Raw genomic sequence first — 72,089 nt, forward strand, 5'->3', positions numbered from 1 at the left:
CATCTTATGCATACCGCCATTTTATGATACTTTATTCAACACATGTTATTCACACGTTAAAAAATAAGTTATTTCAAGCATTTGGTGCGCTCTTTAAACCTACTGCTTTTATAGAAGGGCGCTAGAGGAATTACAGAGTAATAGACAGTCTGGTTAGACTAAAAGGACAGAGATATCAAAATTATTCTAATGCTACAGCGCAAAACGCACTTCATAGTGCTGCGCCTGCCATACAATTCACTTCAATGGCAGGTGAACCTGAAAAACCTTCAGCTCATATTTTCATCCAGCAAACACCTACTAGAAGTGCACAAAAAGTCCCACAACATAGACAGTGATATACCAGAGGGAGATCATTGGCAAAAATTCCCACAAAAAATATGTATTTTAACCAGGGGTCATTTTTATGCTTCTTAAAGGAAAACTTTTAAAAATGTGCCCTGCTGGAGCCTAGAAAGTTTTTATTTCCTATTGGTTTGATGTATACAAATGTGCAGCACTCCACGTTTTTGTATCCTGCAGAGTCCATTTAAAAAATGCATACTTTAGCGTACATTTTTTTTCTACCATGGAACTGTATGGTGAACGGATGCCACTGTACGGCATCAGTCTGAGGCAGCTGTTAACGCATACATTTTTGGTATGCAACAAATGGATGGCAAAATAAGGATATGAACGCAGCCCTAGTGTCAGAAGAACCACCAGTACACAGCGGAGTAGCGTGGCGGAGAGGGGAGGCCGCCTTGTACTGACAGAGCACTACCTGGTCCTGGTGATCAGGGATGAGGGCTATGCTTCCCAAGGATCATTTTCTACTGGGAAATACAGGGCACAGTATAATACACTAGAATCTATATACTATAAAGATATTATCCCTACCCCCGAATAATAAAACAATTAGGTGGTCATTTATTATGTAGAAATATGTCTATGTTAGGCGTATTTCTGACAGAGATTGTAGCGCAAAGGTCCTTAGCACCGCAATCTGCATATTTTTACTGCTCATGCCAGGTCTAAAAAAGGATGGCGTGGGCAGGGAAAGGGATACAGTTATGATCATCCAGTTATTGGATACCACTGCCATACATTGACCGGATAACACCTCTGTACAGTGACTGGATAACACTGCCATACCATGACTGGATAAAAGGGTATAAGAGGGCACAGTACAGGGAATGACTACGGGCACTGCACAGGCTGTGGTAAGAGGGCACAATGCAGGGTATAAGGGGGCACAGTACGGGGTGGGGGGCACAGTCACATGACCCTGTGACATTAGAAGGTCCTTATGGTGAATGCGGGTTATATGCCACCATAATGAGAGGCAGAGAAGTGAGACAAGGACGTGATTATGTGGCTAGGGCGGTGCAGCGGAAGAGGCGGTAGCAGTGCAAAAGGAGTCCGGTGAGGAGGAGACGGAGGATGGAGTAGGAGAAGAAGAGGCCGGCCTGTCTGCAATCCGTGGTGGCAACACCAAATCCACATGGGTGCCACTGGTTACATGTTTGATGGCCGTGTTTGCTAGACCACGTGTCTATGGTCATATGTATCTTGGCACCGACACTGTGTGCCAGAGATATATTAACTTGCCGCTAAACGTGGCCATCTAGTTTAGGGATGCCCTTCTGGGAGAAATATTTCCTTCCGGGGACGGTCCATTGCGATGTGCCAATGGCCAGCGGTCAGCTGTTGGGCAAGAGGATTATCCGGCGTCATCATTTTTTTTACGCTCGAAAATGTGGGCCACGAAAGCCTGCCTTGTGCTAGATGAACGCGATGGCACGGTGGAAGGTGTAGTAGAGGACAAATGGTAGGAGAGAGGAGAAGGAGAAGAGGCAGGACGTGGAGCGCCGGGAGTATGGCTTTGTGGGTTCTGACGGCGTTGCTCCCACTGGGCTCTGTGATGGGAAGCCAGGTGCCTTCTTAAAGCGGTCGGCCCTGGGTGAGTGTTGGGCTTACCGCGACTTATGTGTTGACAGCACAGGCTACAGATGGCAACACTATTGTCAGCAGCTGACAAGTTAAAAAAAAGCCCACACTGCAGAGCCATGTGACGGCATCCTGGGAGCGCAATATGTGACCGTGCATGGTGGATGGCTCGCTCCAGATACATTTGCAGTCTGCTTTTTGCCTCCTGTGCACTGCGAGTTCTACCTGCTTCTCCTCCTTATCTGCTGCTCCGTCTCTCCCTCTGAACTCCCCTCCTCTTCCTCTCTTGTAGGCACCCACGTGACGTCCATCGACAAGTCATTATCATCACCTTCACTACCACTAACATTAGAGATATCGGAGAAGGCAGCAACAGCGGGGACCACACTCCTTGGGCTGATCTGGGTACTGTCGTCAGACCGCTGTGTGGCGGACGTTGCTACCTCCTCTTCCTCGTCCGATGCCAAGAATGGCTACACATCGGTAAGGTCTGGGAATGGATGGGAAAATAATTCCTCTGACTCGAGTGGAGGGGCTATGGTGGTGGTGGTGTCTTTGGGGGTGCACACAGCAGAGAGTAAGGAGGGTGCTGATACAGAGGATGAGGAGGGTGCAGAAGTGGAAGGCTGAGTGAGCCCCTCAACCAACTCTGGTGCGTCCTTTGACATAATCACATGCACCTTCTCCAACTTCCCACTTAGGCTCCGGCCTGCTGCACCTGCCCGACCCCTACCACCCCTGCGGAACGGTCTGCCTCTTCCTCTGCCTGTCATTTTCAAAATGACCCTGTGCCAAAGTCCCTAGAGAAGAGCAGTATTTGTGGAAGCTCATATATGGCAGGACTCAAACAGTTGTTAGTTGAAGCTGGTATATCACCCTCAAGCAGTATTTTGTGGATGCAGGTATATGGAAAACCTCAATCACTATTTTGTGACTTTTGTGGCCATATTAGCTAGCGTTTGGTGTCCCTAAGTTCCTAACAGTCTGTCCCTGCTCCAAAATGCAACCTCTCGCTACACTGGCAAAACACATAATGTAAAATGGCTGCCAGATCGGGTTCTGTTATAGGGTTCGGGGGGTATCCATGTGCTGAAACGTCTCAGTTGGCTTTCCTGTCCCACCTGATGGATGTGTCATGGGTCAAAGATCGCCGCAATGCAAAAGAATATGGCGCGTGCGTACATCGCCATATGTTTGCATGTTTGGCGGATCGCGAACGTGCAAAGTTCGCCAGGAACCGACCGCCGGGTGAACCGCAAGGCGATCACTATTACCAGACCAACAAGCAAAACTCAGTATTTATTACTCTGATTCTGGTGTTTTTAGAAATATCTCATATGTGCCCTAGAGTGCTACTTGACTCGAATACCGGCCTCAGAAATGAAGGATCACTTTTTGGATTTTAGGACCATTAAAACATTCTATTGGTCTTTCTTAAAAATGTGGAACCCCTGTCTCTGTGCAGCCTTGAGATTCTCTAGTAGTAGTCTCTGAATTTTCACTCTGTGCCATCAGGCAGTTCACCTGATGGCTCCTCATCTCTGACCTTAGAGAAACTTATTATAGCTCAATTTTTATCTTACTGATAAGAATGTGGCTTATACGAGTGTTTTTGATTTACTAGTAATTTAGAGATAAGGGTTATTAGATGACTGGCACAAAGTGAAAATGATAGTACTAGTCTGACAGCAAGACAAACAGTTAACCCTTTGTGACAGAAAGGTTGAATATTTTTAATATAGACCAATTGAAAAAAAGATTTTTAGCCTAAAATGGGCCTTCTTTAGACCTTGGTGAGCCATCAGCTGACCGCAATAATTTTGTGGGGGTTGATAGGGTTGTCATTCACAATGTCAAATGCCCTACATGAATCTAAGTGGTTAAATGGACAGGTTTAGAGTGATGTCTGATCTTGGCTATTACAGCAGGGGGTGAGCGGTTTGTTTAAAAGAAAAACAAAAAAAACCACACAAATAAAAATAAAACCACACCATCGTTTCAGAAAAAGGTATATAAAATGTATTATACTCAGATAAAAATCATACATCGCAGACATGTCGGAACATGGAATGTAGAAGTCGTACTTGTAGTAATTTACCTATGAACCACATAATTCCAGCATTACGCTGCAACAATAAGATTTTCATTTTTACACATGATTCTTAAAATAACATCCCTGAAGCAGAAAAGTAAACCCTTTCTCGATTATCCAGTTTTTGTTGGTTACAAAAAAAAAAAAAGTCACATTTTAAAATAACCAAATATATAAAATGTATATATATACACAAAGAAACAAGAGTGCCTGAATCTATACATTAAAAAATATAATACAGATAATTAATGGAGGAGGAGTGCTTGAGAACGAGGTTTGTTGGCCTGGTACTGTAATGGAAAACATCCCACTACTCCACTGAGGTTGAGATTGGCTTATAGAGATTGCAGGAGATAAGGAACAGCGCCCCCCTTGTCCATAACTGGTACTGCATTCAAGAGTAGAGCGTTATCTGGGGAGGAAGGGGGGGTAAAGGGAAGCGGACCCTCTTTGCTCAAATCCCATACAAACATTAACTGAGGTGGAATTCAATGTGGATACCCCCCTCAACGCTGCCATCGTGGAATCACTGACTGATGACCGAGGTGGCAGAGGAGCAGTCTAGCTCAGTCAGGCGGAATTCACACATTCTAATGCAAAGTGGTTTTCATTTTGCAAAAAATAAATAATAAAAATACTCCTGGCACGTCCGTTTTAGTAACTACTTGCATTCCCCATTGTTATTACATGGGAAATGAAAGTAGTTAACAACACAGACAGGTCAGGACTGGCGATAGGTCCTCTTAAAAGCTTTGGGCAAATGTCAACTCACAGTTAAAAGCATAGCTCTCAGAGGTATTATAAGGCGCCAATTACTTGTATGTGATCAGAAATTTAAGAAAAACTCCACAAGCAAAAAGTTAAAAAAATTGAAAAACGGGCAAACATGGCTTCGTATTGGTATTCAAATGAGTTTGCCGTTTGTACAGCGTGCTTAATGTTTAGTCTAATGCAGACTTGACACTGTTCAAAATGCAAGAGCACTGGCTCATAAAACAAATGTGGCATCCCCTAGGCTTCTCTAAGCCTGGACGCTTCACCCTGTGGTGCATCCGTCACCTACATTATGGTCCCTGCATTTGGCACCACACCTCTTTCTATAATACATAAAAAATAAAAAAGTAAATCCTCACCAATATCCATATGCATACTAGAGTTCTATATATTATATATGTAATAAGCTCCTGTGTATGTACACATATACAAAAAGAGTTACAAAAAATATATTGCACTTCTTATATACAGTCCTTGGGTTTTCAGACAAAGCCCATCTTTGTTCTTCACATACAAGGGCATTTTAAGGACGTAAAGCCCTATGCTGCGTCTGTGTTGTGCCGTGGGCTCTACTCTGCCCAATTTGACCTTCTCCTTGACAGAACACCTCAAATCTTTACAAAATGGTCATGTCATGATAGAGCAATGGAGCCCAGTCTTCAGCTGCACTCTTGGTCATCTTAACCAGCCAACCTTTTTGGTCTTCTAATATTTGCCCAGATGGACATATCCGGTTCACATCGGTGGCAGTCACTTCAGGAATAGACGCAGAGTTCAAAAGTATATAGTTGAAGTAAAAAAAAAAAAACAACATTTTGAGGAGCGTTTTTGAGAACAGTCTAGTTTCCTACAAGGAAGCTGACCCGTTATGGAGATGAACATGTGGCCTTCATGTCTAGTCTAAGGGCAATGGGTGCAAGGTTAGATTTCTGTAAGAGTCAGCTTGTATGATCCTCCAGACTCTTCTATCTGAAGCTGGAATGTGTCTTCATTTGAATAATGCTGGATTATGTTGTCATCCATGTTGACCAAAATTCTGGTGGAAAAAAAGGGAGGAAGATGATGAAAAAAAAAATAAAAAATTACTTTAATGTTCTCATTCAGGGCTGAAAGGATTCTTATAGTAAGTAGAGGCATAAAATAAGGGGCAGAAGGAAAGAAAATATAGAAGAACCAGAACAGTGAAGAACAGAATGGAGGAGAGAAAGAGGAGAGGGTCATGTTTGCCAAAAATGTTTTGTTATTCAACCTTTACCTGTCTCAAAGGTTAAACACCAGTAATTCACAAAAGAAAATGTTGGTTTTTTAAAGATGCTATGCTAATGACCACCACTGTCACACCAAAACGCGTTACACCAGAGCAAACAGTAGGGATCATTTTCTAAAGATCAGAGTTTCACACTCCAGTCTTAGAATATCCAGAATATCTGACCAATCTATGACGAGATGCATGCCTCTTTATACGTTTGTTGCATGTTCTGCTATCCGTGCACCAGAACAGAAATGTATTCCAGTTGGAAGCTGGAGTAGATTTCTGCTGTAACGCGTGCCAGTTTTCTGGAGTTAGACCGCTGAGCTCCCATCTGGGGCCCGCGTTCTCCCACACACACTTCACTCACTTTTTTGAAAAGTGGCAAGGGTGTCAGAAAAAGCAGAAAAAATTAAAATTAAAAAAAAGGCAAAATGTGTGACTTTTCTAGGCAATAAAAAATTTTTTTTAAAAATAGTATCACGTGTTAGTACATACACAACCCCACTGTGTGTTAGAATTGGCACAGGCTCACATGCACGCTTACTTACCCCTTTTTACATTTCTTGAAGATTTTCCCAATTTTCTCAAATTGAATTTCATATTTTTCTGAGATCTACAAAAGAACAAATACAAAAGAGATCATTTCATCACTGGATAAATGACCAAAACAAATTTTTCGTAAAAGTTGAACGAGGGTGATTTGGAAGCAAACAAGTAAAAAAAAGTCACCACCTGGCGCTCCCCTGGAAAATTAATTGGTGTACAATTACAAAACTTACCGCTTCCATCAACCCTTTTACAGATGGAGACTTCAGCATAAGGGCATCAAAGACTTCTTCAGCTTCTGTCCTCACATACAACAGAACTGGAAGTGGGAAAGTTGAAAGAATATGTATTGAGAAAGACTTTTTATTATCATACATTCAGATCTACAGCACTTGGGAGTGAAATATCATCACTTGACCAATGAAAACCAATATTAAGTTTGTCAGGGAAAGATCTTCACTGGTGACCACTGACCACCGTTCTTCCACTATATCTGTGCTACAGGGGCAGCTCAACCAGCTCTCTAATGTGAGAAGTCTGTATACAGGAGCAGTGATGGCCAGTTCGCATGGTTCGCCCGCGAACATATGCGGGCTGCCATCTTTTTTTCACAAGTCCGGCGAGGCACAGGTAAGCCCTTACCTGTGCCGCAAGCCGGTCTAAAAAAAATGCGGTCACTGGGAGTCGGAGTCGACTCCGGCTGTGGAGTCGGAGTCGGAGTCAATTTTGGGTACCTGGAGTCGGAGTCGGAGTCGGCAAAAAATGAACCGACTCCTACTAAATTTAAATTGGAATAAAAAAAATAAAAAAAAGCAAGTTTAAATGTCCGAATTCATAAACAGTTATAATTAATGACTTCTCTACTGTAAGAATAAAGGCCAATGCATGCAGTGCCTCACGTAACCGCAAAACAAACGCGTTCAGTGATGTGAAGAAGCATGCTTTTCATATGCTTCACTATATGGCACGCAATGCACAATTAGGAGTGGCAATACATATACTTTCCATTGTGTTGTGTTCTGATGTTACAGGGAACACAATGCCCATGGTTTACCTAGCCTCTCACTGATAAGGGATTAAGTAAATATGTGTTTTGCAGGACTAGAGACACTTGTATAAGTGAAGGGAATGGAGGGTCAATAGTTCAAGACTGAAGCTGTAAACCATTGGAAAAACTGCTGTCATTCAGCTGAGGCTATAAAACGTGTAAACTCAGAATGTTATCTTAAACTTTAAACATGACTATGGGATTCTTCTAGGGAAATCATGTTTTAAAATAAATGTCCCTTCCTGGATCCTCCCACTGCCCTGTCTTCAGCAGAAGATCAGCACACAAAGGAGAAGGCAGCAGCTTCTGCCCAACTACCTCTCTGTGCTAGAAGAGCTTAGAAGAACTTCTTTCTTTCCTTCAAGGAATGTATAAAATACATTCGCATATTAAATACAGAGGAGTCGGAGTCGGGGAGTCGGAGGTACAAAAAACTGAGGAGTCGGAGTCGGAGCATTTATCTACCGACTCCACAGCCCTGCACTGGGAGCAGGCAGTTCCGAGAACAGCCAGATGAAGGCCCCCAGTGGCTGTTCTTGGAACTGCCTGCTCCCGCTGACCGCACTTGTTTTCAGACCGGCTCGCGCACAGGCAAGGGCTTACCTGTGCCTCGCCGGACTTGTGAAAAAAGATGGCAGCCCCCATATGTTCGCGGGCGAACCAGCCATCGCTGTACAGGGGTATTCCAGCTATTAAAGCCAAGTATGCTCGCTCAGCGTTTTCATGCCAATGATGAAACGGTTGGACCCCCACTAATAGAACATTTAACACCTATGCAATAGTTAGGCGACAAATACGGATCGCTATAGTACTGCATGGAAACTTCAGTTATCAGATTTGACTACACACAGACTTTAAAGGGGTTCTGCACTTTGTTTTAACTGATGATCATCAGCATTTGATCGGCGGGGGTCCGACACCCGGGGCCCCCGCTGATCAGCTGTTTGAGAAGGCAGAGGCGCTGCCCAGGCCAGTGATACTAGTCGTGACGTCACTGGGCCTGATGTAAACAGCGAGAAACCCGCGTCGCTACTCCCAGCGGATAGATAATCAGTTTAAAAAAACTGCAGAACCCCTTTAATAATGGCAGACAAGGCACATTACTGTACAGTTACCTCTTTTTGGCTCGTCCACCCTTGTTATCTTGGCAGGTGGTGCCGAGAAGTCTTCTTCAGATGAGAAAGGTACTCTCTTCATCCCAGAGCTGCAACCAGCAAATATAAAAGGACTACATTGTAAAGAACCATAAGATGCTTAGATAATGGGAAATTACAAATATAGTACACCTGTAATAATATAGAGCTACTGTATATAATTACCCTTTGAAAAATGTTAGGGTTTTTCGGGGTCTGTTAGGGAGTCCTTTGGGCCAGAAGGTATTTTTAATGGCAATAAATATTCTTGGGGTAAAAAATACTGGATTCCCCAGAAGACCCCCCATTATAAGTCAGTGTGGTCCGGCAGGAGTCCTTGGCATCCATGTGAAATAAATCCAGCAAAGCAGTAATTGCTGTTATAGTTATATGTGGAAGCAAAGATGCTAGTCTTAAAAAGAATGTGTCATCAAAAATGCACCTATTCAAATCACATTTTATGTAAAACATTTATTTACCTTTACACATTACTATCTATATATTTTTTTAAATGTATATAATCCTACAATTTTCACACGGAGCACTAGGCCCAGTAATAGGTCATGATCTCCTGTTCTGTACAGGTAATTTTCAGTAGCTATTATCATCATCACAAGCCAAATTACAATGACAAGTAACACCTGTATATAAGACAGGATCCACCATTCACTATAGGTGATCTCACAGCCTATCTGTTCCACCCTGACCTATGCACAGGTCACAGAGCATGCTTAGAAAACTCTCCCATAGAAGTCTGTGGGGTCATCTCCTATCCATTGTGTCTATGGCCCATGTAGCTGCTCTCAAAAGACAACATAACACATATTTTAGGCTTAGCGGCCAGTGTGAAAAAATGCCAGGGGCATAGATTTTTTTTTATTCTAAAAAATAAAATAAAACAAAATTTTATATATATATATATATATATTTTTTTTTTATATATAGGATTTAAATAATAGGGCATTTTTGTTGACACGTTTCCGTTAACAAGAAGTCAATGAGAAATCTGAAGAAAACTGATAGGGGCTAATGAGACCCCTTCTATTTCTAAATTCTGTGCTTTCATATTTCTGACTTCTGGCCCAGACAAGGTTATGTGACGTTCTGTATAACACTGTGGCCCCTCATTCTGGCCACTGATGGGGGCCCCAGGTCACAATCCTTAACACACTATTTCTCACTTAAGTCCAATGAAAAATAAGATCTTCAGCTCACCTTTCACCTTCCATTTCATCTGCAGACAGCGGGAGAACCTAGACCGGGAGAAGATTGTACAACTTGAGTAAGAGAACACGCTCGGAAAACAATTTGCTTTCTCATTGGATATATTATGGTGGGTGTAAAGTCTTATTTTTCAGGCAAAGTTCCATGCGAAAAAAGAGAATGCAAACTAGATCATATCAGCCAAACCAGAGTCAAGCATCTGTAGACAGCACTGTTCCAGGGTTCTTGCCCCTCATCAGTAAAGACTAGAGGAGCCGCCTTAGATGAAGCTCCAGGGTGGAGAGCTGTATCTCATTAAAGAGACACCATACCTGCCCCCCTTCTGTGCCATGTCTAGGGCATCTCATCTAACCAACCAGTACCTTGCTCTGTACTGATGAATCGCAAGAATCCTGAAACCGTTCTGTCTACAGATGGATGGTATGAGCTAGTCTTGCATTCTTTTTCCCCATAGAGCGCTGCCTGCAAAATAAGTCTCACGTAATACCCATAAGACATTTTATTACAATATCAGCTACTTACATGAGTGGTGCGCTGGAGATTGGCAAAGTGTACATCAGGGATGAACAGGACAGGCTGGGTGTCCATGTCTTGCATGGGTTTGAACACCGTGAGGTCCGTCCTTTTGTGGGATGGGAGCAGAGCCCCTTTCACGTCAGTAACTGCAAAGAACAAGCACCTCACAATCAGATGACAGGAACCCCTCGACTGTCTCCAGACGATAACACCTAGTACCAAAATAGTCCCTAGGGGTCCCCTCTGGAATCGCTGATAACTCTGCTCCCCAATATGCAAGCGACCCATGTTCACTTATAGCATAAACAGCACAGTAAAACGGTACAGAAAGTATATTAATTAGGCGTTTTTGTTACTGAAACGATCTGGTTTAGAGAAGGGATTTACCAGAATCTCAGAGAACCCCTACAATAACATTCAGTTAATAATCTGTTGCCTAAAGCTTGTTCACACGTATACAGGAATATTCCTCCAGAGAACTTAAGGGAATTGCCATGTAATCCATTTTCTAATATAGTTTATATACTGTTTAGATATAGTATAGTATGAATGAGGATACCAGCGCTATACAAAGCAGAACAGCCGACAAGCCCTTTCATACAAGTTACTCATTTCACGAAACAAAAGGCGACACATTCTCCGCTGCACGCCAAAATTCTGTTTTCAAAAAGTCACAAAATAGAGCTTTGCAACTTTTTGGCACTTGCTCAAAAGTGTTAGCTTTAAAGATGATCCAAACTGAACAACCAACCTGCGCCATTTTATAAATTTGGCACAAAATATGGCAAGACAGTCACAAAACGCACTTTAGATTTTACCCTTTTTACCAAATAAAATATATATATATTAAATTGCGGAGATGCCTGCTCAGCCTATGACTGGGTGCAGTTGTAACCCCCCTCAGCCAGAATCAGGGTAGTGGCGGCAGGGAATCGGTGAGGGAGTGTATGTCTTTATTTTATACCACTCGGAGCCCACCCCCGCCCAGACAACCCCGTTAAATCTACCATCTTAATCTTTGCATTTTGTTTTCTTAGATTTAAGCATTTTTTGTGGCCCTTTATGTCAAGTTGTCACCCAGCTTCCCAAACAACATTGCAGTCTAAAAAAAATAACAAAATCAACTAAAATGAATGAAGTAACAATAAAATGAAAGGATGATAATTATTAATATCTGCCTTTCATTCCTTGCTCCTATATTCCTGCATAACATGGTGGGTTTGAGGTACAGGAACACTGGGTGACAACCTAGCCATCATCGCAACCATGTTTGTTGTGACACAGCTTCCTAGGAAAATAGAACAAGGAAATAGAGAATGGTAAAGTGACGACTTGTTTGAACACTGGGGACTTTAGGTGGAACATCGGGAATTTCTTGAGGTGGAGTACTCGTAAATGTGATGACTGACCTTTTTTTTTAGCTATATAGGTTTTAAATTCTGTGCGGAATACGGTAATTTCTTCCAACATTTTTATAGCAGTCAGAGCTGCGTTCGGACACATTGTGCCTGCAGCAACCACTAGAGGGAGTTAAGGAGGCTACTGCAAACTGTCTTATGCACCAAGCTTCAGGTAGCCACAACTTTTATTTTTTTAGTTTTTAAAGGGAATGTGTTGCCTATAATTTGTCCTGCTAGTCAAAGCCATATAATCATGCAACTCATTCTTACAAATCTGTTAGTTTCTTACTGTAGATTTTTTTGTGGGGGCGGTCATCTTGCTGTTGATAACAGCATTGAGAGAATTCACAGCAGCCAACATGGTCCATAGACACAATGGTCTGGAGGGGACCTCATTGACTTCTATGGGAGAGTTTTCTAGGCACTGGTCTGAGACCCTGTGCAGAGGTCAAGAGGGAGTAGATAAGCTGTGACCATCACCTTTGAACCTGTGTATCTATATATACACACATAGGGGTAATTTGTCATTGTCATTTTGCCTGTGATGATGAGACAACTGCTAAATAGGTGATCTGTACAGACTAAGGCCATTTTCACACTTGCGTTGTTAATTCCGGTATTGAGATCCGGCACAGGATCTCAATACCGGAATTAAACGGATCTGTTTTAATTTTGCACATCAGGATGCATCCATTCCATTAGGATGTGGTTGTGCGAAATCAAAATGAAAAACAAAAACAAAGCAAAAAAAAAAAAAAAAAAAACATGGATTACTCACTCAATATATTGAAAGTCAATCGGTGACGGATCCGTTTTTTCAATTATTTCTGACCAGAAACAAGACCGCAGCTTGCCGCGGCTTTGTGTCCGGTCACAAAGCTGAATGCTGCCTGAACGGAAGACATGCTGAACTTTTTGAATTGAAAAATTCAAAATTCAAAATGCATGAGGACTAAATGGAAATATTTATTTCCGGTATTGAGATCCATTGCAAGTGTGAAAGTAGCCTGAAAATGGGTGCATTTTATTAGGCTTAGTGGCAAATGCAAAAACTGTCCGATTTTAGGATTTTATTTACCGTAATTTTTTTTAAGGGAAAGTCACCACGATTCTGTACTATTATCCACAGTAATACACGAGCAGTGCTGCGGGAGTTCAAATCGCCATTTTGTATTTCCTTCTTTTCTGCCCCTGTTGCCCCGCTGTTCGCTCTCAGAGCTGCACTGAAAAGCACAGTCCGGACTAATGCTAACAGCCGAGGTAGCAATCCGAACTCATGTATCACAGCAGACAATAGTCCAAGATCGTGGTGACAGATAGATGACATATTCCCTTTATGAAATACCAGCAATCTGGAGTTCTGCATCAGAAAAACAAAGCTCCGAATGCTATAAAGATGTATTCGGAAATGAATAAGAAAGGAATCATGGACTTAAAGAGAACGATAAAAAGGTGGCGGTTCACTTTAATGGGTGAACCATCTCGTAAACAGGATTCCTAATGCAAGGCATCAGCAATGTCAAGACTTTGAAGAATGGGACAAGAGTAAGTAAAGGACTTCTCGTTCCTGTATCATTCTTACTTACAAGTCATCTGGGGGGTGGGCTCAGTGCACTTGCCTTTTCTCTTGCTTTGCTTACGCTCCTCGTCTCTTATTTTACGTTCAGCACCCTGAGGAGATAGAAAAATAATAAAACGTAAATCATACAAAGCTTGACTAAGGAACACCACTTGGTGGGACATCTAAAGAGAATACAATTGGGATGACGGATCCAAACTGGTGCAATGCAGAAGTGCAGCAAATGCCCAAAGCAAACAGATTCCACCTCCTGGGTTTTCAAGGACTTTTATTAAATGAAAGGTGCAGAGTCTGACTGAGTACTTGGGGGAAACTGCTCAACTTTTCATGAATCTCACAGTGTATCCATCATCAAGGAAGACATTATCCCAGAAGGCCCATACCTCGGCATACACTGGCTGAGACAACCCTAAGGGCATTTGGACCTTGAATGAGCACAGATTATGTCACAGAGAATCTCTGTAGTGCTTATAAAGGGGCATCCCGCTCTCCTACTTTCTATATGCCACCTCTATAAACAGTACTGAGGGGTTTAAGAGCCAGGACCACAGATTTGAGCCCATGCACCAGTAATGAACAGATTGTGTGCCAAAGGGTTACAGCAAAGCTACACCAGCAATGAGCTGTTGTTAAAGGGGGTTGGTTCCTTTTATACATGGATGGCATACTGCTAAACCTCCATGGTATCCTCGGGGGGGATGCGTTTCGCACGAGAACACCGTGGAGTTTTTTTTATTTATGTAAATAAAAGTTACGTTTTATTTTAAATTCCACGGCGCTGGACCTATTGAAAATTTGCTACTGAAGTCTCTCATGACCCAAGATCCGGAGGAATCATCCGTGCTGCCTTTTTCTTTATATTACGGGAGTGTCTGGATTACGCAAATTATTGATGGTATATTCTAGCGATATGCCTTCAACGTGTGAGATAAGCCAACACGTTTCACATATGGATTTTCGCATCGCATCCTCCAGAATGGGAGATGCTCCGGCTAATCGAGGGGAAGGGATATATTGAGCTAGATGGTGTCCACATACTCAAATAAGGCATATAGGAAGGGGTTGTTCTGATGAGTCGACTCCTTACCATATACATTAGCTAATATACTGTTATTAGAATCACCCTCCTTAGCAGCAGGCAGGTAAACTGGAGAAATGAGCCACCAGCTTATGACCAGCTGTTTAGGACAGTGGAAACGCAGCATGTGTGCTGACTGCAAGGAAACCTGTTTAAGCAGGGTGTGTAGCTTGATCCCTGCCACTAGATGGAGCAGTTGAGTTAGTCAAGTTTCTGTATACATTAAAGGGAATATGTCACCCATATTTTTTTGTGCCTGTTAAAACCAGATAGCGACACATATCCTTTTTTTCTGTGTGTTTTCTTTGGGTAGATATTTTATTCTATTTTCTGAACATGATTATGGGGGCGGCCATCTTGCCCAAACTGTTGTTAATAGTATTTATAAAGATATGCTTTATGGCAGCCACGTGGGCCATCGACACAGTAGTCTGGAGGGGGGGACCTCATTGACTTCTATGGGAGAGTTTTCTAGGCATGCTCTGTGACCTGTGCAGAGGTCAGAGGGGAGTAGATAAGCTATGATATATCCACCATTTACAATAGGTGATATCTGTCATTCTAACCTATTATGAAAATGACATGACTGCTTAAAAGTGATCTGTACCAACCAAGAAGTGACTCAGTAGTGTGAAAACTGCAGGATTTTAATTTTAATTTTTCATATAGTTTGTGAGATGGAGAATTAAAAACATTACAAAAAATCCTTTAAAAAGTTTAACTTTAACATATTGATTTAAACAATGGGTCATTTTCTGAAGACACATTTCCTAGAACCCACTCACCTTATCACAGAAGACTTTAATTTGGCAATAGGCTCTGTGAATTGGCTTGTTACTTCTATTATTGTAGCTGTAGGTGTCGATTTGAATATTCAGAGGCAGCCCCTTCACCCCTTTCTGAGAGGAGAAATCAGTGCTAAGACAGTTCACAGATATAAAGACCTAGGGGAAATAAAAATAAATAAATAAAAAAACATTAGCCTTAATAGACATTTATTTAAAAATATAATAATAATATATCTATATCTATACACACACATACGTTATGCACAAGGCATACATAGTATGAGGTCACATTCACACTTTCAGTCCTCACGTATAGCTCAGTGAGATTCTTCGGGGGAACTGGATCCATAATGGCTCCAGTACCAATAAAAACAATGACAGCAGTGTGAACAGAGCCCATTTAGGATCATTGGATCAGAAATTCCTATATTAGAGCGCCACCTGCTGGACAGTCTTTGAGCCACAGTACAGGCAGTGCAGACCAGATTAAATATTAAAATATTAAACAGAAGCTAAAAAGTTGTCATACGGTACATATATTTGTCAAGTTAGTATATACATATATTCTGTATAGGAGCAAAAAACAAAACAAAAAAAAAAAAAAAAAAAAAAAAAAAAAAAACACAAACCACTGGCCAAGATACGATGACCACTTCAGCCTAGGAGTACATGTATTCAAACAGTAAGACTACAGTAGCTATAAGCTCTTCACAGTTCAGATCAAGCATCCTCTTCTAATTACAGACGACTGACCCATCAGAATACCACGACGCAATTATCCTTTAACTCCTCCCTAATCACCTAAATTGACCTCAATTTCATAGCCGACACCCTAAAGAAAGAACCCATTATCTTAATGCATTGTCCATGCTACAATTATCCGTAATGCAGATGCAGACGGGATAACGACAGGACTTTCACAAGTGCAGATATTTAAAGATGACCTCATTTCTATTGTGTTATAGGAAAACCCCCATTCTGTACTAAAATGCAGAAAATGTCTACGTCTGAATCTCAAATGATCCCATTGTAGATGATGTAGCAGGAAAAGAGCCTGCAGTAATCAATCACGTGTATGGTCCCGTAACAGAATGGGTGTTTACATGCTTGGGTCACGTTAAAAGGAAAGTTTGGATATAAAATATAAAAGTTAAAGAGCAGTTGTCATCAGGGACGACCCCATTAAACCAGTTATACTGCATGGTAGGGTTGATCTTGCCAATTAAAATGATGCTTGTGTTCTGTAATTCTGTTGCAGCGCCCGAGGGCAGCGAAGTGGGGGGTGGGGGGGGGAGAATCGGCTTTTATTCTTTATGCAAATTAGGTATTTCAGTGCACCAAGGGGCGTAACCAGAACTGGAAAGCTGGGGTGCACAGAGAGACTGGGTCACACCCTTTGGTGCACTGATTTGCACAAACAAAGTTTTTTTTTTTTTTTTTTTGAGTACGCCACAACAGATTTTCACAATATGGTCATCATTGCAATTAGCAGGATCAACCCTACTATGAAGTATGACTGGTTCAGTAGAGTTGATCCTGCTGACAGGTCTACTTTAAAAACTTAAAAGGGGATTCCCACCCCCTTAATAAAAAAAAAAAAAAAACTGATCACAGGGAGTCCAGTTGCTGGGACCCCCACAGATCAGCTATAATCGGTGGGGAAAACAGGGAACAAGTGTCCAATTCCCCTGCGGTGCCACCACAGGGCAAATGTGGCATTACACAATTCTCATTAAAACAAATAGGCTGTTAGGGTAACATGGTGGATGTGCTTGCTCCTCCAGAGAAAGGACACTCTTTCCTGAATAGAGGACCCCCATGTATTACTGTAACTCAGAATCCCCAGAGTTTCTGAAGATGGAGACGACCATGAAAATTTCAGGGTCTTTTTTCTTTATTGGCTCAAATATTACACCTATGTAACTATATGTATGAAGACTGCAACCACAACACCTATGTATGTGTCATGACTGTAGCCGTACTTATTCTAACACCCTTTGATATGGCATACACCACAACACGGGATTACAGGTAGCATCCATTTCATGGAAGATGCAACATTTCCTTAAGGTTTCGGAAAACAAACAAACACCATGAGAAATATTGAGATAAAACAATCTGTGCACTGGAAAGATTTCAAGTAGTGGTAAAACTGGTTAGTGAAGTCATCTGTAAGTGACATTTATAGGTAATAAGCCATTGCCCTAGTATAGGCCCAACCCCAAGAAACAATCCTCAAAGTATCTTCAGCTTGTTTGGCAAGATTCTTCCTTGAAAGTCTAACAAAAGCAAAGAACACAGCAAAAACACAATCACCCGGTTCATCTTCATTCCTCCGGCATACTGAAATAAACATAGTAATCTGTCTGATCGTGTTAGAGGAGTTCATCCGTGTACAAAATGTCTCCTACTTCCTATAGATATACTGGACAGCTCGTATTAAATGAGGTCTGTAGGCTCTCTAGTCTGACCAACCAAAGATCGGCATTGAAAAAAGTTGACCAACATAGTAGATGCAGGTGGTCTATAAATACCTGATGGATCATCAATAATACTGCAATTGATATTGTAGTTTTGGTTTGCTGCTGCATACTACACCGCACATGGGGTAGAAGGTATAAGATCAGCCACCATCATAGCCAATGTGAACAAATGTAGATTCCCTCCTCTTCTCAGTAACTTAAGTGAACATGGGTGAACTTGCAGTATTTTATTTCTAAAAGGGCACTGACAACGCCAGGCTCAACAGACAAGAGCTCAAACTTCTCTTATACACTTGATTGAACACAGCACCAGCAAGCAGACCTCTCAAATCTATTTTCAGTACAGGGTCCAGACTACCAATATTAATCTGTATACTAATCCCATCTACAAAAGCCGATGAACTTGCAGTATTTCTTTCCTAGAGCGGCACCGACAACTCCAGGCTCTAACTTCTCTTATACAGTAAGTTGCTTGTCGGAAAACAGCACCAACAAGTAGACCTCTGAAATTAATTAATTTTCATTACAGGGCCCAGAATACCAATATTAATCTGTATACTAATCCCATCTACAGAAGCCAACATACCAAGATGAAGAATTAATAAATATGAATACCACCATATAATGGAACTGGCTTTTCTACTCCGTTCCCATCACCCTACACATCAATAATACCGCAATTGATATTGTAGTCCGGGTTTGCTGCTTGCATACTACACTGTACATGCGGGTGAAGATATGGATTCAGCTAAGCCATCATCATAGGCAACGTGAACAAATGTAGATCTCTCCTCTTCTCAGTAACCTAAGCGAACAAGGGTGAATTTGCAGTATTTCCTTCCTAGAACGGCACCAACAACGCCAGGCTCTATAGACCGGCTCTAACCTCTCTTATACAGTAAGTTGATTGTCGGGAAACAGCACCAACTAGAAGACCTATGAAATTAATTTTCATTACAGGGCCCAGACTACCAATAGTACCATCTACAAAAGCCAACACACCAAGATACAGCATGAATACATATATACCGCCATATAAATGCAACTGGCTTTCCTACTCTGTGCCCATCACCCTGCACAAAGACTGCCTCGTCGGCAAGGGGAGGACCAGTAGAGGATGGCCCCTTTCCCATCAAAGTCTGCAAATATGAGAGATAGGGGACGTGTCTCCAAGAGGTTAGATTGACAATTGGCAGAACATAAAGATTGTTATCCCCCCCCTCCCATTGGGTACAGTCACCTATGTGCTGCCTCTCCCATTCAGTTTCACAACATGAGCTACATAACAGGCTTTATAATACCACAAAAAAGAGGCAACGCCTTGTTTTAAGAAAGGGCGTTTCAGTGGTGCGGTATTGCTTTAAATTACATACCTTGATGTACCTAGTCACAGCACCAAGCCAATTAGTGGCTAATGAAAAGCACTGAATCCAGGCTGACACATCTGACTACGCACAGGCGGCAGTTAACCGTTTCATCTACAGGTGCTCATGGAGGATGATGCAGGGTAAAAATATTTAATAGTTAATTGCATGCTAAAAATATTTTCTAAATTGCCTGTGGTGCAATTCTGAAAATTAATGGTGGACGGGAGACAATATGTACAGAGCTGCAAAGGCGTCCATTTAGCTTTAAAATTTATAGACTTGTCCTGGGTAGTCGGGTCACGAATCCCAGTCATGCACGCCACCGATAATCAGACCACTGCTAAATAATCATCTAAAGCAGGGATGCTTAACCTGCGGCCCTCCAGCTGTTGTAAAACTACAACTCCCAGCAGTAAGCTGATAGGTGTAGGCTGTCTGGGCATGCTGGGAGTTGTAGTTTTGCAACAGCTGGAGGGCCGCAGGTTGAGCATCCCTGATCTAAAGCAAAGGCTCATTAGAGAGGTTTGTAAGACGAGTTAACCCCATCCTTGTGCATTCCTAACTATCCAGACCTCCTGCCACCATCTGTAAGTGGGCCGATGCTTATGGGTCTTACAAGGTCACAGATATTCCAAAATCATTAAAGAGGACCTGTCACCGCTCCTGCCATCTCTGTTTTAGTAACCTTCTGCGATCCCCATGTAATGACAATCTAGGAGCATCTATTCTTCTGACTATGTTGTGCCCTTCCTTTATTATTCCTGCTAGAAGTTTATGAACGAATTGCCAGCAGTCAGCAATAAAGATCTATCTGGGTGTTACCATTAGGGGGTGTTACCCTGCACAGTCTGACAATACCCAATCAGCGTTGCGAGTGTCAGATTGTGCCGGGACAGCCTCCCCCAACCGGACCTTTATTGCAGACTGTTGGCAATTCATTCTTAAACTTCTAGTAGGAATAATAGAGAAACAGCACAATATAGAGTCATAAGAAGAGATGTTCCATAATGATTACAGGTAGTTACTAATACAGACATGGCAGGGGAGGTGACAGGTCCTCTGATGGACAGGCCACCAAAACTCTCCATTAAAAAAAAAACAGTACCAATTAATTTCTTCAAGAAACATAGACAGCATTTATGTTTTGGAGAAACTTGGTGACAACTCATATAGCTGCTAGTACAGCTCCCGATGGGTTGTCACTTTCCCAGATTTTTGGCATTTCGAAGGATAAATGGACACATTTGACATCTAAGGGTCTTAGGAAACATGGTGCAGAGAGGAGAGGGGCCTCATAGCAAATCTCAAAATGGCTGCTCGTGATAGTGCTGGATTTTGTTCATTCCACACCTTTCCATGACCCTTGGGTCAATTCTTTATTTCTTTGTCTGTCAACAATGGGATTAACCAGGGCAGCCCCCCTCTAAGGGCCCGTTAGCATAGATGCCAACCGTCCCAAATTTGCAGGGACTGTTGTTGATTTTCAGAGAAAGTCCCAGCAAATGTGCCCTGGGTCAAAATGCAATGGGCTGGTGTAAGCCCCACCACATAACTGGCCGCTCCTGCTTGGGCATTCCTGGAGAAAGGGGCTTGCATCCCCCGAATTTGCCAACTAAAATTTTTCCAAGTATGCTTGCTTTAGCAGCCACATGGGTTTTCTCTCTGGTATGCCCAATGGAATCCCAGCCATAGGGGTTGTCACACATTTTTCCAAGAAAAAAGCAGAATAGACTTTAATAACAGATAATTTTAGGCAGATTAATCAAAATTGCCTAAAAGACAATATGGGGAATTTATCATTCCTGTGCCTCGTCATAAATTGGGCGCATCCTCCAGCAGTGCAGGGGACATTACACAGTCTATGATTAATTCTCCCCCATAGGGTCTTTGTTGGCCATAGCAGCCAATCAGAATTCAGCTTTTATTCTACCAGAGCCATTTAAGAAATCAAAGCTGAGCATTGAATGGTTGCTACGGGCAACAAGATAGTCTCAATAAATGAGGCCTAATAGAAAGATTTGACATTTTCTAAAATAAACTTTCCATGTTGCCCTTAGAAACTAATCACTTTACAGATTTAATTTTGCCTTATTAGTTGCTATAGCAGTTCTTTATTCAGACAGTTTGATAAATGAGGCCCTCTTGGTTTAATATTTTTTTTTTTTGGGGGGGGGGGGGTTTCTCTGCTGCTAATACATAGGGGGAGATCAAAACGGGTGTAAAGGAAAACTAGCTTGGTTGCCCATAGCAACCAATCAGATTCCAACTTTCATTTTCAGAGTTCCTTTGGGAAATGAAAGGTGAAATCTGATTGGTTGCTATGGGCGATCAAGTTATTTTTCCTTTACACCAATTTCAATAAATTTCCCCCATAATGTATCAGAATAATGCAACTTTCAAGACCCAAGAGGAAACAAAAGCTGCCATAAAGGGCACAAAAATACAATATAGTCAGATCGGATGAGGCCGCACGAGAAAGAAATGGCCGCACAGCTCTGCGAGACACCAGCATACAACAATAAACAGGAGGCTGGGGCCACACGAAGATTGAGACTGGTCAGTGCCCTTTCTGAGGACTCCAGGAAGGGGTTAATCTACCTGCCTATAGCATAAAGTTTTCCTTTTTCCCTCTCTTTGTATTTGGTAAAGCGATGAGAAAGAAAGTTCAACAGTGTTTGTTTGTGACCTCTCCCAGGCATTCACCTCATCGGCTCCTTACAAGTAACCTACGGGGCCCTTCACATCAGTGGCCGCCAACAATAGTCATGCATCTGCGTGCAGAGAAAGAAAAACGGAGCCTCCTTTCATGGCATCGCCCGCTGAGATGTATGGAGCGGCCATTGTCATGCTCCAGCCCGGCCAACTCTATTCCACTTGAATTCATGGAGAGTGAAACTTGACGTTGAGCTGGTGTGTACATAGCGGCATGGAATAATATACCGCATTATGCCACAAAGCAAAGGATTTCCATGTGAAAAAAACACAAAACAAACAATTCTGAAAGACGTCGCCTGAGAAACTTTCCATTCAGCCGCAAAGAGATAGTGGAGAGTGCAAAGACTCTTGTCCTGACAAAATCACAGGTGTCCATCCCTATACAAGTGAATGAAGCAGTGGTTGTCCACCATTTACTTTTTTTTGGGAGGGGGGGGGGGGATATATATATTTTTTTTTTTTTAACTTTTCCCTCCACTGTTAGACCTGTTAAAGGGATTATACCTGCCTGCTCCCCAACGTTTGGTTCTGGCTCTGTGGGTCCAGAGCCTTCTTCACTGCACATGTAAATTTCCTGATGGGGTCAAGTGTGTTGCTGAAGCCAATGACTGGCCTCAGAGGTGACGTCCCCAAGTGGCACTTGACCCAAGAAATGCAGGGACAAGAAGTGCAGTAAAAAGGCAGCTCATACCCACGGAGCGGCAGAGAGCAGGTAAGTATTTCTCTTCACAGGTCCTGCTGAGAATGGGGGGGGGGGGGGGGTTAAAAATTATTCAGAAGGACATACACCCCAATATATATTTTCACCCCTGTCACACTGTATATCCATGCCAATTTCTGGGAAAGCTGGGTGAAAATCCAATATTGCCATCTAGCCACTCCCGAAAGGGTGGTCAACCTGCTTCCCAAAACCTCTAAATGGCAGATCTGCCTTGTTATACAATTTCCTGACACTACCCCCCTGTTACAAGACAGAATTGCCATTCAAGAATCTGGAAAAGTTGGGTAACAACCCCTTTGGAAGAAGTGATGGAAGCCACCCAACTTTCTGAGATCAAGAAAGAAATAGAAATAAAAAACTTGGTAGCAAACAATATGGCTTATTCGAGGTCCCTCACTAAACTTTCCCAGTTTCCAGAAGAGCAAATCTGCTGGTTGCACCAGAAATACCCAGCTCACGTTGCACTATACTTCCTGCACAATAAATCATACGACATATCGATGAAGGAGTAGAGAGCAGGTAATTAAAGTGTAGGATGATTATAAACAACACACCCTTTTAATTATGGTAGAAATGTAGCAATAGAAATGAAGCCTGACACATACCTTGCCTTCATCGTTCAGGTCCCAGGTGAAGGAGATGGCGTTGTAGGCGATCTCCTCAATGTTGCTGATTGTGTTGAAGCTTTCTTTGTAGTCGGCTGCAAAATAACCAAAGTGTTCAGGTACAAACCTCAAGAAAGTTCAGTAAGACATCCATATACTTCTACATGACCCACCTATATCGATGCATCTCTGTTTCGCAGTGTGCTGTCTAGAATGCCAATACTTCCAGTGGCGGAGCTGGTCTTCGCGGCTTTTATCATCAGCAAACACAACCATGATGACGCTCTGAAAGACAGAACGATTTAGGAGGTTCGTCAGTATAAACACATATAGAAGCACAGAGACACTAAATCTTGGAGTTACAACAGAACCTATACTTGATATACAGCTGCTTGACCAACAGCTATTCCTTCCGAACCTATTTTGGACAAGAATTCTTGTGTTCCCAAAGGGGAGGGAAGGGGAAAAAAAGCCAACCACCAAAAGGATTGGCATATTTGTACTCATCTGCTTTAGGGGAGATTCAGGGTGCCCCCATACAAGTTAGATTATCAGCTGGTCCCACCAAAATTGGCGGGTTCGATTGATGGCTTTAAAGGGAACCTGTCACCTGCTTAGGGGCCATTTACCCACCAGCATGCAGCTGGGGTATAGGGTCTAAAGCCTGGCCATAGCAAACCCATCCATCCTTCCATACAAAGAATAGCAAATGCTCAAACTTACCTGGAGAAGAGTCCAGGACTCTTCTCCAATGGTACTGGTTGCATATGCACTGGCCTGATGAAGCCATGGACAATACACCTACTTGATGGGCCTAATTTGCAGGACATACACAGTGAAGGGAGGTGAACTACCCTCTGCTTTATGGGTGTAGTGCACATGCAACAAGTGCTGCTGGAGAAGAGTCCTGGACTATTCACCCCGATACGTTCAAGGTTAATTTTACTGTTCTTTGCTATAGGTAGTTATGTCTGCCCCCAAAGAATTCCAGCCAAGAAAACCTTACCCGAACTTTGCTAATCGGATGATGGATCCCTTTATTACTGCCAATTTCTTTCAACGTGATGGGATAAAACTGACCCTTGTTCAGATAGGTCATAGTGCTGTCTCCTGGCTTTGGTCGAAGAGATTTTGAAGCTTCAAGCGTGTATTCAAAATTATTCCTGTATTTAAAAAGATAAAACAATAAAAATAAAATAAAATTAAAATACAGCACACATCATGTTCCAAAATACCAGCATCATTTAAAGTGATTGAACCACTGTACGATGCATGCAGACTTTTTGGAGGGTTTCCAGTTTTCTTAATCATTTGGTACTTAAAGGGGTTCTGCACTTTGTATATAAATAATAATAATAATAATAATAATAATAATAATAATAATAATAAATAAACTTACCCAGCAACAGGATCAAAAACATAGTCTTCAGAGCTTATGCTACTCATGCGTATGTTAAGCTCACTTGGATAGAATACCTTAAAAAAATAAAAAAATAAAAGATAAGCAAATCAACAAGGAAAAACACACAAAATACAGCACTAAAACAAACTGAAAAAGAATCAAGATAATAGTTTTGCTCCAAAAACAATATGCCTAATTTTACTGTTTAGTAGAAGACTCATGCAGAAGATACAATAGATAACAAATTTAACAAATGGACATTTAGAACTGTTAAGCCAAAAACCCAAAAGTCAAACCCTCTTTTACCTCCGGAACATCTTTGAATGTCTCAGAGAATGTGGAGTCGGGAGTCCTCCTCTGAGAGTTGGGAGCCTGGCTGCTGGAGTTGTAGTGGTCAGAATGGACATTACGATCAAAAGACACAATGCGTTCCACGGCCTCAGAATGGTAGACATTTGGTGGAATGCCTACTGTAAAGCCATGGCCGTGGGATTCTGTTTTGATGGCGTGAGTTGGCATTGAAGTAATTGAGACGGTGGCAGTGGTATCTGGAGCTGCCAGATGACCTTTTTTGTCCATGTGATTGGTCACAGGAAGTAATATGTTAAAAGGCACGTTGGTTTTCAGGACTTGAACTCTGTTTTCACCACTGCAAATCAAGGGGGAATCGTTCACTTGATGCAGACCATTCCTAACAAAAGAAAGACAAACGGTAAGACTTGAAGGCTACATCTGTGACATTGCAGGGCTGGAAATGTCCATGCGAAGCATGGATGTGCAGAGTCCTCCAACCAGAGATGCCCTGTGTGCAAGCTGGTGCCAATCCTGCAAAAATGGCCATGGTTGTGATTTCAATGTGCATGGTGAAAGCCAACATTTCTCTGAAACTTAAGAGGCACCAGAGGTGTCTCCCAGGCACCTATGTCACCCCCCTTCCCTGGAAAACTGCCAGCTGATTACCATGAGCATGGCCGCCTTACATACATCACCTTACATACAATACCAACCTTTTATTGTGCTCTGCCTCTGTATGTTCGTGATCTTGTTTGGTGGAGGAATGTCTCCTTTCTCTGGGAACCTGGAAGAGAGATATAGGCCTTTATGCAAATCTGGTCACCACAAAGAGGTAATTACAGATGCCTGTCAACAGTATGGATGACTGAAGGACAAAAACAATCAGATAGAGGAGCCAATGTTGAAGGTTACAACTTCAGCAGGTGGAGGTTAACTAAAATAACATGTTCATGGAAGTGAACGAAACCCCCTACAAATCAGCAATGATTCTTTATAAGGGACTAATAAATCGTCTTAATGCTTAATATTTTGATTTTTAGCCCCTTTCATGCTGTAGCAGCTTGACCAGGCAGGTTGCTGCAAAATATACAGAAAGCACCGAATTGTGTGTCTTGCATTTTGACGAAACGTCCCACTAAGAGTAAGGGTACGGTCACACGGTCAGGTTTCGGATGCAGTTTTAGAAGACAAAACCAGGAGTGAATTAAAAATAGAGGAGAAGTGGTATCTGTCCTTCATACTGTCTCACCTTTTATGATCCACTCCTGATTTTGGCTTCCTTTCATGCATTAAACGAGGCATAAACTCGCAGAGCAGGGCAGGGATGTAATACTACCACTTTATAAAGCGTTGGTGTGGCCTGATCTGGAATATGCGGTTCAGGTCTGGGCACCAGTCCATAGAAAGGACAATGCAGAAAACTGACCGCATGGCCGTATCCTAAGGGTCTAGTCAAATTGAGTTCAATAAGTAGCTTAGCCACAGGTATTGGGGTAGCAGATACAGATATTGCAACCAGTAGGTAACACCTTGATGTCCCACATAATGGAGCAAGGTGGTGGTAAGGCTACTTTCACACTAGCGTTCGGGCGGATCCGTTCTGAACGGATCCGCTCATAATAATGCAGACGGAGGCTCCGTTCAGAACGGATCCGTCTGCATTATTTTTAGCATATAACAGCTAAGTGTGAAAATAGCCTAGTACGGATCCGTCCAGACTTTCAATGTAAAGTCAATGGGGGACGGATCCGCTTGAAGATTGAGCCACATTGTGGCATCTTCAAACGGATCCGTCCCCATTGACTTACATTGAAAGTCTGGACGGATCCGCACGGATCCGCACGGCCAGGCGGACACCCGAACGCTGCAAGCAGCGTTCAGCTGTCCGTGCGGAGGCGAGCGGAGCGGAGGCTGAACGCCGCCAGACTGATGCAGTCTGAGCGGATCCGCCTCCATTCAGACTGCATCAGGGCTGGACGGCTGCGTTCGGGTCCGCTCGTGAGCTCCTTCAAACGGAGCTCACGAGCGGACCAGCGAACGCTAGTGTGAAAGCAGCCTAATATGGTGCAATTATTTAAATGTATGGATTCCAGATGAAACTTTTTCACCATAGGCTATAATGTATATAGATGAAGCATGGAGATACCCAAGCTATGCCAGAGAACCATGTTATCAGTACCTTATAGTAGTCGTAGAGAAGTCCCAGTGCGGCAGCACTATCTTCATCTCCGTTGATACTCATCATAGCTTTGGTGGCTGCCGTCAAGGGATTTTCCAGGAAAGACTTCCACGCCTCATCCTCGCTGGTGTAGGAACGTCTCTGCTGATAAAGGGACTCATTCTGGAGCACCAACACAGGCCGTTTACTAGAAGGTAAGAGAACATATTGTTAACAACTACAAAAAAGGAACAAGTAGTACATGTCATACGATGGTCATCACTCACATAAGGCAGCAACATGTTCTGTAGGACAAAAACTCCTCATAGAAAAAGCATAAAAACTAAACAGCCCTTTATTTGCTCTGATCAAATGAAGCTGGCTGAACCAGAAATGCTTGATACGATAACCAACCCACATATCTGGAAACACAGTCAAGAGCAGAATGCCATCAAAAATCAAAAAGGTCTGCAGTAGATCACCACTTGTTTTGGGCACACAAGTCCTACCACATTGCTCTTCGAGGCATCATCCACATACACAGAGGCTAATGGAGCAGTATCAGACTGGCGTTCCTTGGGACCACCAGAGAAAATTATTCTCGGCGTCCAACCTCCACATTATCAATAAAGTGTCTACGTTTTGATTCAAAGAAGTACACCCTGATGGCAAGTGATTGGCTCCAAATGTTTTTTTTCTTCTGGACCTTTGGGGTACAGAAAAGTATCAGAGCCTGGGCCACTGGAGGTACCTCTGGTGCTCTGGTGGGCCATTCCAACTGCTTTAGAGTCCAAGGACTATACCCTGTTAATGGGATATTATATTAGCAGGGGGGTAGGGGGGTATTTTTGCTCTCTACCTCCTGGAATATAAGAGAGAGTAGGGTGAAACTTTACTGGCGCCACAGCTTTTCATATTGTCTGCCAAATGAGAATTCATTATCATACAAATAAAAAAGAAAAGCCAAGTAAAACTTGGCTCCCCTGCCCATCACAAAGGGACTCCTTACATGACCAGCAATGTCTGCAGGCACCAACATTGCCTTTATTCAGTAGCTTCTGCATGTATTTGCAAAGAATGGTGGACTGTTGTGAGTTGCCCCAATGAAGGACACCCTGGGAGCTAGAAAGAGTAAGCTCCAAAAAGTTTAATCCCAATAATCAAGGATCTTCAGATCCAGACAGTCATCATCAACCCTTCAAATGAAAAGTAATCTGATACAGGGGTAGCAGAGGTAAGTTTGCTAATGTGAGCTTTTCATGAGCGCTTGTGACCTTAGATGTTCCAATAAGGCGAAATTAGTGATGGCCAATAGTGGCCATTATATAGGCGTGGTAACCTGGACTTCACAAGATGCAGGAATAGTCCTCTATGTGGGTTGATGGAGCTTTTATTAGTTATGTTCCTCTGATGCAACAGTTAACTGTTCATTTGATGTTTAGGTCATTTGCACATCAAAAACTATTCGGGGCAATAAAATGCAGCAAGCTGAAAGATGCTGAACCCTGATAGGGACATTAACATCTAATCCACGCTGACTTCCAAGGTAAGAAAAGGCAGTTCTAGTTATCAACAGATCACAACAAAACATTAACTGAACCTAGGGACTGCAATTCTACAACAGAAGCACTTACAGGACGAGTCAAAAACTGGGAACTGCTCGACTATCCGCGAGACACTTCAAGTTGAAAGCCACCAAATTGACTCCAGAATTTCTTGAAATCATGTCAAAGATGCACCCATTAGGCTACCTGCAAACGTTGCATATTTGTATGCAGAAAATTTGCATGAAAACTGCATAAAACATGTATAAATTTTTTTTTAAAAAAAGTACATAAATCAGCACTATTTGTCTTGTTTTTTTCTGTGGTTTTCTATTTATCTTAACAATCCCATTGAAGTCCGTGGGAAGAACCTCTATACATAAGGTCCAGCAAGGCACAAAGAATTGACATGCTGTGGATTTTAAAATCCGCACAGCTAAAAAATCTGCACAGTGTATGTGAGATTTGGCAAAAACGCACAAAAATCCTTAATGTGTGCAGGCAGCCCTAAAGTGAAGCTAATATTAGCTACAAAGGCATAGCATGAATGCGGTGTTCACACGTTGCAGCTTTTAACGTAGTTTTCTGAAATCTTTTTATTGCATTTTGATGTCCACAATGTCAATACCTGGACTATACTAAATTTGAATCACCATAGAAACTACATCCAGATCACGGCTATCTTAAAGGGGATCCGTCAACAGATAATTACCTATTGTTTAAATCATGTTTTTTGATATTTATTTATTTTTATTTTTTAGAATTTTTGGTGATTTTTTTTATTATTCCATTTCACCATCTATATTTTTAAAAATGTATATAACCATGAAATTATTACACTAACCACTAGGCCTAATCATAGTTCATGATCTCCTGTTCTGTACAGGCACTATCGCCAGAAGCAGAACTACAATGACAAGTAACACCTTAATATAGATAAGACAGGATCCACCATTCACAATAGGTGATATCACAGATCGTCTTCTCCCTCCTGACCTCTGCACAGGTCGCAGAGCATGCCTTAAAACGCCCCCATAGAAGTTAATGGGGTCTTCTCCTGTTTACTATGTCCATGACCCATGTAGCTGCGCTCAAAAGACAGGAAGTGCTAACATATTTTAGGCCTAGTGGCCAATGTGAAAATTGCAGGATTACCAGTATATAATTTTTTTTTATATAGTTAGTTATTGACAAAAAAAATAATAAAAAATCACCTAAAATTCTAAAATATATACATATATTTAACATACAAGAATGTGATTTAAACAATAGGTCATTTTCTCATGACCCTTTAAACTGGCCTCACCTGGTAGATAAAATACAAGTACTTGGCAATGACAGCCATTACAGTCTTTGCAAAGATCCGGAAAAGTCATGAAAATCTCCACTGCCACAAAGTTAAGCAGGTAAATCAGTAGGAGAGAGGAAGATGGAAATGTGTCAGTCTTTACTGCAGTTGTGGAGTTATATTTACAAACTAGCAATACCAGAATGAACATTTGTTTTAGAGTCGATTGCTGCACTGCAGGTACTATAGCACAATTAAAATTCCAGATTTTCCAGGTAAATCTGCCAGTCTCTCTAGGTGAGCTCCATATTCCCGTGCCCGTGCCATTCCTGAAGCCTGTGCCTTCCACCCCCGAGACTAGAATGGCAATACAATCCAGTGCACATTGAATACCCGCTAAAAGCTAGTGGTGTTCCTTACACGTAAAGTAAAGTGATCCATGTATAAATATGCCATGCAGTACGTAATCTGGATTTTCAGATGTCACCTCGGGCAATGCTGATGTAATGAAGTTTTTTTCTAGTGAAAACCTAATATTCTGTCTTACAATAGAGGCAGCAATTCACATGGTCTACTGGACTGATATCAACGTTACACAGGAGAAGAAATCCCTCAAAAATTCATAGATTAGAAAGTCTCAGGTTCAGCATGATTTACCAGTGATAAATATAAAAAAAAACACTCCTATCAGGAGGAGGTCAATATTACTGCTCATCCTGCTCTTCCTGGTCTATAAACAGATTGATAAAATGTAAAAAAAAATAATAATAATAATAATAATAATAATAATAATAATAATAATATACACACCTATCAGGATTAGTTCAACATTATTGTTCATACTGATGCTCTTGGTCTATGGGCAGGTTGAGCTAGGTAGCGATAACTCCATTCATATCTACAGTAGTTAGAAGAACAGACAAGTATGTTTGCATGCTGGGAGTTGTAGTTTCACAGCAGCTGGAGGGCCGAAGGTTGCTGATCCCTGAGGTAGAGTATTGGTAAACCGGGTGACAGCGCCCCCAGACAAGAAGACAGACTACTACTGTGGGTACGGACAGGTGGCAGATTTTGGTGTGGATTTCACTCCATACATTGCAAAGCGTGAAATCTCCAGCGGAGATCCGCAGAAATAAAATGGACATGGCGCAGATTTAAAATCCACACTGCAGGTCAATTACACTTTGCAGCATGTCAATGAGATTTCTTACAGCCTCATCCACTTTGCTAGCAAAGAACAACACTGTGGACATCCTGCACGGGCATCCGCTGTGTGTGAGCATACCTTAAAGGCTGGGTTCACAAATGACAGAAAATCTAGAGGAAGAATCTGCAGTTCCGCAGCAAAGCAAAAAAAAAAAAAAAAAAAAAAAAAAAAAAAATCGCATTTAGATTACATCCTCCCCACTGCAAAAAAGGCGAAACCTGGAGCATAAAGTGACATGGTGCAGATTTCAAATCCGCGACGCAGGCCAATTTTGCGCTGCCGCTTTTTCTTTTTTTAAGTTTTAAAATATTTATTTTTATTTTCCATGAAACATACCAAAAGGTCGTAGACATTCTGTAACATGTAACAAGGGACAAGATATTGGTGGACAATGATAATCAGCGTGTAGATGAGAATACAGAAATTCTCACCCACCCTGCTGATACTGTACAATGCTGCCGATTTTACCGCAAGAAAATCGTGATGGCCAATCTGCAGCTAATCAGTCACAGGTGGACCCGGCCTAAATTTTGGTTTCCAAGAGAAAGCCACAGGGTTTGGGCTCATTCACACGACCGTATACATTTTGCAGTCCACAAAACACGGACCTCCCAAAAAACGGTTGACATCCGTTTTTTTTGGGGTTTTTTTTTGCGGATCCATTGTAACAATGGACATGTTATATTTTTTTACGGAATGGACTTGCGGACATATGGATAAGGAGTGCACGCAGAGTCCCATTGAAATGAATGGTTCTGCATGGGCTGCAAAAAGTGGAAACGGACACAGGCAAGAAATACATTCGTGTGCATGAGCCCTTTGACTGCACTTCAGTTTTTTATTTGCACACAGGTTCCTCCACAAGACATTGGAAGCGCTGCAGAAACAACAGGTGTTTGTCTTGTGCACCCTCCCATTTCAACATTCAGTTGAAGCGCACAAATGCCTTGGAGGTAATCTGCTGTCTTTAAAGGTGTAGGCCAAGCCAGAATGAGCACTTCAAGAGCGGAGACCTGCCAGAAAGTCCTTTCCCACACACATCTACAGTAAAACTTATGAAAGTTCAATCGTAAAACACAAGCTGCGCTGACGTAAAACATTGCGCTGTTAAACTCTGGCAAACAATAATTCAGCAGTCATTGCTTTAGTATATAGGTCAGGATAACAAAAAATAAAAAAAAGTTCTTTTTTTTTTTTTTTTTCTCACCAGAAACCAAATCGCTCTCATCCCTGATTTGCACCAATCAGGGATGAGAGCGATTTGGTTTCTGGTGAGAAAAAATAAAATAAAAATAAAATAATAATAATAATAATAATAGTCCGTTTTGCGGACAAGGACAGCTGCAATACCAAACATAACCCATGGATAAGAGTGGCGCCATTTCTGGAAAGAACAGCAGACTTTTTTTTTTTATTCCAGACAACTACAGATCTCTAAAAATACAAGAGCCCAAGCATGAGCCGAAGAGTCCGAAGCATATATTATTGAACTCCTGCAAGTTATTAAGTATGAATGCACATTGTAAAACCTGAGAAATCTAAATGCTTCTTTTTTTATATTATTTTATTTACATTTGGATTCAATTTAATATAAATAATAACCATTGTTTACTTTTTTCTATTTATCAAACAAAACGGTTAATATAAATATTTAAAAACAGAAACAAAATAAAAATGTAGATTGGATTAGTCCTTTTTACATGCGATATAGATTACATAAATTTGACAATGGCGAAATAAAAATGTGTTATTCTGAGAAGTTGCTTTTAGTGTTCCGTATATGGCACAGCCGCTACCAGACGTCATCATTTACGACATCAAGAAACAACCTGCTAAGTATACAGCATATTCTGGTCCATGAGTAACTCATGAAATTACATAAAACAGAGGGAGGCTGCTTTAAGAATATTTTAAATACTTTAAAAAGGTTCAGCAAATGGCATTTATCATGTATAGAAAGTTAATACAAGGCACTTACTAATGTATTGTGACTGTCCATATTGTTTCCTTTGCTGGCTGGATTCACATTAGGCTGCATTCACAAGTCCATGGTGTGTTGCGGACCCGTAAATTGCGGGTCCGCAACACACCAGCCCGTCACCCCCATAGAAATGCCTATTCTTGTCCGCAAGCTGCGGACAAGAATAGGACATGTTCTATCTTTTTGCGGAGCTGCGGACCCGAAGATCGGGGCCGCGCTCCGCAATTTCGGATGCAGACAGCACACTGTGTGCTGTCCGCATCCATTCCGTCCCCATAGAGAATGACTGGGTCCGCACCCGTTCCACAAAATTGCGGAACGGATGCGGACACATTCTGCGGACGTGTGAATGGAGCCTTATATGTTGCTCGTTTCCAGGAATTATGACCACCCTACAATCCAGCAGCGGTGGCCATGTTTGTACACTACAGGAAAAAGCGCCTGCTTATGTATACGCCCAGGGTGCTAGCCACCAGAGAGGGCGGTGCCTTTTACTATGGTGTGCAAGCATGGCCACTGCTGCTGGATTGCAGGGTGGTCGTGATTTCTGGAAACGAGAAATGTATAATGTGAATCCAGCCAGCAAAGGAGACAATATGGACAATCACAATACATTAGTAACTGTCTTAGGCCTCTTTCACACTTGCGTTGTCCGGATCCGGATTGTACTCCACTTGCCGGAATTACACGCCGGATCCGGAAAAACGCAAGTGTACTGAAAGCATTTGAAGACTGATCCGTCTTCAAAATGCGTTCAGTGTTACTATGGCAGCCAGGACGGTATTAAAGTCCTGGTTGCCATAGTAGTAGTGGGGAGCGGTATACTTACAGTCCGCGCGGCTCCCGGGGCGCTCCAGAGTGACGTCAGAGCGCCCCATGCGCATGGATGACGTGCCATGCGATCACGTGATCCATGTGCGTGGGGCGCCCTGACGTCACTCTGGAGCGCCCCGGGAGCCGCACGGACGGTAAGTATACTGCTCCCCCGCTCCACTTTACCATGGCTGCCAGGACTTTAGCGTCCCGGCAGCCATGGTAACCATTCAGAAAAAGCTAAACGTCGGATCCGGCAATGCGCCGAAACGATGTTTAGCTTAAAGCCGGATCCGGATCAATGCCTTTCAATGGGCATTAATTCCGGATCCGGCCTTGCGGCAAGTCTTAAGCATTTTTGGCCGGAGCAAAAAGCGCACCATGCTGCAGTATTTTCTCTGGCCAAAAAAACGTTCCGTTCCGGAACTGAAGACATCCTGATGCATCCTGAACGGATTTCTCTCCATTCAGAATGCATTAGGATAAAACTGATCAGGATTCTTCCGGCATAGAGCCCCGACGATGGAACTCTATGCCGGAAGAAAAGAACGCAAGTGTGAAAGAGCCCTAATATTAACTTTCTATACATGATAAATGCCATTTGCTGAACCCCTTAAAAGTGTTTAAAATATTCTTAAAGCAACCTCCTTCTGTTTCATGTCTATTTCATGAGTGTATAATGTGATGGAAAAATGAATCAAGCCAGCAAAGGAGGCAATATGGACACTCACAATACATTAAAGGGGTTCTCTGGGAATTAAAAACATGAAAAATACTTAAAATATTGCTTTATATATAAATATATTTCCAAATACCTTTCATTAGTTATAATGGCTTGTTTTGTCTGGGGAACAATCATCAGGGGAAATAAAATGGCCGTCGCCCTATTAGTTCACAAAGAACCTGTCCTGATCACACAGGACAAGTCACTTCACAACACTGAGGTAAAGAGCTGCCTCATCCTCCTCTCTACTTGTGAGGGATTATGATCCTGAATACAGGTGATAAGATCTTCAGCTGAATCTCTGTAGGAATGGAGTTCATGAGGAGACATGACGTACAGAGAGGACAGACTGATAATGGAGACTGCATACAAGAGCTGCTGCTCAGCCACATCCCCACCTCCTCTCTGTACTTCATGTCTCCTCATGATCTCCATCCCTACAGACAATCAGCTGAAGTTCTTATTATCTGTATTCAGGATCATAATACCTAACAAGCAGAGCAGAGAGGAGGATGAGGCAGCTCTTTAGCTTAGTGCTCTGAAGTAACTTGTCCTGCTGTGTGATTAGGACAGGTTTTGTGTGTACTAATAGGACAGCGGCCATTTTATTTCTCTTAATGACTGCTCCTTAGACAAAATGAGCCATTTTAACTAAAGAAAGGTATTTGGGAATATATTTATAATAAAGTAATATTTAAGTATTTTCATATTTTTTTTTTTTATTCCTAGTGAACCCCTTTAAGTAAATGCCTTGTATTAACTTCCTGCACATGCTGCAGACCACACACAGATTTTCGTGCAGATACAATGCAGCACAATACAGTACCAGCAAAGTGAATGAGATTTTACACTTTGTGTATATTTTCCGTACAGAAATTTCCAGCATAAATGCTGAGTTCCGGCTGGGCAAAAACTGTTGAATGCAACAATGTTTTTGTTCGGCTGACAGCCATCATTTGCGCCTGATCTCTGAAACGAAGATGTGAACACAGCCTAAGCCCTAATGCACACGACCGTTGTGCGTTTTGTGGTCTGCAAATTGTGAATCCGCAAAACACAGATGGCGTCCGTGTGCGTTCCACAATTTGCGGAACGGCGCGGACAGCCATTAATATGACTGTCTATTCTTGTCCGCAAAACAGACAAGAATAGGACAGGTTATATTTTTTCTTTTTTTTTGCAGACCACGGAACAACGGATGCGGACAGCACATGCCGACTGTGGGGCAGTGGATTGCAGACCCATTCACTTTAATGGGTTTGTGATCCGGCCGTTCCGCAAAAAGATAGGGCACGTTCTATCTTTTTGCGGAACGGAAGTACGGGACGACACCCCACGGAAGCACTCCGTAGTGCTAACGTAGGGTTCCATTTCGCATCCGTGATGCGGAATGCACACGGAAGAGTGCCAGTGTATTGCAGATCCGCATATGCAGGAGGCCTAAGTGTATAAATGATACGTTTTCTCATAAAACTATATATCAGTCCGCTCAGCTCCTCCTGCAGATTGCATTTCATGGTGTGTTTACACATCTCCTTCTCTAGAGGGAAAGAAAACACTAACGGCAAGAACCATTGGAGGGAATTTATCAGGACACCTACATCAGAAACTGGCGGGGGGAAAAAAGTCACAAAAAGCCATTGCGCCATTTTCTGAAAACGGGGCGTGGCGGTGTGCGGTGTGGGCAGGGCCATCACTAATGGCCATTTACAGGCATAAATAAGGAATTTAATCTATTGCAGGCCAAAGCTGGAATATATTTCAGTCTAGACTAGGATGCACTTGGCTTATGATAAGGCCTACACCTCGTCATCCTCTGGCAGTGTGGGGGATATCAAAGACCGCTGTAAAACGCCATAAATCAAACTGATCAAAAAAGATAAGTGTCAGTGCAAATTTGTGTGTGTAGTAGTGACCTTAAAGGGAACCTGTCACCTCCAAAACACACCTCAAACCGACATCTTTACCTTACAGTAGCCCCCCGTGTGTTCATAATCACGCGTTTCATTCCTCCATCGGTTGCTGCATACTTTATAAAAACGCTGTTTCAATCGCCATTCGTAGAAATGAAGCGATGGATCCAGCATCGAAGTTAGAAAATATCGTGGGTTCCTTCAGTATAGTACAAATCCATACAGTGACAGCATCACCTCAGTGTTCCACATGAACGTCTACACGTTTCGAACAAACATCTTCAGAGCCAGCTTGAAGCCATAGTGGCAGCGGCCTCCTTGCTTCAAGTCAAGCTAAGCCCGCCCCCTTACCCGTCCTCTCCTCACTTTGAGTGACATCCTGCCGTGAGGCTGGGATCGGTCAAGTCTCGCTCATGCGCGGTGCGCTCCTTGTTACTGCGCGATCCCGGCTCTGGCTCCCGCAGTCAGCCGGCTGCTATTGTCTCACTGCGCATGCGCTGGCCATTTCCATTGTGCGCTGACGCCGAGGACCAGAATCGCCAGGCGCGCACGCACGATGGAAATGGTCGGCGCATGCGCAATGAAACGATAGCAGCCGGCTGACTGTCGGAGCCGGGATCGCGCACTAACAAAGAGCGCATACACGAGACTTGACCGATCCCAGCCTCACGGCAGAATGTCACTCACAGTGAGGAGAGGACGGGTAAAGGGGTAAGCTTAGCTTGACTTGAAGCAAGGGGGCCGCTCTGAAGATGGGGCGAATGGCGATTGAAACAGTGTTTTTATAAAGTATGCAGCAATGGATGGAGGAATGAAACGCATGATTATGAACACACTGGGGGCTACTGTAAGGTAAAGATGTCGGTTTCATATGTGTTTTGGAGGCGACAGGTTCCCTTTAACAGAAGCCTTTGGTTTTAGGAGAGCTGGGAGCCACCGACTCCCCATCAGATCCTTCACTAGAAAGCAGTGGAAACACCTGTACTGAAGGGAGGTCCTACATGGAAGTGACAATGCCTGCGGATTTGGACTAATGAGGACTGACGGCGGACACTGTTTGACTACAATTCTTCTATGACCAACGCCTTGTAGGGCTCAGGTTTCATCCAACTTTATCGACCTTGAAGACACTTTCACAAGGGGAGGGGATCCTGCTTCTCTGATCTTTTTTTCTTTTCAATTATCTTTTTATTAATTTTATAATCAAGACAGATAAACAGATGGTACAATTTCATCAAACATGACTATAGGTAAATGGTATAGAACGCAATCATGGTCAAAGTGAGTGAGGAATTGGGAGGGGGGTGTATCCTGCTCCTCTGATCTGATGATCTGTGATTCACAACCGTGCCACCCACATCACACCAACCACAATGTGCCACTCTGCCTGGGAACCCTTTGTCGGTCATAAATCACAGTACTGGAGTGCACGTCATGTAAACAAACAGGCGGCAGAGCCGAGTTTGTAACCTGTCATACCGCCATAGGAGATCAGAAGGTTATCTGCGGTTTTTACATGGGACTGCAGGTAAACCGATCTCTACACAGAGTTATCAGAATGAGCACACAACAACAGTGGTTTTAAAGGAGTTTCCTTTTATAGGGAATCACCTGTGTGACATCTGTACCAGTAATCTTTACTACAGGTGCCAGTTATATGACATGGGCAGGAGAGCACGCAAATAACATAGATCAGGGGGAGAAACAGAACAGCTGGCTGTAAAATCCAGGCTTGTAGTATAGATAGATAGATAGATAGATAGATAGATAGATAGATATGGTGATTTTCAACACAGTCTAGTTAATACACATACAGTTTGGAAGATGGGATATTTTACACCTATTAGTATCCAGATCTATAGGACCTATTACACCTATTTAGATATCTGGGGCATATCACTCCAGATTACAGGAACATGGACACATATGAGAGATCGGTGGGATTTATTGCACAGATTACAGCATATTATAGCAATAGGACACATTTACTAAAACTCCTTAGGGACAGCCATGAGCTGCAGTATGGACAATCCTGACCCGGGATTCACAGCAGCTGATCCAGCAGTCATCTCATCATCACCCAGCAGCGGCCCACAGCACAGATCGCCCCAGCCTGGGTATATTATAGGCAGGTGGTGCCCCAGCCTGGGTATATTATAGGCAGGTGGTGCCCCAGCCTGGGTATATTATAGGCAGGTGGTGCCCCAGCCTGGGTATATTGTAGGCAGGTGGTGCCCCAGCCTGGGTATATTGTAGGCAGGTGGTGCCCCAGCCTGGGTATATTGTAGGCAGGTGGTGCCCCAGCCTGGGTATATTGTAGGCAGGTGGTGCCCCAGCCTGGGTATATTATAGGCAGGTGGTGCCCCAGCCTGGGTATAGTATAGGCAGGTGGTGCCCCAGCCTGGGTATAGTATAGGCAGGTGGTGCCCCAGCCTGGGTATAGTATAGACAGGTGGTGCCCCAGCCTGGGTATATTGTAGGCAGGTGGTGCCCCAGCCTGGGTATAGTATAGGCAGGGTGATGGCAGAGGTCTGTAGCCGCTGTCAGTGCGGAGAATGCGGCAGGGGCACAGGTGCGGGCACCCCGGACAGCTGGCACAGCAGCTGGCACACACGGCCCCGGATCACTTACTTGTCGTAGTCTTGTGTCATGCTGTCGCCCGTGTCGGTGGAACTGGACTTTCTAGTTGGGACAGATCAGTGCAGGGACCGGAGCCCGGGCGCCGCACAAACGGGTTTAGTCGGCTTTTCTCGCTTTTTGAGCTTGGCTGTGATTGAGAGGGAGGTTTACTGACTGCAAAACTTCTCATTGGCTGGCGGCTTCCCCCTTGGAGGGGGCGGGGACAGCGTGCCGCGCGGTGATTGGCCGAGGACACCGGCACAACGGCGCAACGTTCCAAAGGGGATCGTGTTTCCTGGAGACGCTGTCAGAAACGTGTGCGGTTCTCTGCCACCTGCGCTGGACGCATCAGAACCGGTTCCGACATTCAGGGCATTGCATCTCATCTCAGCAGAGCACTGGCATTCAGGGCATTGCATCTCCACTGGGCATTGAGAAAACTGGACACTGGCATTCAGGGCATCAGCTTGGCATTGGCGCTGAAAAGACTGGACACTGGAATTCAGGGCATCAGCACTGAAAAGACTGGACACTGGCATTCAGGGCATTACATCTGAGAAGAAAGGGAACTGGTATTCTGGGCATCAGCTTGGCACTGGCATTGAGAAGACTGGACACTGGCATTCAATGAATTACATCTCCACTGGACACTGGCATTGAGAAGAAAAGACTTTGGTATTCTGAGCATTATGTCTTATAGCTTGGCACTGAGAGAACTGGGCACAAGAATTCAGGGCATTAGCTAGACATTGGCACAGACATTATTGGACATCTCATTGTCACTTGGAGAACTGGTATTCAGGACAATACAATTCAGCTGGACCCTGGCACTAAGAGAAGCTGTGCCCCGTCTATATGAGCTGGCACAAAGAGAACTGGGCATCCAGGGAGTCACAACTCACAATAATGTTGTCACTGGGATTTGGGGCATGACATCTTATCTGGGCATAGAGCTGGACACTGGCATTCAGGCAGCCACATTTCAGTTAGATATTGCCACTTAGAAATGGACGCTGGCATTCATGGCATCAAAGCTCGGCTGGACTTTGGCACTGGGAGATGGGCTCTGACACGTGGCATCATACTCTAATGGACACTGTTAGCACATGAGGCATTGAGAGTCATTCTAAGTCTGCTGTACCCTGGCACTGAGAGAAATGGACACTGGCATACATAGGACAAAGCTAACTGAGTGGCACATAGTGGATCACATCTGAACCTCATTTCACCTCCAAAGAAATCTATTGCAAATACATAATGGCATGTTTGGAAACTGAGTGCTCACGGACGTTATGCCATCAAAGGGTTGGCTTCGCAGCTGGACACTGGACTAGAGGGCATCACAAGTGGAAAAGCACACATGCATCATCACATGGGCACAGGACGATGTATAGGTGAAATACTGGGCAAGCCTGGCACAGAGCCGTGCCCTAGATGGATAAAGACTGGTGCAATAAGTGGCATCTACTTGAAAAGCACAAGAATGCATCTATTCCTTGACACCTAAACTAGTAACAGTAAACGACTGGCAATGAAAAGGTTCCTATACCCCTAGAAATAGCCCATTCTTACTGCACATTATATAATGGGGTACTGTAGGTTCACCCCACAGATATTCCACAGGTATAAAGGGTTTCTTGCTTTATGTGAATAAATCTCAATCATTTTATAATAAAAAGTTCTGCCACTTTCTAATATACTGTGTAACACTTCCTCGCCATGCTACAGTCAGTGAATGAAAGCCTTGTCGTTCACCTTCAGAGGCTGGAAATCTCTACTGATCCCGTCCAGGCAGCAGACACAGATGTGAATGTATCAAAGCTCTTTGTTTGCTTATACAGAAGACCGTTTCCATTCACTGAAAGCAAGCAAATATTTATGCAGTGGTGAGGAACTGAAACATTACAGATATTGGAAAGTTACCGAATTTTGTATTACTGTACTTTGCTTAAACACCCCTTTAAGCATGCCTTTAATGTGCACACATCTTCCTAACGGGCACACTCTGCCCCTGGCGGCTGATCGGAGTATGGTCAGGAGGCGCCTGGCCAACAAGAAATACCATCTGAAGATTTGTGGTGAGACTCTCCCACTAACTACCTGGGATCAGCGGCAGAGCAGGAACTGCCCCTCTCTGCTCCCCCCACAACCGCCAATGTCAGAGAAAACATCAGTCTGATCAATCATGATTGTACGAGGGAGGAAGCCGCCAGCTTATGCTACAGCTACACCGCGGCGTATTTTGTAATGCTAGTCTATGGTGTCGCACTGCGACATGTTGCGACTGCAGCACAACAGTTTAAAAAAATACATCCAGGGTGTCATGTCGCAGTCGCAGCATGTCGCAGTGCGACACCATAGACTAGCATTCCAAAATACGTTGCGTGATACATGTCGCCGTGTAGCTGTACCTTAGATGTCGCCGTAGCCTTAAAGGGGTTATCCCAGCATTTGTCACCTGTCCACAGGATAGATAATAAATATCGGGTGGCGGAGTGTCCGACCACTGAGAACGTCCATCAGTCCCATAGGCATGAATAAACCAGTGGACTGACAATCGGTTCTTTGAGAATCCAGCTTTTAAAACTGCGGCCTCTGCAGGGAAAATGTGGTATTGCATGGTGTCAATTGAAATAAATGGGCTGCTATGTTATACATGGACAGGCTGGGTCCTCCAGAGAAGGAGCCGCTCTTTGCAGTGGCTTTCCCTCTGGCCATGACATATTAAAGGGCATCTATCACCAGTTTTATGGTGCCCTAACTAAGGGTAGTTTAAACTGGTGACCAGAGGCGGACTGAGAACTAAAAGTAGGCCTAGAAAAAATACTAAAAGTGGCCCCAACAGCACAAAATACGTCTCCACTGGACGGCTGTGAGGAGGGCTCCGGCGGACCCCTGGGCATCGGCCCACCAGGAAATTTCCCTGTAAGGTCTATGACCAGTCCACCCCTGCTGGTGACAGATCCCCTTAGTAAAATACTCACCTGAATGGACCCAGCCTGCTTGCTAAAACCTATATGGAACATATGGCGAGCCGATGAGTCCTGATAACTATGGGGTCGTCCCCGCCACTGATTTACATCTTTTTACCTATTGCAATCAGCGGCAGGTGGCTGGAAGGACCTGATGAATACGACTGCTCAGCGGCTCTAGGTATAGGTCCCAGGACAGTCATATATCCTGGTTACTCAGTGCGTGTCACAGACATCTTTACAGCTCACTATAACATGGCAAAAATGTAGGTGACCATAGTGTGACATCAAACATCAGGGAAATTAAAGGGGTTGTCCAGTATTTTAATACTGATGGTTTATCCTCAGGTTAGGCCATTAATATCAGATTGGCAGTGGTCTGGCATCCGCATGCCAGCCAATCAACTGTTTCAGAATAGTCGGTGCCAGAACTACACAGCTCCATCTATTGTACTGCAGCGCTACCTCCATTCACTTCAGTGGGGGGGGGGGGGGAGCGCTGTGGTTTCCAGTTCCTTCCACTGCACAGCTTCCTGCACTGGAGCCGCTCTAAAGCTGTAGATTGGTGGGGGGGGCATGGTGCCACATCAGGTCCTTTGCTGGTGTAGATATCAGTTCTGGTGCACAGAACGGCACATTAAGAGGCGTGCTCCTTTTAATAACTGTGGCATCTGACACCGGCGGTAAATAGCGTAAGACCGATGTGTAAAACGCTGGTCTTAATAAATGTCCCACAAGGTTCTTAAAACAAGATGCACATGGGCAGAAGAGTCTGAGCATTGGCGGAAGAGTCCGGGCATGGGGAGAAGAGTCTGGGCATGGGGAGAAGAGTCTGGGCATGGGCAGAAGAGTCTGAGCATTGGCGGAAGAGTCCGGGCATGGGGAGCAGAGTCTGGGCACAGGGAGAAAAATCTGAGCGTGGGGAGAACAGTCTGGACATGGGCAGAGGAGCCAGGGTATGGTGAGAAGAGTCAGAGTAAGAGGGAGAAGAGTCTGGGCATATGGGAAGAGAAGTCAGAGTAAGGCCTCCTGCACACGACCGTAGGTGTCCCATTGCCGTATTGCGGACCCGTGTGCATTCCGCTTCACGGATGCGGACCCATTCACTTCAATGGGTCCGCAAATCCGGAGATGCGGAACGGAAGCAAGGAACATAACACTATGGAAGCACTACGGAGAGCTTCCATGGGGTTTAGTCCTGTACTTCCGTTGCGCAAAAAGATAGAACAGGTACTATCTTTTTGCGGAATGGCCGGATCGTGGACCCATTAAAGTGAACGGTCGGTGTTCGTGCATTGCAGCCCGCATTTTACAAGCCACAGCACAGCCACGGGGTGCACACATTCGTGTGCAGGAGGCCTAAGGGGGGAGAAGGGTCTGGGCATGAAGAGAAGAGTCTGAGAAGAAGAGTCTGCATATGGGAAGAGAGGTCAGGGCATGGGGAGAAGAATCTGGGGGGCACAAGGAGAAAAATCCAAGCATGGGGAGAAGAGTCAGGGCATTGAGAGAAGAGTCAGGATAAAGGGGGAGAAGAGTCTGCATATGAAGAGAGGAGTCAGGGCATGGGGAGAAGAATCTGGGCACAAGTAGAAAAATCCAAGCATTGGATTTTGGAGTACCTCAATGAAAATAAGCAAATAGCGCCATATCAGCATGGCTTCATGAGGGATCGGTCATGTCAAACTAATTTAATCAGTTTCTATGAGGAGGTAAGTTCTAGACTTGACAGCGGCGAATCAATGGATGTCGTATATCTGGACTTCTCCAAAGCATTTGACACTGTACCACATAAAAGGTTAGTATATAAAATGAGAATGCTCGGACTGGGAGAAAATGTCTGTATGTGGGTAAGTAACTGGCTCAATGATAGAAAACAGAGGGTGGTTATTAACGGTACACACTCAGATTGGGTCACTGTCACTAGTGAGGTACCTCAGGGGTCAGTATTGGGCCCTATTCTCTTCAATATATTTATTAATGTTCTTGTAGAAGGCTTGCATAGTAAAATATAAATTTTTGTAGCTGACACTAAACTGTGTAAAGTAATTTACACTGAAGAGGACAGTATACTGCTACAGAGGGATCTGGATAGACTTAGAGGCTTGGGCAGAGAAGTGGCAGATGAGGTTTAACACTGACAAATGTAAGGTTATGCACATGGGAAGGAAAAATGCAAGTCATCCGTACATACTAAATAGGAATTTTAGTGAACAGCAAACTAAGCAGTAAAAACCAGTGTCAGGCAGCTGCTGCCAAGGCCAATAAGATAATGGGTTGCATCAAAAGGGGCATAGATGCCCGTGATGAGAACATAGTCCTACCACTTTACACATTACTAGTCAGACCACACATGGAGTACTGTGTACAGTTCTGGGCTCCTGTGAACAAGGCAGACATAGCAGAGCTGGAGAGGGTCCAGAGGAGGGCAACTAAAGTAATAACTGGAATGGGGCAACTACAGTACCCAGAAAGATTATCAACATTAGGGTTATTCACTTTAGAAAAAAGACGACTGAGGGGAGATCTAATTACTATGTATAAATATATCAGGGGACAGTACAGAGATCTATCCCATCATCTATTCATTCCCAGGACGGTGACTGTGACGAGGGGACATCCTCTGCGTCTGGAGGAAAGAAGGTTTGTACACAAACATAGAAGAGGATTCTTTACGGTAAGAGCAGTGAGACTATGGAGCTCTCTGCCTGAGGAGGTGGTGATGGTGAGTACAATAAAGGAATTCAAGAGGGGCCTGGATGTATTTCTGGAGGGTAATAATATTACAGGCTATAGCTACTAGAGAGGGGATCGTTGATCCAGGGAGTTATTCTCATTGCCTGAATGGAGTCGGGAAGGAATTTTTTATTCCCCTAAAGAGGGAAAATTGGCTTCTACCTCACAGGTTTTTTTTTTGCCTTCCTCTGGATCAACTTGCAGGATGAACAGGCCGAACTGGATGGACAGAGGGCTTTTTTCGGCCTTATGTACTATGTTACTATGGGGAGGAGATTAGGGCATGGAGAGAAGTATTGCAGGGTGGGAAGAATTTCATGCCCAACCTCTTCTGCCATTGTTTCTAGATAGGGAGAGACCTGTCAATCAAGAAGAAGAAGAAAAGCCGGCGGTTAAAACCTGGACTCATCTACCTGCCCCCGAATCGTTTTGAAGTGATGTGTTTTGCGGAACGCTGGAGGTCTGTTAGGAGGCCCCCTGCTGGCATTTCATGCTGCCCTTGATTCCGGCACATGTACCTGACGACAGGCTGTGTGGTATAACCACGCATATTTGCCCTTCAGGACTATGGGAAAGCTGGGTAATAAATGTAATAGCTGTCACATTGCTGAGAAATGGACACTGAGCTCACCCAGAAACAAGCATACTCGGATGGGTCCACCATACATGTATATTGTGTGGACAGAGGAGCATAAGCCTGGGGGACAGATTTCCATCCAACATGCCCGATCCTTCTGTCCCCCTGAGGTTGACACGGGGGAGCACTGCGGACAAGACGAGTACGTTCTGTGCGCGCTCCGGGCTATAGCTCGCTGCACGTAACCCCTGCATTCCTTCAGAATCAAAATGCAAATTTGTTCATATCCTAACATTTTACAACCCACCTTGGCAGACATCCGTCTGTAGTGTAACCAGCCCAGAGGGAACGAGACTTGTCAGTTGCCTCAAATCCCTGCTGGCTCCAGAGCGCATTGTGTACGTATTAGCAACCCATACAAGTCTGTGCTGTCACCGCTGTGAAGTGGCCGAAGGCTTCCCCTAAGGGCAAGGTGGTTTGTTTTGGTTACAGCCATTTAACTGCACTTTGCATCCATTGAATTGCATTTTGCAGGTCAGTTTTAGTAGAAACCATAGTTACAGACCACAGACTCGGAGGCAGAAACAGATGTAGCTGAGCTGAGTTTGTCAGTTAGCACAGTTCATGATATCACAGTGCATTATCTGTTTTGCATAGGACTAGATACTGCCACGTGCGCAAGTTTCTGCATGCAGTATTGGAAGCCGAAATCAGGAGCGAATCATGGTTCCCATGCAGCAGACACCAGATCCCTATGTAGGGGTTAACGTGTGAAGACCAGGGGACCACTTGGATAAGGCATCATGCACACGACCGCTGTTGTGGTCCGCATCCGAGCCACCAAAATGAGGACAGCACTCCGTGTGCTGTCCGCATCCGTTGCTCCATTCCGTGGCCCCGAAAAAAATTAATAGCATGTCCTATTCTTGTCCGTTTTGTGGACAAGAATAGGCATTCCTACAATGGGCCGCCTGTTCCGTTCCGCAAATTGTGGAAGGCACACGGGCGGCTTCCGTTTTTTTGCGGATCAATGGTTGGCGGACTGCAAAAAAACAGAGCGGTCGTGTGCATGTAGCCTTACACTGTTAGGCCCCTTTCACACGAGCGAGTATTCGCATCACACATTGCACTCCCGAGCGGAATCCGGACCCATTCATTTCAATGGGGCTGTGTACATCATCACTTGTGCGTTGCGTGAAAATCACAGCATGTTCTATATTCTGCGATTTTCACGCAACGCCGGCCCCGTAGAAGTGAATGGAGCGGCGTGAAAATTGCATCCGCAAGCAAGTGCGGATGCGATGCGTTTTTCACGGATGGTTGCTAAGAGATGTCGTTTGTAAACATTCAGTTTTTTTGTCACGCGCGTGAAAAACGCATTAAATCGCATTACACCTGTGCGCTAAAAACTGAACAACTGAACGCGATCGCAAACAAAACTTAATGGACTTGCTTGCAAAATCGCACAGTTTTCACTGAACGAATCCGCAACGCACCCGGACCTAATCCGGGCACGCTCGTCTGCAAGGGGCCTTAGGGCTCATGTACACGGCCAGTCGTGTGCACCCCGCATCCCGGATGCGGACCCATCCACTTCTGCAAACCTGGAGATGCGGTGCAGAAGCACGGATCGGAACCCCATGTAAGGACTACGGAGTGCTTCCGTGGTGTTTCTGGCCATGCCTCTGCACCGCAAATAAGTAGTGCATGCACTACTTTTTTACGGTGCGGACCGTCGGATGCGGATCGCGGACCCCATTCAAGTGAATGGGTCCACGATCCACATGCGAGTGTCGGGCATTGCGGACCTCAATTTGTGGTCTGCAGCACTGGCACAGAGCCCTTACGTGGGCATGAGCCCTTAGGAATAGTCCCAGTTTAAATCTGTTCAGTGACATAGCAGATCCAGAACTGCTTCGTAACAGTTACATCTGTCTGACCGGGCTGAGCTGCAATACCAGACACAGCCCGTGAGTTGGAGTGGCGCTGTTTCCAGAAAAATAAGCAGCCCCTTAGACAACGGCTTATTCTTCAGTGCACCGAATGTAAAAGCCCAACACCAAGTGTTTTTTGTTTTTTTTCTGCAGCATTAAGGCCCTGTTCACACCACGTGTTATGCCTCCGTTTGACGTTTACATGACAAAAACAGGATACAAAAACGCAGCACACCACGTTCTTGCATCCTGCACAGTCCGGTAAAAAAAATGTATACTTTTTTTTTTTTACAATGGAACTCTATGGTGAACGGATGCCACTGTATGCCATCAGCTTGAGGCATCTGTTTAACGCATACGTTTTTTGTATACGTTAAAAGGATGGGTAAAGTAATGTGAACTCACCCCAAATGCCACTTGTTTTGTAAGCTTACGTTTGTCATGGCTCTGGTACCCGAAGAGTGAGTGTGCCATTGTTCTGACACTCTGAGCCTCGGGGTGTTGGTGTCCTCATAAACAAGTGAGCGTGCCAACTTTCCTGGACTTCATACAATTAATCTGCAAGTGAATCCAAAGGAAAGTCTGCACAGGTTCCAAGAACCCTAAAAATACAGTGCAAAAGTTTTAGGCAGGCGTGGAAACATGCTACAAAGTAATGGTCCCTTTACACCGGGCGACGATCCAGCAGATTGTGGAGAAGGAAGCGTTCCATCCTGACAATCTGCTGATCGCTAGCAGAGGAGCCCGGTGCATTTACATTCAGCGATCTCCTCCAGAGTATGGGGAGGAGTGATCACTAATGCCAGCGCTCTTCCCCATACACAGCACGATCTGACACTGGGAAACGATGATCTTTTCTGCTGTGCAAAAGACACAATTACCCGATGAACGAGCGTTTTGCGTTTCATTGGGTAATGGGCGGTGCATTTACACTGCCAGATCATCGCTAACGAGCGTTACTAGTAACTCTGGTTAGCAATGATCTCGTCAATTGTTGGCCCGTGGAAAGGGCTCTTTAGAATGCTTTCAAAAGCTAAAGTTTTAATAGTTTAATGTAGCGTGTATGAACACTTGTATTTTTGACAGCATTCCACACTTGCCTAAAACTTTTGCACAGTACTTTACCTGTATGAGGAATCAATACCCCATTGTTCTAGGACTCTAAGCCTAAAAAGTACCATGTTATCCCTACAGTAATATTTCTGAAAACCAGACATAGGGCTCATTCACACGGCCGTGCCCTTTATTGTGGCCCGCAAACAGCTGAATAGGTTCGCAATCCGGAAGGTGCGGAACAGAGGCACAGAACCGCACAGAAGTACTACAAAGTGCCTCTGCACCGCAAAAAAATAGAACATGTTCTATTTTTTTGTGGTGCGGATGGATAACGGAGCCATTCAAATTGAATGGGTCTGGATACGTTGCGGCAAGGCACGGAACGGCCGAACAACGGCCATGTGAATGAGCCCTAATGCAGATTAAACCCCAGGTTTTCATAGACATACTGTAGGTCGTAGGCAATCTGACAGCCATAATGGTGCCCACTATGGTAATGTAATAATTCCCATAATGTGCTACCAAAATGACCCCATATTCCTTAAATTACCCTTGAATTCATTACGGCCTTAGCTAACTACCTATAATTGCAGTTGATCCAATATTGGACGAGGTATAGGGATTTATCTTCCATAGTCAACAAGACTACTGTAACTGCTTACTCAGCAACCCCATGTCTTCTCGCTGGTCTCCTCCTTGTATAGTCAGACAACATGACTTCCATTGGGTTTTCATTAGTGAAATACAATATAAAAGATGCTGATCCAGAGCCACGACTAAATGATGGGGCCACGTATCAAACTTGTTATTGACACAGCACACGGGTATACGTATCACTAGTCAGGCCAAGACGCTTAAAGCCAGGATAACTATTAGGGCAGTTGGGGGTCTCCCCACCAGTCATTAGAACAGGGACCCCGTACCCCACAGGGTCCCCAAGATGAATAGAGTGACAAGTTGAGCATGTGCACTGCTGCTCCATTCATTTCTATGGACCTCCCGGAGATACAGTAGCCGAGTACAGCACTTGGGTATTTACGGAACACCCATAGAGATGAATGGAGCTGCAGTGCATATGCTGGACATGAAACTCCATTCATTTGGGGGGCCCTGCGGGGTACAGGGTCCCTGTTCTCGTGATCGTTCAGTGGTAGGACCCCCAACGATCTAATAGCTATCCCCTATCCTGCTATTCTGTGAATAAGGGATAACTAGCTACAATAGGAATACCCCTTTAGGTCCACTTACAATATATTTTCAGCTTCCTTGATGAACAGATCTCCAGAAATATCAACTACATGTGCCATAAAGGTATTATCCCAAGAACAAGGGTACCACCTTATCATACCTGGCGTATGTTCAGTCCTAGACGTTTATACCGATGACTTATTATCTGTACAGGCCTTCTGTATCTTATCGGTGTGGGTCCGACAACCAGGACCCCCACTGATCAGCTATTTGATAAGGCACTGGCGCTCGCAGAAGGACCGCGGCCTTCTCCCTGCTTACCAAGCACTGCGCCTTCCATTTGTTAGCGGCTAAGCCCCATTTACTGAGATGCGCCTAGGCCATGGGATATGCGAGAAGGCCAAGCACCACTGTGTAGCGCTAGTGCCTTCACAAACAGCTGATTGGCAGGGGTCTCGGATGTCTGACCCCCACTGATCAAATACTGACGATATATCCTGTGGACAGGTCATCAGTATTAGACTTATTGCACACGAACGTGTGCGCTCCGTGGCCGTATTGCGGACCCGCAATACACAGGCACAGTTCCGTGTGCTGTCCGCATCACGGATGCGGACCTATTCACTTTAATGGGTCCGCAAATTCCGGAGATGCGGAATGGTGCAGAACGGAAGCACGGAACAGAACCCTACGGGAGCACTACGAGGTGCTTCCATGGGGTTTCGTCCCGTACTTCCGTTCTGCAAAAAGATAGAACATGTCCTATCTTTTTGCGGAATGGCCGGATCGCGGACCCATTAAAGTGAATGGGTACGCGATCTGCTGGGGCTGCCCCACAGTCGGTGTTCGTGCATTGCGGCCCGCTCATGTGCAAGAGGCCTAAAAGTTTCAGAAAACCCCTTTAATGCTAAACATGGAAACAGTCTGAGTGGTCACATAGTAATAATAATAATAATAATCTTTATTTATATAGCGCAAACATATTCCGCAGCGCTTTACAGTTCAGGGGTTCATGTACAAACAGTCAAAAATAACATAGCAACAGACAACAAGAGGAATGAGGGCCCTGCTCGCAAGAGCTTACAATCTATAAGGGGATAGGGGTGACACAAAAGGTAAACCATCCCCCATCCACTGCATATAGACCACGTCACTACCATTTTGCTCCTGTACACAGCTGCGTCTGCTTTAGCAGTCCGCAAAACACGGATACCGGATGTGTGCGTTCCTTATTTTACGGATCGGTACCTCCTGCCCTCTGTTACCAACGTCTATTCTTCTCTGCAACACGGACAAGAATAGGACATGTTCTATTTTTTTTGCAGGGCTGTGGAATGGAAATGGTGGCCCCATTGAAATGAATAGGTCCGCATCCAATCCGCAAAATATGTGGATTGGATGTGGAACAAAAGTGCGGTTGTGTGCATGAGGCCTTACGCTAACATATTTATAAACTATTTATGGAAGGAAAAGCCACCTCGACTGACATTGACGGAACCCATAAAATAGAAGATGGCGGTCTTTCAGTTTCATGTACTAACTACTGCTAAAATCTTGTATCTAAACCCCTGATTTACTGTAACAAAAACATACATGATTCTGTGAAAATATGCAGCGACACATCAGTTTTCCATATCCTTGAATCTGAAGAGTTGTGAACAGCTACCTCACAGAGGTTTTCACTCAAATGATCTAGTCAATAAACTTTGAAGCATGTTGAAAATTACTAACATTTTTTATTCTTCTCTTTGATGGCATACTCGTAACTCTTACTTAAAGTCTATGGACACCTATGGGGGCATCTTTTTTTCATTGTATTATACTTATTTGGGGCTTAAAAAAAAATTCTGTTGTTTTTATTATGTTGAATTTTTTTCCTCTACAGGTATCACTTTCAGTGAGCCTGCAGACTATTTCTTCCCCCTTCTCAGTGAGTTTGTCAGAAAGCCTTTAGGCCTCTTATACACGAATGTGGTTTGATTCCACATCCGAGCCACATTTTCTTGCGGATCAGGTGCAGACCCATTCACTTCACTAGGGCAGCAAAAGATGCAGACAGCACTCCATGTGCTGTCTGTATCCGTTGCTCCGTTCCGTGGCCCCGCAAAAATTATAGATCATGTCCTATTCTTGTCCATTTTGTGGACAAGAATCGCTAATTTCTAACGATAATTAGTTTTCCCTTAGTCCTAACAGCAGCACAACCGGGGTATTACTGCCCCTGTGAACAATCAGGACAGATGGAACTTTTATTAATTAAGTCAAAGTGGTAATTAACCAGGAGAGCCCCCTATAAAGCCCACCCCCAACACACAGACTGTGCAAAATAGTAAGTATTAACAACAACAAAAATCTAGAGGGAGGGATATACGTGTGCTGCTGTTAGGACTAAGGGAAAACAAATTATCATTAGAAATTAATTCCCTTATGTACAAACAGCAGCACAACCGGGGGTTTAGTAAGAAGAAACCCTATGAGGGAGGTTCCTCCAGCTAAACTGAACTCAGGACAGACCTGTCAAAGGCGGCATGTTCTGAACTTCATAGATCAAGCCTATAATGGCTTACAAATGTAGCATGGGAACTCCATGAGGCCGCAGCGCAAATGTGCTTCAATGGTACTAGGCTTCTCTCAGCCACCGAGATAGCGACCGCTCTCGTATAGTGAGCGTGGACAAAAGCCGGGGGAGTCAACCCCTGAGCGGCAAAAGCTACTCTGATTGCCTCTTCGATCCAGCGGCTTAATGTCGGTTTGGAAGCTTTAAGACCTCTGTTCCCTCCGGCAAAGAAAATTAACAAATTCTCGGATCTCCAAAAGTCTTTAGTTCTTTCTAAGTATACCTTTATACTTCTAGCAACATCTAGGGTCTGAAGCACCTGTCCGATACTGGAGCTGGATAGAAAACCGGTAAAGAAATGACCTGGTTTACGTTGTGGAAGGAAGGAACTTTAGGAAAAAAGGTTGGGAGAAAACGAAGGACGACTCTATCCGGTAAGAAGAGTGTGTATGGCTCCACCGCAGCCAAGGCCTGCAATTCTCCGATTCTCTTTGCTGACGTAATAGCCAGAAAAAACAGGTTTTCCAGGACAGGAACTTTAAATACACGCTATGAATGGGCTCAAAGGGGGGAGAGCATAACCCCCTGAGCACGACTGACAGATCCCACTGAGGTATTGGGTTCAGGATCCTGGGATGTAGTCTTTCGGCCCCCTAAAGGAACCTTTTGACTAGAGGGTCCTGAGAAAACGGTTTTCCCAAATTTTCAGACAAAGCTGAGGTATGTACCCTTAAGGTCCATGGTCTGAGACCTTTGTCTAATCCATCCTGTAGAAACTGGAGTATGGACAAAACAGGGGGATCCCCAGGGACACCATATTTAGGTCACACCACTGCCGAAAAATCCTTCCGATTCTGGAATAGGCTCTGTTGGTAGACTCAGCTCTAGAATGAGATAAAGTCCTCAGGACCCCTGCCGAAAACCATCTAGATTCTAGAAGGGGGCGATCAACCTCCAGGCTGTCAGGTTGAGACTCTTCAAGTCTAGGCAGGACCCAGCTAGATGAACTAGGTCCTCCCTCAGGGAAAGCTTCCAGTATTGTCATCTGCATGAGCTGGGTGAAACAAGACCTCTTCGGCCAGAAGGGTATTAGGGCGATCACTGAGGTCCTGCCTGAGTTTCATCAATACTGTTGGTATCATGGAAACTGGAGGGAATATGTAGGCCAGCCTGAACCGCCACGGAATGGACAGAGCATCCACTGCCCAGAGAATGTCCGCCCTGTATAGGGAGCAAAGCCTGGTTATCTTGGCGTTGAACCTTGTTGCCATAAGATCGATTTCTGGCGTTCCCCACCGTTGTGTAACGGACCGACCTTCCACTGCCAAGCCAGACGGCGCAACTTCACCCTGCAGCCCCCGGTCCTGGAGACGGACCGGAAGTACGGCACTACACAGATCACCTAGGTGATGTTATAGGTGCACAGAGGCACCTTCTCCCCTCACCCCATACCAAAAAGTGTGCAAGAGGCCTTAGGGCTCGTTCACACAAACTTGTGCTGCCCGTTGCCGTATTGCGGACCGCATTTGCGGATACGCAGTACACGAGCACCATTCCGTGTGCATTCCGCATCACGGATGCGGACCCGTTCACTTCAATGGGCCCGCAAATCCGGAGATGTGGAGCAGAAGCTACAATCCGTTCCGTGTCTCCGCTCCACAAAAATATAGAACATGCTCTATCTTTTTGCGGAACGGAGGGATCGAGGACCCATTCACGATCCCCATGCGGCCGGGCCACGGTCGGTGCCCATGCATTGCGGACCGCAATTTGCGGTCCACAGGACGGGCACGGGCTTTAGACGGTCGTGTGAACGAGCCCTTCTTCTGATTCAGAAGAACAGAAAAATAAAGTAAAAAACAGATCTGTTATTGAGCATCAGTTAGCCCTAAAATAACAGATTTTTCTTTTTTTGAGCATCAGTTATGATCAGTTTGCGTCACTTGCTTCAGAGATCAGTCATTTTTGATAGAAGAAAAATAACTGATCTCTGACGGAAGTGACACAAACTGATGTTCACTGATCATATCTGATACTCAAAATAAAGGATCCCTTTTTTTCTTTATTTTTCTGTTCTTCTGATGGATCAGAAAAACGGAAAGCTAAATGGTGATGTAAACTCAGCCTAGGGCCCCATTGACACAACCAAATTTTTGTTCCGCATCCGATCTGCATTTTTTTTCCAGAGTGGGTGTGGACCCATTCATTTCAATGGGTCCGCAAAAAATGTGGACAGCACACCGTGTGCTATCCGCATCCGTATGTCCGTCTATAGCCCCGCAAAAAAGATAGAACATGTCCTATTCTTGTCCATTTCGCGGACAAGGATAGGCGTTGTTACAATGGTTCCACAAAAGAAAACGATGCAACATGGACATCACACGGACACCATCTGAGTTTTTGCGGATCCTTGTTTTGCGGACCGCAAAATACATACAATTGTGTGAATGGACTCTTAATCTGTACTTACCTAATAGCTGATAACCACTCATTGTAGCTGATAGTGCTGAACGAATTAAAGTATCCGAAGTGGACTTCGATCCGAATTTCAGGGTAAATTCGATTTGCCGCAAAGCCAAATTTCCTCATGCTTTGTGGTAAAGAATACATTTTGCCTGTAATGGCGGTAAAAAAAAATCATACTCACCTCATCCATTTGAGCATGAAGAGGTCGCCGCCGGCATCTTTATTGAATATCTTGTGTGAAATCTAATGCACCTTGACAGGATCTCCAATCAAGATGGCCGCGGCAGCCTCTTCACACTCATATATAAAAAAAAAATTTCGATTAACCCCTGAAAGTCTTCATTTTCTATATCAGATGCCGCAATCAGCAATTAATGCAGCATCTGAGGGGTTCAGCGATGGGGGCGGCGCAATAGCTGTTCCCAGTCATTAAACCCACTGCTTTCAAAGAAATGCACTTTGTGACAAAGTATTTTGTAACAAAGTTAATTTCTTTGTGAAATTTGGTGAATCGAAGTTTTGTAGGAGGTGTTATCTGTATATCCAGAATCATGGGAGCATGCTCTGATACCCTTAAAGGGGTTGTCCGGGTTCAGAGCTGAACACAGACATACTCTTATTTTCACCCAGGCAGCTCCCCTGAGGCTAGCATTTCATGCTCCGATGCGCTCCCTTGCCCTGCGCTAAATCGCGCAGGGCAAGGTCTCTTTTGTTTTCAATAACACACTGCCGGGCGAAACTTCCTGGCAGTGTGTTCGGTGATGTCACCAGCTCTGATAGGCGGGCTTTAGCGCTGCCCTAGTAGTTTTACTGGCTAGGGCAACGTTAAAGCCCGCCCATCAGTGCTGGTGACATCACCGGGCTTCCTGGCAGCCACATGGAGAGCCCCGGTACGTCACCGGATCTCCCAAAAATGCCTTTGCCCTGCGCGATTTAGCGTAGGGCAAAGGAGAGCATCGGAGCATGAACTGCTCTGATGCTCAAGTCAGGGGGGCTGCCGGGGTGAAAATGGAGGTATGTCTGGGTTCACCTCTGAACCCGGACAACCCCTTTAAATAGGTGTTTGGAGTACCAAATACAGTATCTCACAAAAGTGAGTACACCCCTCACATTTTTGTAAATAGTTTATTATATCTTTTCATGGGACAACACTGAATATCTGACACTATGATACAATGTAAAGTAGTCACTGTACGGCTTGTATAACAGTGTACATTTGTTGTGCCCTCAAAAGTACTCAACACACATCCATTAATGTCTAAACCGCTGGCAACAAAAGTGAGTACAATGGCCAAATTATGCCAATATTTTGTGGGGCCACCATTATTTTCAACCACTGCCTTAACTCTCTTGGGCATGGAGTTCACTAGAGCTTCACATGTTGCCACTGGAATTCTCTTCCACTCCTCCATGAGGACATCACAGAGTTGGCGGATGTTAGAGACCTTGCGCTCCTCCACCTTCCGTTTGAGGATGCCCCACAGATGCTCAGTAGGGCTTAGGTCTTGAGACATGCTTGGCCATTCCAGCACCTTTACCCACAGTTTCTTTAGCAAGGCAGTGGTCATCTTGGAGGTGTGCTTGGGGTCATTATCATGTTGAAATACTGCCCTGTGGCACAGTTTCCGAAGGGAGGGGGTCATGCGCTGCTTCATTATATCACAGTACATGTTGGCATTCATGGTTCCATCCATGAACTGTAGTTCTCCCCACAGCCTGCAGAACTCATGCAGCCCCAAACCATGACACTCCCACCACCATGCTTGCCTGTAAGCAAGACACACTTGTGTTTGTACTCCTCACCTGGTTGCCACCACACATGCTTGACACCATCTGAACCAAATAAGTTTATCTTGGTGTCATTAGTAAACTGCAGGATTTCTTGTGCCTTATCTTTAGAAGAGGCTTTCTTCTGGGACGACAGCCATGCAGGGAAGAACATAGCTTTCATGCTGCCCGAGTCAAAAAATAAAAATGGCAGCCCCCCCCTCCCGTTCGCTAACCCCTTCCCTCTAGCCAGAGGTGTAACTTGACCACCATGCACTTTCTACAATACCGGTGTCTCTTTATATGGGCCCGGAAGCGACTGCTACCACTGCACCCCCTATAGCTACGCCCCTGTCTGCAGCAATGCTGGCAGCACTCATGCAACCTCTCGATATGATGCTGAGCACGTGCACCCAACTTCTTTTGTCGGCTATGGCGAGACCTATTCTGAGTGGAACCAACCGCTGTATGGTCTTAGCCACCGTACTGCAGCTCAGTTTTAAGGTGTTGGCAAACTTCTTACAACTTCGGCCATCTTTATGTAGAGCAACAATTCTTTTTTCAGACTCTTTAGAGAGTTCTTTGCCATGAGGTGCCATGTTGAACTTCCAGTGACCAGTATGAGAGAGTGTGAGAGCGATAACACCAAATTTAACACATCTGCTCCCCATTCACACCTGAGACCTTGTAACATTAACAAGTCACATGACACCGGAGAGGTAAAATGGCTAATTGGGCACAATTTGTCCATTTTCACTTAGGGGTTTACTCACTTTTGTTGCCAGTGGTTTAGACATTAATGGCTGTGTGTTGAGTTATTTTGAGGGCACAACAAATGTACACTGTTATACAAGCCGTACACTGACTACTTTACATTGTATCAAAGTGTCATATCTTCAGTGTTGTCCTATGAGAAGATAGAATACAATATTTAGAAAATGTGAGGGGTGTACAGTGGCCCCTCAAGTTACAATATTAATTGGTTCCAGGACGACCATTGTATGTTGAAACCATTGTAAGTTGAGTAATCCGTTCCAAAGCCCCAAAATGTCATCCAAGATAAGAGAAAATTAAGATTTAAGAAAAATAAGCAGATAACCAAGACAGATAAAACATGTCCTTACATATAACAGTCAGGAATAGCTGATAACTAGCAACTAATACAACTACAATAAAATTTAGACTAGCACATTCATATTCATAGTCACAGTTGCCTATCCATCAAGCAAACATGGTTGATAAAAAAAAAAATGGCTGCAAAACATAAAGTAGAGCCTGCATGAGGCTAGGCACAGTCAGGACAATAAACAACTGAACTAAGGTCCCATGTGTCCTTAGTGCTCGATACATCTCACCACTCAGTAGCTGCCGATACTTTATGGTCCTCTAGGCCTCCTTGAAAACCAGTCATCCGCTTCTTTAGGGCTTACGAAGAATATGGTCTTGCCGTCATCCACAACTCTCAAGCGTGCTGGGTAGGCCATGGAGTATGGTAGGTTGAGCTCTCGTAATCTCCTCTTCACAAATACAAAGACACATAAAAATCGGGAAAGAAGTATTTAGAAGCATTTACATACTCAATTGCTTGCTTCATCCGAGCAGGTTTCCAGTTGAGAAGTTTGGCTAAAAATGCTCAAGGAGGAGCATGTAGTGGAGATGGCTTTGCTGGTACATGTTGAGCCCATTCCACAGCATGCGCCATGGAGAAAGTGGCATCCGGAAAGAGAGTTTTGAACCATAGTTCAAGAAATGTAGCAGGATCAGAGCCTTCGACTCTTTCCGGAATGCCAAGTATCCGCACATTATACCTGCGTGCTATATTTTCCAAGTTGTCACACTTTTTGGGCGCCACATCTCCACTACTTTTTGGGGCTGGTAGGAGAAACAACAAGTCCACCGCACCCTTTCACGCAGTTGCTGAACATTATGGTGTAGTAGGCCCAAATCAACTCGTACCTTCTCAAATTTCCCAGTAAGAGTGGATTGGCAAGTATTTATCGCCACCACCAACTTATCATAGGCCTGTTTCAGGAAGCCCTGCTGAGATATCTCCTCCTAAGTCGTAGGGTTAGTAGAGGGCTGACCTTGTGCGGAACTCGGGAGTGAGCACTGCGTAGTGAAGGAAGCTACGCCATATTAGGTTTCTTCCCGGGCATATTCTTTCATCTTTTCAGCTGCCATATGGGCTTTCCCGGGACTTATATTTGGGTTCTGCTGGTGCCCTCTCCTTTTCCTCATCAAATTCGCAATGTCTGCAGCAGGATTCTAAACAGTATGATATGAAATGGTGCGTTAGAGTCGGTGCTCAAGCACTTCTCTACATGCCGGCAGTTGGCCATGCTTCCCCCATATTGAGGTACCTTTAATAAGCCCCAAAGTATTTGTATTTAACTGAGGTACCTTCAATGCACCAGAGGAAATTATACAGTGAATGGGCACCTTTAACACTTTAATGACCAGCCTATTTTGGGACTTACTGACCAAACGATTTTTTTTCATCGTTGCCTTCCAATAGCTATAACTTTTTTATTTTTCCTTCCATGTAGCGGTATGGAAGTTTGTTTTTTTGTTTTATTTTTTTAAGTTATAGTTTTTTAATGCTGCCATTTTGGGGTACATATAACCTACTGATTACTTTCTGGGAGGGGGATAGGAAAATAACTACAATACTACCACTACGTTTTTATGAAATAAATACATTTTTGGCATAAATAACATGATAACTTTATTCTCTGGGTCAGTACGATACCAAATACATATACTGAAGTTGTTGTTTTTTTTATACGCTTTACTACTTGTGCACAATAAAACCCTTTTTTTTAAAAAAAAAAAGAAGAAACATTTTTTGCATTAATGCATCCCAAGACCCATAACTTTTTTATTTGTCTTTCTGCGTTACGGACGCGGTGATATCAAATATGTGGGGGAGATTTAAAAAAAATATTTTCATTGAAAAGCGTGTTTTGTCCATTTTTTGAATTGGAATTTTTTTTTTAAATAAATTTATTTATTTTTACCTTTTTTTACCATTTAATATATAATAAGTGATATTTGCATCGCTTCTAAAAATAAATTGTACTATTCCTATAGTGCAAGCATTTTAATGTCAGTTGCTCAGTGCGGACACGTGGAGACCCGTGCAGTGCTTACACTGGGCTGCCGTGAAAAGGCGGTAGCCCAGGCTAAGACCCTTTACAGTGACCACTGTAAAAAGGCGTATTGTGGTCACTTAAGGGTTAAATGCTCATTTTGTAGACAGCTATTCAACCTTAATCCTCCATATTTTCAGTGGTACAAAAACCCCTCTGGCACTGACTTATTTGCTGTGAGGTCAAAGGATCAGGCATGTTGAAACCCAACATGCCCGATCCTTCTTTCCCCTGACATCTGTCATCAGGGGAGAGTGAGGACGACCGACAGATTAGATAGTCTCATGTATGTGGTATTTCCTTATTCCAAGGTGCTATAATAACAACAACGGTAATACTACTAATAGTAATAATACCGTCTTAGGCTACTTTCACTCTTGCGTCAGAGGATTCTGGAACTGCCTACAATGGAAATGAATGCCGTATCTGGCATTCCGGCAAGTGTTCAGGATTTTGGGCCGAAGAGAAAAATGCAGCATGCTGCAGTATTTTCTCCGGCCAAAAAACGTAAGAGGGACTGAACTGATGCATCCTGAACGGATTGCTCTCCATTCCGAATGCATTAGGATAAAACTGATGACTGTTTTTTTCCGTTATTGAGCCCCTAGGACGGAACTCAATACCGGAAAAGAAAACCGCTAGTGTGAAAGTACCTGGCAGCTATTGTGGCATAAGAAGTCATTCTGGTTTATACAAGGTCATATAAAGTTCACAAAACAGACAATCCATAAATATTACATTTCAGCCTTACAGGTAAAACAGGACCCAGAACTCCGAATCAGACTCCTAACCGGTAAAACCAGACAACTAGACCTTGGCTAGTATCTGCATGTTCATTCCCACAATTGTCTGGTTTAGAAAAACTATTTTATAGCACTCTATTAGGGAATTTTGAGTTAATAGATGGGGATACCCCCCCCCCCCCCCTCTGTGTGGTCCAGTCAAGTTCTTTCACACCCAACTCACCCAACTGCGCCTTTATGGACATTGCTTTGTGCATTGGGGTACAGTCATGCTGAGAGAGAAAATGGCCTTCCCCAAACTGTTCCCGTAAAGTTAGAATCATACAATTGTCTTGGTAAGCTGAAGAATTAAGACAAAGGGGTCTAGGCCAACCCCTGAAGAACATCCCCACAGCATCCCTCCTCCGACAAACTTTACGAAGAAGAAATGTGATTCATCACTCCGCAGATCACGTCTTCACAGCTCCAGGGTCCAGCGGTGGCATGCTTTACACCACTCCATCTGACGCTTAGCATTGTGCTTGGTGATGTAAGGTTGGCATGAAGCTGCTCGGCCATGAAAACCCATGCCGTGAAACACCTGGCACAGCACAGTTTTTGTACTGATGTTACCAGAGGAAGTTTGGAGCTGTGCGGTTATTGAGCAGAGCGTTGGTGACTTTTAAGCACTATGGGGGTGATTTATCTTCTCCCTACCATTGCAACTAAATTTAGTCACAATTTGGGTTTTGACATCACCCTCAACACCTTCTGAAAAGGATGTATGTGACAGTGGGTTGTTTACACCAGTTCTCTGGTGACAATGACTGAAAATGTACACCAGCTGGAAGATGGAATAGATTTCAATTGGGTGCACAGACTGCCAAAGGACACGATCAATTTATATCAACGCCTCGTCACAAATTAAATGCATACTCCGGAGGCCATCAAGACTGATGTAGCATTTGCCAGTCTTGATAGACTAGGGCCTGAGCTCTCGGCGACACCACTTTGTAACTTTACGTGGTCTCCACTTCATGGCCAAGTTGCTGTGGTGCCTAAACGCTTCCACTTTACCATGATACCACTTGATGGTGGAATATCTAGGAGGGAAGAAATGTCACCAACTGACTCACAATGTTAGGAAGGTGGCATCCTATTACAGGACCTCTGTGGAATTCTGTGAACTCTCTAGAGGGTCTTCACAAATGTCATGAAATCTGCATCATAACGACTTCTGAAAAGTGTCAATCCCGGCCCCATGTTCTGCTGTATTAATATTCACGTGTTGTAGCTTTTCTGAAGCAAAATGTCTGGTTTTGTTTCAATGGGGGGTGTAATCCGCATCAAAGTAATCTGCACGTAGAAAAATCCAATTCAAAATCCACATCCGTGTATTTCCTGGCAGATTTTTCCAGGCACTGTTAGATCAAGCAATTCTTTCACAAATATAGGACTGCAGTGGCTGGACTTTATACACCAGTGTCAATGGGACTGATTGAAACGCCTGAATTCAATGATTAGGACGTGCGCCCCAATACTTTTCTCCACATATCACATATTGATCTGTACATTGTGATACAGCGTGAAGCACATAGAAATGGTGGTCAGCTGACGCTTGTGCTTCATGCTGACGGCTGGAGCGGTGACAATGTGCTGACAATAGAGTCCTGCTCAGTTATTGCGTTTGTCAGGCTTCTATTAGGAGAGCCAGTTTTTCACGTCTGACTTCATGCTTCATACTTTATGTAATGACAGTAACATAATTAGGGTTAATGTTGATACACAATAGGAATCTGTCGAATGTTTAGCGGGTGTAAAGTCTGTAATTGCTGTTGATGCCTATACGACAATATAAGTCTGACTACAAATGAAGAAATGTCGGAAGCAATGAAATAAGTCAGGATTATATGGATATACCAGAAAGTGGAATATACCTGCAATCTAGCTGACCAGTGTCATCATACAGCTGACTGGTTATACCTGGCATCTCAGGTAAGGGAGGGACCCAGAGCAAAATATTAGGTGCCCTTTCCTCTGTGGGTACCCGCTTGTATGTACCCCAGTTCCATCACAATTTTGGAGACAAAGCCAGAAGTGGATTTAAACGGAATAGAAAAAATTATTAAACCTCTCCTTCTCGCTTCAGGCTTTGGCTAAAAAAAATCTGAAAAATGGCATTAAAACCACGCTTAATAACTTTTTGAAAGGGGACCTGTCAGATGGATATTGTCCTCAAACAGGGTAGAGAACCAGACCTTCTGCTCCGCATGTCCCTGATGGTGTCCTTCATTGCCTCCTCTGGTAGGTTATTTCTCAGAAAATGTACTTTAATCACCACTCACGCCACACTTAACAGGGCAGTTTCGAGTCATGAAGGTGGAGGCCTTAAAGTGGTTTTCAGGGACTTTTATACTGATATCTGATCCGTGGGGGTCTGACACTTAAGACCCCCTCCGATCAGTTGTTTGAGAAGGCACCGGTGCTTGCAGTAGCACCACGGCCTTCTCACAGCTTTCCATGGTCCATGTGACCTCACATCTTTTGGTCACATGGCCTAGGTGCAGCTCAGCCCCATTGAAATGAATAGGGTTGAGCTGCGATACTAAGCACAACCACTATACAATGGACGGCGCTGTTCTTGGTGAGCTGAGAGAAGGCCAGGGCACTTCTGCGAGCGCCAATGCCTTCTCAAAAAGATGATCAGCAGGGGTCCCAGGTGTCGGATCCCCACTGATCAGATACTGATGACCCATCTGGAGTTTAGGTCATCAGTTTATCCAAAGGCAGCACACAGATACCTACCTAGTCCATATTATGAGCAATGAAAGAATACTGTAATTTATTTCATTTTCACAGTATTTCCATCAGCAGTACCCCAGACCAGGGGGTATGTGCAATGTTTTATAATGTTGTATTAGGGAGTGTTAATGTTAATTCTTGGCCTTTTATTCCAGCAAGAGGTAATGGTTGGCAATGGTTGGCAGAAACAGGGCTAACTACCATGTTCCTCCCCTCTTGGTAGAGGTGGGCTGGTCCTACTTCCTGCCAGGAGGGAGAGTTCCAGTTCAGCAAGAGCAAAGGGAGAGGAAGCACACGTCAGAGCTCCTACTCCTAGGAACCATATCCAATTCTCCTGTATGACCAAAACTTCAGAAAGATCCTCAGCATCCAGAAAACTGATTCCAGAAAGCATCAGTCAAGACAGCAGAGTGACCAGCAAAATTAAAGCTTTACAGACACTGCTGCAAGTGAGGGACTACAGCTCAGACACCCATCACCTAGAACAACCACTAGGCCGGACAATAAACAAGCCTGTATTACAGTGTACACCTTTCTCCACAAGTGCCTGCAAGTGTCATTAAAAGGGTTTTCCAAGACTTTTATACTGATGACCTATCCTTTGGATAGTATCACAAAGATTTAGACAGCACTCCGTGGTGATGATGATAATTAGTAAATGTTTATTTCATATAATTTCAGCCGGGCACAGTGGTACACAATAATTATCATCATCACCACAGACTGCTGTCTAAATCTTTGTGATACTTACAGTTCTTGAGGTGGAGCTAAAGAACACCACCCGGACGTGCACCCAATTCTGCCAGATTTAGAAAGAGTGCTGTGGTCTAATAGATTTGAAACTATCCTCTGGATAGGTCCTCAGTATTTAATCAGTGGGGGGTCCTCCAATCAGCTGTTTGAGAAGGCACCAGCTCTCCTGTGAGCACCGCTGCCTTCTCTCAGCTCACCAAGCACAGTGCCGTACATTCTATAGTGGCTGTGCTTGGTATTGCACTCAGCCCATTGGGAATAAGCTGCGTCTAGGTCATGTAACCGATGAACGTGTCGTCACTGGCCTAGTGAAAGCTGTGAGAAGGCTGCAAGTGCTGGTGCCTTCTCAAACAGCTTATCGGAGAGGGTCCCCGGTGTCGGACTCCCACCACCGATCAGGTACTGATGACCTCCTCATCTGGTGCCAGAATCTGCACTTTGCATTTCTTGCTGTTGGATGTGCCACAAGTTATATTTCCACTAAGTAAAGAGAGACTTTTATACTTTTACTTCTGGCCTGATTCTTCAAACTACCTTTCTACGGCACCGATCCACAGGGAGCAACAGCCTGAGGGAGTACATCCTGACACAACACCTCATCAGGGCCGCTACCACTCCTATCCCCCAGCTTTTCAGGGGTTCGTTGTGTACATCCAGTGTCTCTTCACGGTTAGATTTTTGTTGAGCAATTGTGAGGCCTACAAAATCCTCGGCTCAGGTTCTGCAGATTCACACAAAGTAATGTATAAATAGAAAGAGAAATTAAAAGGTCATTACATTACTACAGTGCATCATCATGGCAGGGGATCAACGCACTTGGCACTGCGTTCAGTCATAATTTAGACAGGGCTTTGTAATGTTTGCATTGTTTTAGTCATACTCCTTCAGACTAAAGACTTTCTATAGAAGTTAAAAAGTAACCTCCTCCTAATTCACATTACATGGCTAGTGTAAGGTCTAGCATGATGATCTTCTTTTCTTCTTTAGTTTTACTTTGGAAAAAATAATCTCTTACTACATGGAAACCATTAACGAGCAGGCTGGCTGCTGCTGCTGACAGGTCTTATCATGGCATTATTTATTTAGGGGTTGTATGAATACCCAGGGCAGTCAAGCGCATACCATCACATAATACATCCAAACACAGGGAATTTCATATAAATCCTTGTATTAGATAATCATCTGCTACAGAGCAAGGTGGGAGCGGTGGAAGATAATACATCGGACCAAAGCATCCAAAATCCACCCAGCCCAAGTACAGAACTTCTGTATTCTGTACAAGGTAACACAGTTCCTGGTTCTGAACCGAAAGATTCCCATGAAATTAAACAATCTTTTAAAAACAGCTTGCTGACTGTTTCCAGGCAGACACAGAGAACATCAAGGAGGAGATCAAGCAAACTGCATTAAAGTTTTTTTTTTTTGCCTCAACCTCCTTTAAAATAATCACTGAAGAAACTGTCATTTTGTAATGTATTTATTTTACCTTTATTGCTCCTTTGTATAACAAAATGAAAATCCGGCAAGTAAAATCCTCTTGGTGCACTCAAGCCATAATTTGCATATTTAAAGGTATGTTTTAATCAGCAGGGGCAGAAGACCAGGCATTATAACTGGTTAAATAGGGTTGATCTTGCTGACAGGTGCCCTTTAGGGTAAGTGACCATGTCGTGCCCAAGTATCACCAGGTAGCAGGGCTGCCATAGGAATGAATGGAATTGCAGTGCAACTCTCACGTTTGCTGTGACCACGACCACGACATTGCAAAAAATCCAGCAGTGTTGGATTTTGGACTATTCATGTGTTGCTGTTGCAGCTAACATGCTGTTTGCAGTGCGACCCCATTCTTTCCTATGGCAGCCCTGCTACACTTTGACGTGACCCGTGTCACACCCAAAATCGCAGTGTATCCGTAACCTTATAGGGGTTATCTGTCTATAATGCTGCACGATACACACACAATATACTTACCATACTCCCCGCCATGCTAGGGAGGCTCGTCCCCGTCACTGCCTGCCATTGGCTAACCTCCTCCACCGGTTGTTTTCATCCACAGACGGGGAGAAGCAGCGCCGGACGTGCGGGGATCAGGAGCGACGCAGGTGCCGGGGAGCAAGGTAAGTATATTGTGTGTGAGGGTCCCAGGTGTATGGTGCAGCATTTCAGGAATGGGATAACCCCTTTAAGGAAAGGTATTACCATGGGAATGAGTTCTAATATAAAAAAGGTAAATTAGAAAATAAACCTTGCACAGCAATACTGTATACTGTCTAGAGACAATGCATTCAGTAAATATGTTGTGTTGTAAACATTTTGTGATCTAGTTTGATTTCAAAGAAAGATAGAAAGAGGGGAAATAGGAGATAAGACCGAGCAATAACATTGTCACCTTGACTGGGAGGTTGACTGTACACACAGCACCCAGATTTTTGTTGGGTCAACTTGCTGCTGGTAGAGGCTGTAAGGTGATAATTCACTCAAGGTGACAGGGAATCTATCAAGACAACCTTAGAGGTAATACATCAGTACTGCTGTAGATAAGGAGTCCAGAATACAATTTTTTATTTTCCTACTGCCCACCGTTCTCCCGCTGTCAGCATTCAAAGCCCGGACTGCTGTGTGGCGGAGAGGACTCCTGTGTGGCGGAGAGGACTCCTGTGTGCGGAGAGGACTCCTGTGTGGTGGAGAGGACTCCTGTGTGCTGGTGAGGACTCCTGTGTGCATGCCCAGCAGTCCTGACAATGGATTTCAGAGGAGCAGCTTTAAATATGTTTATTTTATTCACTTATATAGCACTGACATATTCAGAAACACTTTACAGATATTATTATTACTCACTGTCCCCCATGGAGCTCACAATCTAAGGTCCCCATCAGTATGTCTTTGGAGTGTGGGAGGAAACCGGAGAACCCGGAGGAAACCCACATAAACATGGGGAGAACATACAAACTCCATGCAGATGTTATCCTTGGTCAGATTCAAACCTAGGACCCCAGCGCTGCAAGGCACCAGTGCTAACCACTGAGCCACCGCGCTGCCTTCAGACTGCAAGGGAATAGGGGGCAGTAGGAAAATAAATGATAGCCATTTGGGCTCCTTATCTTCAGTACTACGTAAGTATTACTGAAGATAATAGTCCAAGATCCTGGTGACAGATCCCTTTTTAAAGTCACTTGTACTCAAAGCAGTTGCATCCTGTTTGGTAAAACCTTTTTCACATCTAACACTTGAAGGGGACGTTTACACGGTGGGTTTACAGCAGGATTTTGGTGCTGAAAACCAGCTGGCGGCCGCGTCCTTTCTGCCTCCTATACATCTGAATGGGAGGCAGCACTGAGGATCACGGAGGAGCCACTTAGAGCTTCACAATCCTCAGCGCTGCCTCCCATTGAGATGTATAGGAGGCAGAAAGGACGCTGCTGCCAGCAGGTTTTCAGCAAAAATTTGGCATGGCTGCCCGCGACAAAATTCCACTGAAAATGCCTCAGTGTGAACATGCCCTTAGGCAATGGTGAAGCCAGTAATTTAAGAAGAAGCTAGGCTGGGTAAAGATTCAGTTTAACACCCCTTCTCAACAATGTAATAGATGTATCTACATTTAAATTGAAATTTCAGTGGTCCATCGCTTCAGAACTATGCGAAATGACTTCTGCTGACAAAGCAAGTCCCAACTCTGATCCATGACAAGGGTAACCTGCCCTGTTAACCCCGCTCAATAACTCAAATCTGCAGGAGACATGTTTGCTATGAATTTTCCATTTTAGAAAACACTGTTGATGTTGATGCAAAAGGCGGGCTCCTTGCAGAAAAGCTCAAAATATGTAACCCATTGTATCCATATGGCCAAAAGTCACTCCAAGACTCACACGAAGGTTGCATGATTACCTTCCACTGGATGAAGTCACATTTGTGCTCTAGGGTTGGAGTTGGCCCAATGGCAAAAATCTTTTCTTGTGACATTGCTGCATTTATTATTCGTGACTTTCACAGCGCCGGCGTCCACACGTCTGTTCCGACTAGCTAGGCCTGATGAAGGGCTACAAATAGCCCGAAACGTTGCCTAAACTTAGGTCTGGCTAAATAAAAATCACTGATTACTTCACCTTCAATTTCAGAGTGCTGTCAATTTGTATATATATGGATGAAAGTGTTCCAAAGGTGGAGCTGGGAATTCAATTAGACGAGCACCCAGGAAAAGCCAGTGAATGAATAAGTGCTGTGATAATTTGAATTGTATTATTATACGTGACTTTACTATGACGTCACTGTGTTTATTCCTGCACTGTCACATTACTGTGTCTATTAACCATGTATTATGACATCACTGTGTTTATTAACCATGTACTGTACTATGACATCATTATGTTTATTATCTCTGTTCTATGACATCACTGTGTATATTATCCCTGTTCTATGACATCACTGTGTTTATTAACCATGTACTGTGACATCATTATGTTTGTTATCACTGTACCATGACATCATTGTGTATTATCCTTATACTGTGGCATCACTGTGTTTATTAACCCTCTCTTGTGACATCACTGTATTTATAATCCCTGGACTGGAGCAAGGACGTTTAAAGGGATTTTCAGTAGTACAGGTGAACATAAGAAACTTTGTAATACATCTTATCAGAGAAAAATGCTTTTCTTCTACAGTTATCAGCTATACCTGGAGCAACCCAAGGCGAGGAGGGGATTGGAAGAGTGGTAGTGACTATGATGGTGTTAGTAGTACTCACAATTCACAGTGGCAGTCCTCATCTGGGCTCTCCCTAGGCCATGCAGTGAATGCAGGGCGCATTCTTTCTTCCCTCAGGACACACCCTGTTATTGGGGCTCCTGTCTGATGTTAGGTGGGGTGCCCTTGATGGTGAATAGTTGGCAGGGTGCAAGGCAGGAGGGTAGATGTAGGGGCCGGCGGATAATAGAGGCAATGACCAGTCACAGTTTAGTGATAACAAAGAACAGTTCTCTTTACTGTGGATGATGGGTGCTGGAGTACAAGCATATATCAGGCACAATGCAGAGCTATTCCATAGAGCTTACTGTTCTCAATGGCTGTGTGTGGGCAGCGGCAATGATGGCAGTAGTAGTCCCTAAATATCTCCCTATAGGTGCCAATTGACCACAGAAATGCAAAATTCTCACAATAAGTACTGAAGTTGCCACAGGGAAATGCAGATGTTCAACCGGTAGTTAATCCACTATAAAAGTGAGATGGGCACCAGGAGCAATATACCCTCTCCACAAGCAGCAAAGTCCATAGCCATAAGTGAGTGTTAGCCTTGCTACCAAGCAAAGTCCGTAGTGATCCTAAACAGTCTGCAGATAACTGTCTTTCCCTAATGGAATCTCCTAGCTCTCAGCTTCTGCCAAGCTCATAAACGGTAGATTTATCCATAGCTCAAGCCAGACTGAGCTGTAAAAACCTGCCACAACCATTTAGAAAACCAATTCAGTAACCCTTTTAGCAGTAAATTAGCTCTTAGCAGTGATCTACCGGGTCACTGCACCCCCTCACCCCAAAATTTTTCCTAGTATTACATTCACTCTGAATTGTGTGGTGACTCTATCTTTTGAGCCCAAGATAGGCTGCCTGCTCACTGAAGGATCAAATTACATCATCCCATCTGCAATCTATGGAGATGAGACAGGAGCAGTGAGCAGCAAAGTGCGCAGATTGAAGCAGGCATGACTTCGCAGCTAGTAGTAAGTTTTATATCTCACCCCAAGTAGTTTAATCACATTTTTACTGCTCTACTTCTCTGTAATCTCCTATAAAGCGATTCTGAGTTACAGTAGGGAGCAGAACCTGCTGTCTCAATGTGTATTTTATGGGCAGACACTATAGCAGCTAGTCTCAGAGGAAAATTGCTAACAATGCCGTATACAAGCAGTATGATGGTCAGATATAGTGCTATTACTCATGTATACAGGTGTGATATATCCTTAGGATAGGTCATCAATATTTAAAGCCCAAACAATCCCTTAGACCAAGTTTACACATTATTTTTGGGTTGATTTTTAAAAAGCATCACAAAAAACACATAAAACAACATTCATTTTTACTGCAATTGTGCTTGTTTTCACAGGTGAAACATGTTAAGAAAACGTGCTTCACCTGTAAAACTGCAACGCCAATAACCAAATGAATTTAACATGTTTCACCTGCAAAAACAAAACAAAAACAATTGCGGTAAAACGCATGTGGTATTTGCCACGTGTTTTTAAAAGCAACAAATAACCTAGCCTTAACGTTACGCCTCTGCACATATTGTTCTGCAGCAGATCTACCAAATGTGCCCCTGTGAGACTTTATACAGTAGGGTAATTTCCATAATCAGTCTCCATGGTGGATACCGGGCGGAGGATCTAATTTGTCACAGTCTTTAGAGGGATCATGGAGATTTCTAAGCTTATTAATGGCTTTAATTGAGGCCAATCAGAAAGCTGACTGTGAAATCCTAGGCATGTAGTCTCCATACTGCATGAATAATGAATACACCCGTCTGCTGCAGATGTGCTGACAGTGAAAGGACTTAAACATGCAATGACCAAATAAATGAGAGTCACGTAATATGAAATTATACACGATGTCTAGCAGAGACGTGTGCATACTGCTTCCCAGTATAAAGCCTTATGGCTCCGGTGTATTGCTGTACACTCCGACTGGTGTCGTACATAAAAATATCTTCCCCTAGTAGCAATGTGTCTACAGGAGAATCATTCCTTAAATACGGAATCTGTACTGTACCACATAAAAGGTTAGTATATAAAATGAGAATGCTCGGACTGGGAGAAAATGTCTGTATGTGGGTAAGTAACTGGCTCAATGATAGAAAACAGAGGGTGGTTATTAATGGTACACACTCAGATTGGGTCACTGTCACTAGTGGGGTACCTCAGGGGTCAGTATTGGGCCCTATTCTCTTCAATATATTTATTAATGATCTTGTAGAAGGCTTGCATAGTAAAATATCAATTTTCGCAGATGACACTAAACTGTGTAAAGTAATTAACACTGAAGAGGACAGTATACTACTACAGAGGGATCTGGATAGATTGGAGGCTTGGGCAGATAAGTGGCAGATGAGGTTTAACACTGACAAATGTAAAGTTATGCACATGGGAAGGAATAATGCAAGTCACCTGTACATACTAAATGGTAAAACACTCGGTAACACTGACATGGAAAAGGATCTAGGAATTTTAATAAACAGCAAACTAAGCTGCAAAAAACTGTGTCAGGCAGCTGCTGCCAAGGCCAATAAGACAATGGGTTGCATCAAAAGGGGCATAGATGCCCGTGATGAGAACATAGTCCTACCACTTTACAAATCGCTAGTCAGACCACACATGGAGTACTGTGTACAGTTCTGGGCTCCTGTGAACAAGGCAGACATAGCAGAGCTGGAGAGGGTTCAGAGGAGGGCAACTAAAGTAATAACTGGAATGGGGCAACTACAGTACCCTGAAAGATTATCAAAATTAGGCTTATTCACTTTAGAAAAAAGACGACTGAGGGGAGATCTAATTACTATGTATAAATATATCAGGGGTCAGTACAGAGATCTCTCCCATCATCTGTTTATCCCCAGGACGGTGACTGTGACGAGGGGACATCCTCTGCGTCTGGAGGAAAGAAGGTTTGTACACAAACATAGAAGAGGATTCTTTACGGTAAGAGCAGGGAGACTATGGAACTCTCTGCCTGAGGAGGTGGTGATGGTGAGTACAATAAAGGAATTCAAGAGGGGCCTGGATGTATTTCTGGAGTGTAATAATATTACAGGCTATAGCTACTAGAGAGGGGTCGTTGATCCAGGGAGTTATTCTGATTGCCTGATTGGAGTCGGAAAGGAATTTTTATTCCCCTAAAGTGAGGAAAATTGGCTTCTACCTCACAGGGTTTTTTTTGCATTCCTCTGGATCAACTTGCAGGATGACAGGCCGAACTGGATGGACAAATGTCTTTTTCTGGCCGTATGTACTATGTTACTATGATGTAATATGCGTAGATTTGCACAGGACAGAGAGAAAAAAAATAGCAGGTATAAAAAGACTCCATGCACTACCAAATGGAGCCCTAATAAAGCCATGTGCTTAAGGTCTAAAGATGCCCATACACCTTCAAGAGCTGTCAGCTAAAAGCTCCACCAATCAACAGCTATCCCGACTCTCCCATACATATACATGTGTGGCTGAGCCGACTGTG

The 72,089-nt window shown here is 43.9% G+C and overlaps 1 protein-coding gene across 2 annotated transcripts; it reads right to left on the reverse strand.

The window, feature by feature from the left end:
• Positions 1-5,631: 5,631 nt before the first annotated feature.
• On the reverse strand, positions 5,632-39,352 carry GRHL1 (grainyhead like transcription factor 1). 2 transcript variants are annotated; one of them, XM_044291777.1, is made up of 16 exons: positions 39,206-39,352; positions 27,126-27,312; positions 25,660-25,730; positions 24,959-25,343; positions 24,650-24,726; positions 24,257-24,413; positions 23,424-23,535; positions 23,251-23,345; positions 15,357-15,515; positions 13,534-13,585; positions 10,521-10,660; positions 9,990-10,027; positions 8,757-8,845; positions 6,827-6,912; positions 6,596-6,660; positions 5,632-5,831 (listed from the first exon to the last, which is right to left on the reverse strand). In XM_044291777.1, exons 1-16 carry the CDS (start codon positions 39,223-39,225, stop codon positions 5,717-5,719), a joined length of 1,848 nt encoding a protein of 615 aa, XP_044147712.1. In that variant the 5' UTR covers positions 39,226-39,352; the 3' UTR covers positions 5,632-5,716. The 2 variants fall into 2 exon arrangements, with proteins under 2 accessions (XP_044147712.1, XP_044147711.1); XM_044291776.1 differs by having other exon boundaries at positions 13,501-13,585.
• Positions 39,353-72,089: the final 32,737 nt, after the last annotated feature.

Source organism: Bufo gargarizans, chromosome 4 (genome assembly GCF_014858855.1).
Source record: "Bufo gargarizans isolate SCDJY-AF-19 chromosome 4, ASM1485885v1, whole genome shotgun sequence".
Lineage (NCBI taxonomy): Eukaryota > Metazoa > Chordata > Amphibia > Anura > Bufonidae > Bufo > Bufo gargarizans.

Excerpts from the sequence above, each read along its gene's own strand:
- GRHL1 (XM_044291776.1), bottom strand. The coding sequence starts at position 39,225 with ATGACACAAGACTACGACAA. Across the intron at positions 23,536-24,256 it reads ATCCGATTAGCAAAGTTCGG|AGCGTCATCATGGTTGTGTT; the intron begins GTAAGGTTTTCT and ends TCTGTCTTTCAG. Across the intron at positions 10,661-13,500 it reads GCCCACCCCCCAGATGACTT|TTACTGACGTGAAAGGGGCT; the intron begins GTAAGTAAGAAT and ends TGTTCTTTGCAG.